The sequence below is a fragment of the Procambarus clarkii genome, chromosome 9, assembly GCF_040958095.1.
Source record: "Procambarus clarkii isolate CNS0578487 chromosome 9, FALCON_Pclarkii_2.0, whole genome shotgun sequence".
Lineage (NCBI taxonomy): Eukaryota > Metazoa > Arthropoda > Malacostraca > Decapoda > Cambaridae > Procambarus > Procambarus clarkii.
Window position 1 is genome coordinate 18,388,251 of NC_091158.1, and position 57,736 is coordinate 18,445,986.

A 57,736-nucleotide genomic window follows, 5' to 3' on the forward strand; every position below is an offset into this window, starting at 1 on the left:
CGCATCTTGCCCAAATCGCTGTGCGTATTAGTGGCGTTAGGCATAGTATATACTTGCTCTATCTAGAAATTCAACATTCTGCTTACAACTCATTTTGTATGTATGTACTTTTACCTAAATAAAGAATTGTTGATATTATTATTATTATAATAAAATTTAAATTTTATATTAAGCTCGCCTATCCAAATGTAAACATTTATACGAGCGGTCGTTAACGGAAGGAGGAATAACCTGATGTAACATCGATTATGATTTGTCAGTGGCGCAGTTAGAACCTAAACTGAGCGCCGATTGGCTGGCAGCTCCGCCCTCCGTGATGACGGAGGACTGGTAGGAGACTTCCTCAGTTGCACTTGCGCAGAGGTTTTTCTGTTCCTCTGGTTCTTGTTACAGTTAACAGCAAGACGTTAGGGTCGGAAATTGTAACTGTATTGTGAAAATTGACATTAAGCTTTAGGTAAGGATGTAGCCTCGCTCCTGCTTCATTATACTGTATGATGTTATTTATACAATTCGTCTATCATTAGGATAATATTAATTGTTTACTGTATATGGTGGAATTTCTGTATTGGTTTAGTGTTGAACATAAACGTGAAAATATCGATTTTTAAATTACAGGCCTGTACCATACGTAAAGTTTATGTGATATTGTTTTACATGGTCCATAGAATTATCCAAAACCTCCTTTTAAATCATGCAAGTAAAGAATAAATATTACATGTTCGCTTACTATAATGTGGTGCTGCATGCAGAATGTTGAGAAAACGCAATTTTACTCATAAATAAAGTAATTTTACAACGAAATAAGACCGAAGTTGGTGGTAAGCGACTGCCATAAAAGTCAAAGATTTAAGCAGTTCCTAGACCTAGATTCACAAAGCGTCAAGTATTTCTTAAGTGGCTGTGTAATGAAAGTTTTAAAGAACTGTCAGAAGACCCCTATGCATAATTCACCAAGGTGGTCATATGTAGTTATTAGTAATTTAGATCTGGTTCTCCTAATTCTCAATAGAAAGTACTGGTATTTTTTTTCATTTGGCCAGTCAGAGAGGGCAACATTCTTTATTTTCAAATGCACAAATAAATCACATTTAATGTCATGTATCGATGAGCATCACCGATGCATCATGTTAATGTGAACTATTTGTGCATTTAAAGAGAAGCATTGGAAGGTAAAATTCCTATACCACACCAGAATGTATGGGGGTAATGTGTGAAGCCCGGACTTGGTATCAGTGGATGCCTCGGGAATCCTAGATGATTCGGTTGAATCCCAGGTTACGTTACTTTTGTAGCATATCGTAGTTCAGTTGTTTATGGCATGTGCTTGGGAGTTCCCTGTGTGCAGGTTTGAATCTTCCTCATGGCTCCTCTTGGTTTTCTTATTGTTTAGTCAATCACATTGCTGGCTCAGCTGGAGAAGTAACCAATTGTCATAAAAGGGGGCAGTTATTCAGAAATCTAGATAATATGTACTAGATATCCAAGTTACTAGCATTGTTTTATTGTTTTTTATTTTAAACTTCTGACAATTATTTACTTTACCAATGAATTGTGGAATTTAAAGACAAAAGATGTTTCTTGTTGAAGGCACAACTTTATTGGCAAGTGAACTTTGTATAGTACATATACTAAGGCGTTATGCTGCCTATACAGTATTGTAGTCTTCGATACGTGTAAGTTATTCTCAGTCCTCAGTACAGTATTTAGCAAATGGACATAATGTAATCTCCCTCTTTAAATGAATAGTAAAGGACTCCCATAGTAGAAATGTGTGGCATCAGCAACCATTAATATTTGATTTTCCACTTTAGGTTAAAGTTGGATGCCCAACATTAAAAACCCCTATGATGAGCATATTTTCATGAAAGGTATCTGGCATAAATGTTAAATCAAAGGATTTATCTGATATATAAATTAATGTAATGTCCTGTCTTGTATCTTCAAACAAATACTGTACTGTACTTTCAAATTGCCTTATCTCTTGACTGTCTTGGTTACCTCAATAGATATATACAGTATTTTAAACATACTGTATCATGAAAGCCACATTTTGTCCTCTACCACCATACAAACAGAATCCTTCTAAACACTAATGTAGCTTCTAACATCAAAAACAATGTTGTTCTTACTTGTATCTTCAATTTTTATTTTACTGAACAATTTTTTCTCTGGCTTTGTTTCTACTTTTTCTACAGTTTCTACATCAGAGGTTTTAACATTGGAATCACCAGACTTTCCTTAAGGTAACCTGGATACAGATGCATGGGATATTTGGAATACTATGACCTTCTTTCGAGCAAGACAGGAATTGAACCAGCATCCTGGGTAACCACAGATGTGCGCCTTAACCCATGGACCACGAATATGCAGAAAGTTACACTGCCTAGGATCTGGCCAGAGCCACTGGGCTGGTAACCAATCCAGGTTTTACATGTAACCTGCATACATTCTGGTGTTGGTAATGGAATTCTCTACCAAATAATCCTGTGATGTGCACAATGAAATCACAATGTGAATAAATATCAAATGAGGTCTATGAATTAAGGTGTGCCCCTAGGGTTACCTAGGATGCAGGTTTGAGCCATCCAATTTCTGGAGTAATAAGAAAAACCTTATTTTGAATCTACAAACAAGTCTCATTTTTAGGTGGATGAATGACTTTTCTGGTAAATTACTATAGTGTATAAATTAAATACCCAAACTTCTACATTTTAGCAACATTAGTATTGAAATTTTATCATTCCCCTGTCACTAAATTTTTTTTTTTTCAAGAATGGCTAAAATTCACTGCATTAATTGGCTCTAAGACGTGCTCAAAATGCTGTGTGTGTATTAGTGGTTTTGCAAGGATGAATAGTATATATGACATAACCACCAAAATATGTACAGTACTGTACTTTCCCAACCCATTGCACCTTCTTGTATATACTGTATAAATGTATATACACTATTTATTTTAATAAATATTGCAGATTAAACATGCATGGAATAGGGAGAATTCCAGACGAGGTTGGTCATCTCATACTGAGTGAGGATGGTGCCGTCATTGCAGTAAGTTTTGTGAAAATATAGTGTGTGTGTTTTGGGGGGGTGAGGGTCTGAATAGATGAAGGTAGTATTGTCAGCAAATAGTATAAGCTTAATGTTATATACATCAATGATTTGCCAAATGTTTCTAAGAAATAGGAGAGGTCCTAAGATGCCCTGTGGCATTCCTACAGTTAGTGGTAGAGTAGGGAATATTATGTCATTGGTGGCTACATATTAGTGTCTGTCATCAAGATATGATCGAATATAATTCAGAGCGAAGCCTCGTATTCTATAGTGATGGAGTTTAAGTAATAGGAAGTTATGGTTTACAGTATCAAAGGTCAATAAAGTCAATAAAGAGGCCAATTGGAAACTGATCCAAGTGATTGAATTATGGATATGATGTCTGACAGGCTGACTGGTAAAAGGAGTAGTTAGGATAGTTGCCAGTGAGGTATGAAGTAACATGTACCTGGACCTGTGGGATTTTTCTGGCAAGGTTAGCATCAATTGATGAAAAGAAGCTATTAAATTCAGTTGCCATTTCCGAGTTTCTAAGCAAGTGTGTGTAACCCTCATTGGAGAGTTTTATCTGCTTATGTGATCATTGTTTAGATCCTAGGATGTTAGAGATGGCTTTCCATGTGATTTTCATATTTACTTTTGCATCCATTCTCATCAAGGGAACATTTAGCTCTTATTACAGTATACAGTACTGGTAACCATTGATGAGTATTTCTTTATTACTACTTTTGAAACTAGGCCAATCCTATGTTTTGTTTTTCATATTCATGTTTCTTGTTAATGGCTTTAAGTTTGCCACTTGTGAGTCAGGGGTTGTTTAATCTTTTTGACAGTTATTTGCTTGGTAAAGAGAGAACTGTGTGTGTAGTAAAGGCTCAGTTTTGGAGAGAAAAATGTCGGTTGTAGTGCTCCTTTGTTGCATCATCTTGCAACAGGTCCTAGAGCTTCTAAGCTAAGTTTTGATCATCTTAGGACTCGTTTTGTGCGAGCCTTGTTTGCTAGTGGAACGTTCCATTATAATATTTGCCTTGTGTGCATGTTTTCTGCCTGGTTCTGTTGTGTGGACTTGGCTTTTTGTGCTCCAAACTGCAAGTACCCAGCAGTCACTTCCCTGGGTGTTCATTATCATTCTCTGGTATGTTCGCCCTTTTGAGGCTAGACTGCCAGGATGGGGATTACCTTACCTTAGGTATTTCAGGGGCTTTCTGACTGCTGTTTAGGCCCTTGGTTGGGGGCATTCATTAGGTTGTGTGCAGTGCACTTGGGGATTGTACACTTGTTTATACAGCATACTGTAGGCATCAATACAGTATACAGCACAGGGAATGGGGCTGAATGTAGTCCCAATTTTCTTTAGTGAGCATCTCCACTACCTGGGAGCACCTGTATGGCTTACTACAGGCAGGCCTTGGTATTCCAAAGTGGGTCTCTGGTGAGATCAATTATGCATAATGGATGGACCATCGAGCACAGACACTCCCATTGCGAGTTTGAAAACTGTTTGTTGCTTTGCTATGTGGCAATGATCGTTCTTTCTGCCTCTGCCATGCTGCCTGTTGGATTGATGGCTCTTGTGATTTAAAATTCTGTGGAGGTGTGTTCTCCATGGGTTCTGATCCTGTCTCTGCAGTATCAGGGGCATTTCAAGCAGCTGCCACATTATAGGCTATCTTGAGCTCATCTTGACATGATTTCAGGGCTTAGCGTTCTCGCGGCCCGATCCTCGACCAGGCCTCCTTTTTGTTATACAACCCTAGGAAACGGCCCGTAGCAACTGTCTAACTCCCAGGTACCTATTTACTGCTAAATTAAATACCTGTACCTGGCTAGGTTTGCCTGGTTTCAGCATATGTGACTTTGTTCTTGGATGGAAGCCCTGGGATTGCCCCATGTGGTGTATAAGGACCTGGAATTGGAGGTATTGGTGAATTTCCACTTTGACTCTGCCATGCCTCCTCTTCCTTACCAGGCAGGTATGGTTCTCACCCACTTCAGGCTCCAAAACATCTTTGGGGTTTCAGTTGGCAAGGCAAACTTGGCAAATTCAATCTAGTCCTGCCAAGGTTATGGAGTTTTCTCCTTCACAATTGCATGCTTCCTCTGTATATTCTCTTTAAAGAATACCTTTCTTCCAAGACATTGTATGATGTCTTTGGCTGTGTCCTGGAGTTTTCATGGCTGGCTCCTGGGGCTTGGGGGCAACCCAATTTTGTACCCTTCAAAGCCCATGAATTCTTCTTGGTATTTTATAATTCCAAGAAGAATTGTATGCTCACATGAGGGGTCTCTTATCCTCCTGATCAGTACAAGTTTGATTTGACCCTGGCTCCCCACAGGATATGTTTGTGTTTTACTTTGGGTTCTGCAGATTAATCTTCCAGAGTTTTCCCTCTTCCAAAGTCTCTCCTTCAGTCACTCGTGAAGACCATTATGCGGTACCTTCTGTGGCATTTGAACCTCGCTTCCATGAGGGACCCTGCTTTTTTTGAGTTGGGTCAGCATTACCATTTTTGGCTAAAATTACAAATTCATCCTGGCTGGCTAGCAATACAATTTTTTCTTGGGGGCTTGGCAGAGGTTATGTTATCTCTATGTTTGAATGGCATGAACTGTCAAACATTCTTCAGGTGTTTCTTATTTCCCACTAAAGGACTGCTTGTTTGCTCCTGCTCTTGCCAAGGATGTTGGTAAGTGGCTGCTTCACATTCAGCTGCCAGTTATGTCTGCTGCCCTTATCACTAAAGATTCCCAGGTGTATTTGCACATGATAATGGCCATGCATTTTTTGTGTGTGTGGGGGGGGTGGGGGGTGCTCTTGTGGCGCTCCTTTCTGATCAGCTGTGTGAGGACATTGTTTTTCTTGCCCGAAACGCTTTGCGTAATAGTGGCTTTAGGCATTGCAGCTCTATCTATAAATCCATCAACTTTTGTATTTCACCTTGTATGTATGTACTTTACCTGAATAAATATTTGTATTTGTATTTGACATGGACTCACTTGGTTTGGTTCCAGGTGCAGAGGCTTTAATCTTGGGCAAAGCTGTGCAACCTTCCTTTTGGTGCTGGTGCGGCCATTTTACGTAACTCACCTTGCACATAGGCTGGCTCTCCTTGCCCACTCTTTAGATACAGCTTAGTCCTTAACCTTTTTTGTCCTTCCCTTTTTTTGCCTCTCCTCTTTCCTGGGGATACTGTTGCACAGTTCCTTTCAATGGCAGCTACTTGCTGCCATCTGATTTCCCAACTTTTGGTTACTCAGGGTTTTATTCCTCATGCTTGGAGGCAGTCTGGTATGGCTGAGGTCATGCTTGCTGTTGGTCGAGGTAGGTCTTTGTGGGTTCCAGAGTCTCGGGCTATTTCACTTCCTGTGGAGCATGCTTCTGCTCATAGTAAGCCCTCCCCCCCCCCCAGTTTGAACACCCAAATTCTCTACTGTTCAAGTGGTTGGGGGGACCATTCCTTTCTTTCATCCAATCCCAAATCATTATCCTCCTATCCCTTCCAAGTGCTATATAGTCATAATGGCCTAGCACTTTCCCGTGACAATTGCCATGCCTTGTAGCACATACCACAGGAGCATCCTACTAAACAATTCATTTTAATTTTTAATTACAATTTAAATAAAAATACTTTAGTGTAATGAAAAATAATGTAATTTTACAATATTGTTTTTATTTTAAAGGCAATATTAATGGCCAGGATAGAAGCAAACTGCTAAATGTCATTGGAAATTAGAAAATCAGAGATTAACCTACTGAATAAGGCTCAGAGTACAGTAGTTTAGGACCCTCAAGTAATTTGCACATTCATTGATCCCATACCCACACAGTGGGCTATACAACCTGCCTAGAAATACCCCTTGTAGCAATGTTGCCAAGATTGGTCATAATAAATAATTATTCCCTTACCATCTCGTGGAATAAGACAAGGGTAATTTATTTATTATTTAGCAAGGACTAATCAATTATGTACAGTAGATTTTCTTTAGTTGTCATTATCACTTAAAAAACAAATTGTTTTCCAGTCCGGAGGTGAACTAGAAAATGCTGAGCAGATGGGTGCTACTGTGATGAGTCTGTTATCATGTACCAGCAAGGCACAGTTGTGGCCTGGTGATTCTGGAGATGCCTTCAAGAAGATATCAAGTATGTTAAGTAGCAGCCTTGTGGCTGAATTAGCCATTACTGTTCCTGGATAAAAATATTTTAGAATAGAAATACTATATTTTTGTTCTTCTCTCTCTGTCAATTAGCAGCAGTCATCACAGTAAATGAGGAAACTATGAATTTACAATTTTGGTCACAGTATTACCGTTTTTGGTCATTTTACTGTGTAATTGTGTAATTTGGTAATTTACATTTACAATTTACATTACGTTTACTGTGTAATTTGGTAATTTTTTGGCTGTCTTGCAGAATGTTATCTTCATTTCTTATACCATAAGTTAGGCTTAATAATATGCTTTGTAGTGCTGTGAATCTCCCAAATTCAAGTATGATGTGGTGTATTACAATTAATAACTTCATGTTGCAATGAAGTAAAAATGTACTTGAAATTTGAAGAGTAATTTTTCTTTTTCCTTTCAGTAACGTACACTGACCACAGCTACATCATTTGCTTGTCCAACAAGAACATCCACATCGTAAAGAGAAAGTTTATTCCTCACGAACCTATAAAAGTTTAGCGAGTTGTTGTAATCTTTAGTTGTAAGGCAAACATTAAAGCTCGTTATTACAAAAAAAAACTGTACAGGATGTGTTTGTGCAGTACAGTATATATAATTTTTCAAGACTTTCTTTGAATCTTACATATTCCAGAAGTAATTTTCTAATATAGTCTTGTTTAGTTTGAGTGTCTACACACATTTCGGCTTTTCATTGAATGAGATTTTGGGATGATTTGTCCTTGCACCCCCCATTCTGTAATTATATTTTATGCTGTACTGTATATACATTTGAAAAGCGGAGAATTGTAATTCAGCATTTACTAAGGCAATTTTGTTGCATTTAAAAGTTTGTAAAAAGGACCAATATATACCTTCTCAAGTTACAATGTATTTAATTGCTGCACTCCTTTTTAAACATTATTCAAAACAGTTGCTGTAAATAATTATAATCTCCTTAAAATTGACTATTGCTGCCATAAATGAACATACTGTAATTCAATTTTGTGTGGTATTCATCATTCTTTAGGTGAGACTTCACTATACATCTTGGATATTTTTAACAGTTTCTAATCCAAGAGGGAATCTAACCCATCATAATTGGTTGCCAGGGAGTACCTGGATGGGCAGCAGGGAAAAAAATGGCATATGGTTAAAAATGTCTAATGGTATTTACTTTTGTTTTCCTCTAAACTCTACTAGGTGTGTATGCAATTTAATGATTAAATGTAAAATCTGTTCTTAAGTGTTCAGTGTTTAACCAACACTTGAAACAATCCAACAATACCACATCTCGACCTGTCCTTGGGATACCTCGGTACTTATGTCACATAATGCTCATGGTTCCTATGCTGCTAATGTTCAGTTTCCCTGTGGTAGATTTACAATTATTAGCTACAGGCACCATCCCTTCCTAACTTACCATAGTACCCGTCCCATCGCCGGGGACAGCAGAATAGTTTGTTTACTCAAATTTTGAACAATAATTGTAATTTTCCATTCCTACTTCTGGTGTCCTCACCTAGTTGTGCTTGTGGGGGGTTCAGCTCTGCCTCTTTGGTCCTGCCTACTGCCAATCAACTGGTGTACAGATTCCTGAGCCTACTGGGCTCTTATCATGTCTACATTTGAAACTTTGTATGGAGTCTGCCTCCACCACATCACTGCCTAATGCATCCCATCTGTTAACTACTCTTGACATTGAAAAGGTTATTTCTAACATCCCTGTTGCTCATTTGTGTATTAAGTTTCCATCTGTGTCCCACCAATGCTAAACAGTTTCTCTTTATCTACCCTGTCAATTCCTCTGCGAATGCTGTATGTGTTAGTGGCTTTACAAGAATGTAATAACATCAATGCTATATACTGTACTCTCATAAATCTAATGTACCTTCTTGTATATAAATAAATATATACCCTGAATGTTCTCTTTACCCCCACATTTACTCAGTGCCACCACATGCACCCTGTGCGGAGCTAGGATCCAGGTATAGTACAGAAGGGTTCATTCTTGACACAATCGAGAATTCCAGGTTCGAATCCCGGGCGGGACAGAAATGGTTGGGCAGAGGATGGCACTGAGACCTTGTTGGACTGAATACAGAGGATGGCACGAAGACCTTGTGGGACTGAGCATAGACAACGGCACAGAGACCTTGTGGGACTGAGCACAGGACGACACGAGACCTCGTGGGACTGAGTACAGAAAACGACATGGAGACCTTGTGGGACTGAGCACAAAAACTTGTGGAACTGGGTCCGGAGACCTTGTGGGACTGAGCACGGAGACCTTGTGGGACTGAGCACAGAGTGCTGCAAATTTAGCTAAATCATTTGCTCGTAAGAAGGGAATTAATTATCATCTATGATTGCCTCTGAGCAGCCTGAGAGCGGCAATATTCCGAGAAAATAAAGAAAATCTAGTTGACTTGAGGCAACGTTAAATAATGAATAATAATAATAATTATTATTATTAAAATTATTAATTAAGATTGATAGTTCCCCTATGGTATACATAGCTATCACCTATCGCTCCTTATTTTAGTATTTTGGATGTGTTTTAAGGCTAAATAATTAAGATTGTAGTAAAGTCGTCAGCGAAGATGATAGCTGTTGACAGATCAATGCTTTCTTGACTAAAAATAGTTTACTCTACTGAAAATAGTTACAAAAAAAAAGTTATAATAAGTCTCCATTCTGTGTCGACTAGTGTTTCAAACCATTATTTAAACCACTATTCTACAGTGCTTCCTGTTAAAGGTTAGCACTTAGGAGAAATCTTGGCGCTTCTCAGTAAATTATCATAAGTACTCATAAGTTCTTACATATAATAATGATGCTTTCGCTAAACATTATATACAATAGTGTAAGCTTTGAAAAATCTTAGAGAATGGATTGACGGAACGTTAATAGAAAACGATGTAATGGGGGAATGTCTATAGGGTACACTACTGCAAACAGGATGTATATAGAGTACACAATGTTTATGGAGAGTACTACTACTACCAACCTGGTAGTTGGTAGTAGTAGTAGTAGGCGTACTCTTGGAATATCAAATAGGTATTTGTTTCTGGTGTGGTGCCCATGGCTTCTGTTACAACCTCCTAGGAAGCATTTAAGGTCAGGATTGACATTACAGTTTTAAATATATACAGTACACATGAGAGGATGTGCAGTGACCTAATATCTAACATATTCAAAGATCTAAGTAAGGGTACCGAGTGCTGTCTGGGGCACATATATTGGGGGATTGGGTAGCACTAGATAACAGTGTGAGTTTAAATTCTAATTCTAATTCTAATTCATTTTTTTTTATTCAGGAAAAGTACATGCATAGATGATTTACAAACATAATGTTGGATTTATAGATAGAGGTAGTACATACTAAAGTCACTAAAGCACTAGGTAGGAAACTCTGAAGATGAAATTAGGTACTTTTTGGTTTTATTTTTGAATAAGGCAAAAGTTGGACAGCTTTTCAACTCGTTAGGGAGTGAGTTCCATAGACTAGTGTTTTTACGCAGATTAAGTTTGACTCTGGAGATATCAGAGATATATTTATTTCTGGTGTGGTGATTATGGGTTCTATTACATATATATAGCATGTTTACAGATTTTAAAAGGGGGCTGAGTGTTATCTGAAAGCAAAGTTTGTTATTGTTCTGATAACAGATTTTTGCTGGGTGATGATAGACTTGATGTAGTTTGCAGTGGTTGAACCCCGAAGCACAAATAACATACGTAAGATAGGGATAGATTAGTGCGTAGTATAGTGAGAGGAGAGCAGAGTTACGTACATAATATCTGATTTTAGAGAGTAGCTAGTTAGCTTTAGTTCATTTATTATGCACCCCCCACACCATCTTGTGGGCGTTAGTGGAAAAAGTTACAGAGGCAGATAATGGGCTCAGGGATCTCGAACTCATTGATGATGTGACGACGTATATTGAGTTTTGTAACTAGCTCATCAAGACTGTAACTTGCTCAGAGAGTATTCCAACAGTTTTTGAGACTTTTTTTGGTTATGTGTTGTACGTGGGGGGCTGAAGTTGAGTCTCTTGTCTAAGTATAGGGCAAGGAACTATCCATCATTTTCAGTGCTGATTTTAACATTGTCTATTTGAAGATTTATTGCATTTGTTGATTTGCTTCCAAGATAAGATTGCAAATGTTGCTCTGTTGTACCTATTGTTCTGTTGCAACAGTTACAATAGAATGTTGTATTTGATTTGTGAATTAGATTTTGAAATTAACAACTTAAAAACATTCAAGCTGGGGATCATTATTGGTTCATTAGAGACTCGTTCGTATTTTGGGGGAAGTGAAGGAGTGGCTGTTGGCCATTGATAATTGACACTTCAGACTCGCAAAATGTTAACCAATGGGGTGAGTTTTAGGGTGAATGTCAACCAATCAGCGGCCGGGGGTGGGTTGCCTGCTGGATATAAAAGGGACGATGAGACAAAAAGCACTTCAGTGTGTTTTACGTCACTTTTGGTATACAGTTCCAGGTTCGTCTCTTGCAGTTCAGCTGTATGTGGCGGATCCCCCCTCTCCCCCTGCCCCTTGATGCGTCCCCCTCCCTCCCCCCCCCCTGCCTCTTGTTGCGTCCCCCTCCCTCCTCCTTCCCCACCACCCCCTTGTTGCGTCCCCACCACCCCCTTGTTGCGTCCCCACCCCCCCCCCTTGTGGCGTCCCCACCCTGTTTCCCCACCACCCCCTTGTTGCGTCCCCAACCCCCCCTCCTTGTTGCGTCCCCAACCCCCCCTCCTTGTTGCGTCCCCACCACCCCCCCCTTGTGGCGTCCCCACCACCCCCCCCTTGTGGCGTCCCCACCACCCCCCCTTGTGGCGTCCCCACCACCCCCCTTGTGGCGTCCCCACCACCCCCTTGTTGCGTCCCCACCCTCTTTCCCCACCACCCCCTTGTTGCGTCCCCACCCTCTTTCCCCACCACCCCCTTGTTGCGTCCCCACCACCCCCCTTGTGGCGTCCCCACCCAACTCTTTCCTCCCCACCCCCCTGCCTCTTGCGTCACCACCCCCTTTCTTCCCCCTGCCCCTCTACCAGTGTTCCGTCTCGCTTACTTTTCCCTAGTTTCTCGTACTAGAACTTGTAAAGTGTATGGGTCAACTTATTTCAGATTTGCCCTGACGGATCGAAGGTTGGGTTAAGTGTGCATAATGCTGCGTGTGGCACTATAGCAGAGACAAACTGGCCTGTGACGCTCTTGTATCATGAGGCTATCCCATAACGTCTACTCTACAACTCTAATAATTCGGTATGTATTACTAATTTCTGTAAGTGTACAATGGGGTTATTGGCTCTTAAAACGTAACTACAAATTCGGAACTAAACTTGAAATTTAATAACATGGCTACTTAAATTCAGCAGGCTAGGGATGCAATTCTAGGAATGAGTAACTAGTGACATTTTCTACAAACCAGGACATGTTAATCTTTACTATGTCCATCCATGGTGTTAGTCTTTATTTTTTTAACACGAGTGCCCCGGGGGTCTACACAAGGCAGTCAGAAGCTTGACAAACGCGCCTTTAAGTAAATAAGTAAAGTTCAGATGCTAGTCTCCGGACACTTGCCCCCAGTGGATTGCTCTAGCAGCTCGGTAATGTACAGTATAGCCATGCACGTTCACTGCGATTAAAAGTTACTTAGGACAATGTTAATAGTTAAATGTAGCTTTTTTTTAAGCTTTTAAATAAACTAGAGTACTGTTCTGTAAAATTAAAGATTGAAATACATGTGCATTAAATATGGTCCTGCTGGACTAAGACCTACAAAATGGCCAGGCACTTCTCTAATATTAAATGGTTTTTTCTTAGGTGGAATAAATTTCATCTGGACAAGTGTCCTCGGGCGAGGCAGTCATCCTGGTACATTTTGTCCTACAACACCCACTGACTTCACACTAGGTTAGTATGGCTTTAATTTATTCATTGTCATACAGCTCAAATTGTCATAACATACGGCGTTTCGTAGATTTTTAAAGTGCATGCGACTCATAAGGGCTTAAACGGCTGTAGAGGTCTGCAAGTTAATTTGTAAAGATTTAAGTTCTAATAACTCTCCCCTTCCGTCCCCAGGCTCGGGCGACCACAACAGACCACGAGGACTTGGCGTACCGAAGAACATCTATAACGACGGCATAGTGGCACGACGTTACCTGTCACAGGTCTGTCATCTGACGCCAGCCTTTTGATATTTTTTGTCGGAAAATGGCAAAGTTTCCTAAATTGTGAAGTTGTAAAAAATTTAATTAGTTCATAATCTTGTTGAATATCTTGGCTAAGTCTTATTAATGCTTTGTCTACACAACTTGCCACCAGGGACCAAAAGTGTCGTTAGGGTAAATATTATGGAAAAATTAATACACTTCGAATAAGGAAAACTATTAATGTCCTGTGACTTGTATGTCAATTTTGTGACATTTGAACAATGCAGGGGTGGAGTGTTAAAAGTGAAATTATATGTATACCAGTACATACCAGTGTAGGTGGATGTGAAACCTAGTTGTAGCATTATTTTTGGGCTTTGCTAGGTATAAAAGATAAGACAGGTCAGTCTTTTATTTTTGTTTGGCAGTGAGTGTGCATATAGAAACTTGCACGCTGGGTTGACCCTCCGGTGTTCCAGAAATACATTTTTGCAAGTTTTTCGTATTAAAACCCATTCTGACAACGCAACTAAATGACTTTAGTTGCTTATTTCTCTCTCCACAGAACTACATTCTATATTACGACCCAGTATAGTAGAAAAATAAGCTAATTTTCATGTACATATTCATATAGTACAGATTTAATTACCTTCCTAGTTTTAGGAAGATAATGGAAGGATGGAGTTATCAGGAGAAAGCGCAAAGCCATTAAGACTACATAGCCCTTGGAATGGGATGGTAAAAATTATTACAAAGAAACTACCGTCTACCAAGAAACTAAGACAGGGTGGTAGTTTCCACACCCTGGAAACTCAATGTAATTCTAGCAAGACTGTTAAATAATTTATTAGAATTGTCAGAAGTGTACCTTTTAGTTAAAAATTTTAACTAATGCACGCATGGTCTTTTAGGTTATTCCATCTGAACTAAGATTTTTATATTAGCAATTTATCTTTAATTGGTTAAAGGGGATTTTTTTTAATTTAAAAACGGCAAAGATGCGAGAATCTGTCACACACTTGACCTGGCAATGAGTAACGTCAGCCTCATGAATTGTAGATTAGACCTCTCACTGGCTTCAGTTTGTCCCCTACTCCCTGAAGGGCGGTGACCCTCGTGTTGAAAACATCTTGGAGCAAGAGTACACATGCTCGGGCTGTCACCTGACCGGGAGAAGTTGTTGGTTGAACCCTTCCCTCTGCTCTTCTGCGTTCCGTAATTGCTGCCTCCATTAGTCCCAGCAATTGGGTTTTTCAAGGATCTCTTGTAGCTCAAATTAATGGAACACTTTTTCAATCTGATCCTGCCGATTTTAGCTCAGACTTAACTCGGTAAGACTTAACAGTTATTCCGAACATTTGATGGTGCTACATAGCCTTCCCGGTTTGGTGCCGCCTTTTTGATAATTACTTAACCAAGTGTTTACCACCCATAATAAGCTTCAGGGGCATTACTAAATGCAAGATAAGAGGAAGGTGGTGTATGGGGAGAGCCGAGTATCTAGTTTAGAGGTAGATTCTGGGAAGTCTCTGAACAATTCCAAACTATACCCGTTTACCCGGGTTTGTGGATTCAGGATACCAGCAGCAGCATCTAACAGCCTAGTCATTTTGATTACTTAACAGCCTAGTCAAAGACCGGGCCGCGAGAACATTGTATCCGGCAGTACAAATCATAAGGAAGGTAAGATAAAATGCAAGAGTTTCAAGTAGCAATTTATTATTGAAATTACAAGTTTGTCACGAATTGGCGCGAGGGATTAAGAAAGCGAGTTCTTAGATCAGATGAACAGTGATGATTGGGTACAGTATATCGCTTTGTTCCGTCGTTGTTAAAGTTCAGTAGAGGATTGTCCTCGTTACCTTCTCGTCTGGCTGTAGTTGGTCCGACCTGAGGACGAGAGGAAGTTAACATTAGGAATGTCAGTTTTATGAGATGATTGCACAATTTTTATTCTTTTACTGTTACATAGCAGTTCATTAAGCCTTCGTTAGACACTAGCAACTTTCGCTACCGCCCCCAGGACAGGTGGGCGCCCCACTACCGCCCCCAGGACGGGTGTGGGGCCCACTACCACCCCCAGGACGGGTGTGGGCCCCACTACCACCCCCAGGACGGGTGTGGGCCCCACTACCGCCCCCAGGACGGGTGTGGGCCCCACTACCGCCCCCAGGACGGGTGTGGGCCCCACTACCGCCCCCCAGGACGGGTATAGGGTCCACTACCGCCCCCCAGGATAGTTATGGGGTCCACTACTGCCCCCAAGAAGGGTGTGGGGCCTGCTGCCGCCCCCCAGGGCGGGTATGGGGACCACTACCGTCCCAAAGACGGGCGTGGGATCCACTAGCACCCCCCAGGACGGGTGTGGGGCCCACAACCGCCCCCAGAACGAGTATAGGGTCCACTACCGCCCCCCAGGACAGGTATGGTGTCCACAACCACCCCCAGGACAGGTATAGGGTCCACTACCGCCCCCCAGGATGGTTATGGAGTCCATTACCGCCCCCAGGACGGGTATGGGGTAGACTACTGCCCCCCAAGACGGGTGTGGGGCCCACTACCACCCCCCAGGACGGGTATGGGGTCTACTGCCGCCCCCCAGGATGGGTATGGGGGTCCACTACCGCCCCCCCCAAGAAGGTTATGGGGTCCACTACCGCCCCCAGGCCGGGTATGGGGTCCACTACCACCCCCCCAGGACGGGTATGGGATCCACTACCGTCCCCAAGACGGGTGTGGGATCCACTACCGTCCCCAAGACGGGTGTGGGATCCACTAGCACCCCCCAGGACGGGTGTGGGGTTTACTATCGCCCCAGGACGGGTGTGGGGCCCACTACCGCCCCCAGAACGAGTATAGGGTCCACTACCGCCCCCCAGGACGGGTATAGGGTCCACTACCACCCCCCGGACGGGTATGGGGTCTACTACCGCCCCCAGGACAAGTATAGGGTCCACTGCCGCCCCCAGGACTGGTATAGAGTCCACTTTCGCCCCCAGCATGGGTATGGGGTCCACTGTCGCCCCCCAGGATGGGTATGGGGTCCACTAGCACCCCCAGGACAGGTATAGGGTCCACTACCGCCTCCTGGACGGGTAAGGGGGTTTACTACGGCCCCCCAGGATGGGTATGGGGTCCACTACCGCCCCCAGGACGGGTATGGGGTCCACTACCACCCCCCAGGACGGGTATGGGGGTCCACTACCACCCCACAGGACGGGTATGGGGGTCCACTACTGCCCCCAGCACAGGTATGGGGCCCACTTCTGCCCCCAGCATGGGTATGGGGTCCACTACCGCCCCCAGGACGGGTATGGGGTCCACTACCGCCCCCAGGACGGGTATGGGGTCCACTGCCGCCCCCCCAAAATCAAGTCAAACAAATGTGGACGACAGTAATTTTCATAAGGATAGAAAAAGTACCTATTTAAATAGGTATAAAGTACCTATTTGAATAGGTAGGACCTATTTGAATAGGTAGTACCCATCCAAATAGGTATAATATGTTCAAATTTGCAAAAATCAAGTCAAACAAATGTGGAAGACAGTAATTTTCATAAGGATAGAAAAAGTACCTATTTGAATAGGTATAAAGTACCTATTTGAATAGGTAGGACCTATTTGAATTGGTAGTACCTATTTGAATAGGTAGTACCCATCCAAATAGGTATAATATGTTCAAATTTGCAGAAATCAAGTCAAACAAATGTGGAAGACAGTAATTTTCATAAGGATAGAAAAAGTACCTATTTAAATAGGTATAAAGTACCTATTTGAATAGGTAGGACCTATTTGAATAGGTAGGACCTATTTGAATAGGTAGGACCTATTTGAATAGGTAGGACCTATTTGAATAGGTAGGACCTATTTGAATAGGTAGGACCTATTTGAATAGGTAGTACCCATCCAAATAGGTATAATATGTTCAAATTTGCAAAAATCAAGTCAAACAAATGTGGAAGACAGTAATTTTCATAAGGATAGAAAAAGTACCTATTTGAATAGGTATAAAGTACCTATTTGAATAGGTAGGACCTATTTGAATTGGTAGTACCTATTTGAATAGGTAGTACCCATCCAAATAGGTATATGTTCAAATTTGCAGAAATCAAGTCAAACAAATGTGGAAGACAGTAATTTTCATAAGGATAGAAAAAGTACCTATTTAAATAGGTATAAAGTACCTATTTAAATAGGTATAAAGTACCTATTTGAATAGGTAGGACCTATTTGAATAGGTAGTACCCATCCAAATAGGTATAATATGTTCAAATTTGCAAAAATCAAGTCAAACAAATGTGGAAGACAGTAATTTTCATAAGGATAGAAAAAGTATCTATTTGGATTTTCGATTTTCGCCGCTAGCGGGCGAAAATCGGGTGATTTACGCCGCTAGCGGCCAAAAATGGGGCTATTTTCGCTCCTAGTAGCCAAAAATCGGGCGATTTTCGCCGCTAGCGGGCAAAAATGGGGCTATTTTCGCTCCTAGTAGCCAAAAATCGGGCAATTTTCGCTGCTAGAGGTAAAAAATCGGGCGAATTTCGCCGCTAGCGGACAAAAATCGAGCAAATTTCGCCGCTAGCGGGCAAAAATCGCGCGATTCTCGCAGCTAGCGGCCAAAAATCGCGCGATTCTCGCAGCTAGCGGCCAAAAATCGCGCGATTCTCGCAGCTAGCGGCCAAAAATCGCGCGATTCTCGCAGCTAGCGGCCAAAAATCGCGCGATTTTTGCAGTTAGCGGCCAAAAATCGGGCGAATTTCGCCGCTAACGGGCAAAATTCGCGCGATTTTCGCCGAAGGGCAAAAATCGGGCGAATTTCGCCTCTAGCGGGCAAAATTCGTGCGATTTTCGCCGCTAGTGGGCAAAAATCGGGCGAATTTCGCCTCTAGCGGGCAAAATTCGGGCGATTTTCGCAGCTAGTGGCCAAAAATCGCGCGATTTTCGCCGGTAGCGGCCAAAAATCGGGCGAATTTCGCCGCTAGCGGGCAAAAATAGGGCAATTTTCGCCGCTAGAGGCGGGAAATCGGGCAATTTTTGCCGCTAGTGGTCAAAAATCGCCCGATTTTCTCCGCTAGCGGACAAAAATCGGGCTCTTTTCGCCGCTAGCGGCCATAAATCGGCGATTTTCGCCCCTAGCGGCCAAAAATCATACGAATTTCGCCGCTAGCGGCCAAAAATCGTGCGAATTTCGCCGCTAGTGGCCAAAAATCGTGCGAATTTCGCCGCTACCGGCAAAAAATCGGCAGATTTTCGCCGCTACCTGCCAAAAACCGCGCGATTTTTGCGGCTAGCGGCCAAAAATCGACCGATTTTCGCCGCTAGCCGCCAAAAAAGTGGCTATTTTCGCCGCTAGCGGCCAAAAAAGTGGCTATTTTCACCGCTAGCGGCCAAAAATTGGGAGATTTTCGCCACTAGCGGCCAAAAATCGCGCGATTTTCGCCGCTACCGGCCAAAAACCGTGCGATTTTCGCAGCTGGCGGGCAAAAATCGCGCGATTTTTGCCGCTACCAGCCAAATATCGCGCGATTTTCACCGCTAGCGGCCAAAAACCGCGCAATTTTTGCTGCTAGCGGCCAAAAATCGGGCTATTTTCGCCGCTAGCGGCCAAAAACCGCGCGATTTTCGCCGCTAGCGGCCAAAAACCGTGCGATTTTCGCAACTGGCGGGCAAAAATCGGGCGATTTTCGCCGCTACCGGCCAAAAATCGTGCGAATTTCGCCGCTAGCGGCCAAAAATCGTGCGAATTTTGCCGCTAATGGCAAAAAATCGTGGAAATTTCGCCGCTAGCGGCCAAAAATCGTGCGAATTTTGAATAGTGGGTGTGGAGCCCACTATCACCCCCCAGGACGGGTGCTAGGTTCACTACTGCCCCCAGGATGGGTATGAGGGTCCACTACCGTCCCCAAGACGGGTGTGGAATCCACTAGCACCCCCCAGGACGGGAGTGGGGTCCACTACCGCCCCAGGACGGGTGTGGGGCCCACTACCGCCCCCAGGATAGTTTTGGGGTCCACTACCACCCCCCAGGATAGTTATGGGGCCCACTACCGCCCCCAGGACTGGTGTGGGGCCCACTACCGCTCCCAGAACGGGTGTGGGGTCCACTACCGCCCCAGGACGGGTGTGGGGCCCACTACCGCCCCCAGGATAGTTATGGGGTCCACTACCACCACCAGGATAGTTATGGGGCCCACTACCGCCCCCAGGAAGGGTGTGGGGCCTGCTGCCGCCCCCAGGGCGGGTGTGGGGTCCACTAGCACCCCCAGGACGGGAGTGGGGTCCACTACCGCCCCAGGACGGGTGTGGGGCCCACTACCGCCCCCAGGATAGTTATGGGGTCCACTACCACCCCCAGGATAGTTATGGGGCCCACTACCGCCCCCAGGACGGGTGTGGGGCCCACTACCGCCCCCAGAACGAGTATAGGGTCCACTACCGCCCCCCTGGATATTTATTGGGTCCACTACCACTCCCAGGATAGTTATGGGGTCCACTACCGCCTCCAGGAAGGGTGTGGGGCCTGCTGCCGCCCCCAGGGCTGGTGTGGGGTCCACTAGCGTCCTCAGGACGGGTGTGGGGCTCTCTACCCCCCCCCCCCCCAGGACGGGTGTGGGGCTCTCTACCCCCCCCCCAGGACGGGTGTGGGGCTCTCTACCCCCCCCCCCAGGACGGGTGTGGGGTCCACTACTGCCCCCAGAACGGGTGTGGGGTCCACTACCGCCCCCAGGACAGGTATGGGGTCCACTACCGGCCCCAGGACGGGTATGAGGTACACTGCCGCCCCCATGATGGTTATGGGGTCCACTATCACCCCCCAGGACGGGTGTGGGGCCCACTATCACCCCCCAGGACGGGTGCGAGGTTCACTACTGCCCCCAGGATGGGTATGAGGGTCCACTGCCGTCCCCAAGACGGGTGTGGGATCCACTAGCACCCCCCAGGACGGGAGTGGGGTCCACTACCGCCTCAGGACGGGTGTGGGGCCCACTACCGCCCCCCAAGATAGTTATGGGGTCTACTACCACCCCCCAGGATAGTTATGGGGCCCACTACTGCCCCCAGAACGGGTGTGGGGTCCACTACCGACCCCAGGACGGGTATGGGGTCCACTACCGTTTCTAGGATAGTTATAGGGTTCACTACAGGCCCCAGGACGGGTGTGGGGCCCGCTGCCGCCTCCCAGGACGAATGTGGGGTCCACTACCACACCCAGGACGGGTGTGGGGTCGACTACCGCCTCTAGGATAGTTATAGGGTTCACTACATGTCCCTGGACGGGAGTGGGGCCCACTACCGCCCCAAGAACGAGTATGGGGTCTACCGCCCCCAGGATGGTTATGGGGTTCACTACCCCCCCCCCCTCCAAGATATTCATGGGGTCTACTACCGCCCCCAGGACGGGTATGGGGTCCACTACCGCCTCTAGGATAGTTATAGGGTTCACTATCGCCTCAGGACGGGTGTGTGGGGTCCACTACCACCCCCCAGGATGGGTTTGGGGTCGACTACCGCCCCAAGGACGGATATGGGGTCCACTACCGCCCCCAGAACGGGTGTGGGGTCCACTACTACCCCCTGGACAGATGTGGGGTCCACTACCGCCCCCAGGATGGGTATAGGCTCCACTACCGCCCCAGGACGGGTGCGGGGTCCAGTACTGCCCCAAGACGGGTATGGGGTCCACTACAACCCTCCCAGTACGGGTGTGGGATCCACTACCACCCCCAAGACGGGTGTGGTATCCACTAACCACCCCAGGACGGGTGAGGGATCCACTACCACCTCCAGGACGGGTGAGGGGTTCACTACCGCCCCCAGGATAGTTATGGGGTCCACTACCAACCCCAGGATAGTTATGGGGTCCACTACCAACCCCAGGATAGTTATGGGGCCCACTACTTCCCCCAGGACGGGTGTGGGGCCCCGTTGCCGCCCCCCAGGGCGGGTGTGGGGTCCACTACCGTTCCCAGGACGGGTGTGGGGTCCACAACCGTCCCTCAGGACGGGTGTGGGGTCCACTACCGTCTCCAGGACGGGTGTGGGATCCACTACCGTCTCCAGGACGGGTGTAGGGCCCACTACCGCTCGCTTCCGGATGGGTATGAGTCCACTACCGCCCCCAGGATGGTTATGGGGTCCACTACCGCCCCCAGGTTGGTTATGGGGTCCACTACTGCCCCCAGGATGGGTATGCGATCCACTACCACCTCTCAGGAGTGGTATGGGGTCCACTACCGCTCGCAAGATGGTTATGGGGTCCACTACCGCCCCCCAGGATGAGTATGGGGTCCACTACCGCCCCTCCCCCCCCCTAGGATGGGTGTGTGGTTCACTACTGCATTCCCCCCCCCCCCCTCCCAGGATGGGTGTGAGAATCCACTACCGTCCTCCTTGGGAGACCCTCCTCCCCTCAAATGGTAGAGGGGGGTTGGAGGGTCGACCTCTCCCTCCAACATTCGTCCATAATACTATTCGAACCCCAGTTGGAAACAGACCCAACTATAGGATGGGTTAACCCAAGTATCGCGCTTCCAAAAGGGTCGCCCAAGTTGGAAAAGACGAACGCTGAAAGAATATTGTTGAAAACATCTTGATAACTGATTAAACCAAAATTATTTATTAGTCAGAAGAAAGACAGAAACGCGATCTATATGTAAAACCTCTACCAGACAAATATTTTAAGTAAAACCGAAGATATTTGTAGTTGTATAAAAGTGGCAGTTTTCATCGCTCGTCAAACTCGAAAACCGCAGCATTCATCTCAGAACCATGCCTATTTCACGCAGATTCCTTAATAAACGTAAGAGTTTTATATGTCACAAGAAAGACAGATATATAAGCTTCGTTCTAAATACCTTACCATGGGCATATTTAAATTTAAAGCGAAGATACGTGTACTTTTATAATAGCCGAGCTTTGACTCCGGACAGATCGATCGACGGAGCAACTCTCTCAGAACAATGCTTATTTCACGTAAATTTGTAAATAATCGTAATTTTTTTATATGCCTCAAGAAAGATAGGAATATAAGGCTCATTTTAAACACTTTATCATAGACATAATTAAAGTTCTTACCTTAGGGTATGTATAACCCACTACAACTCCCAAATTGAATCCATAATAGAGTACTTACCACTAATCTGGGATTCCTGTCCAGTCTGAAGTTTGTAAACAAAATTCCAGATAGGAGTGCACCTCTAATGAAGCAGTGAAGTTAATGCACTCGGCAACAGAAGGGAGAAGTCATTCATCTGTGTGTACTGTATTTTAAAGTTTAAAAATTGCATAAACTCCAGTAAGCTCCTCTGGAAGTCCCTCCCTCAAGAACAAACTACCAAGTACAGCATCAGAAGAAGGCACCAAGAAGGCAAGGCTGTGTAGCATCAACAAACTACCAAACAAGAGGTACAATTATGTGATTACCAGATAAATGTTCACTTATTATTCAAATGTGCAAAATTACCAAATACATTTTGGCAACTGGCTAACTACCAAAGCAAAAATGTGTGCCTAGCTATATGCAATACAGTAATAGAATCCTCCCATTGTTCTAGATAACTAAAATAATTTAATTCTATAGTATTTAATAACTTTTTTGTTTGCAAGTTTTGACCCCAATTAATTTACTGCCTTAAAAAAATCTGACTAAGAAGCCTACATTGTACATAAATTGATGATATCAAATAAATGATCCAATAAAAAAAGCATAAATATTTATTGTATGAAGTAAAAACTAGAGATATACAAAATATACATTTCATTACGATTGTCAATTGTGTACACTGACTTAAATTTCATTTTAACCAAATAAGAAGTATAAAAACAAAGTACAGTATAAAAGCTTCTACAATACTTTCATTCTTCGCAAAAGTAGATCCTTATATTAAAAATCTGCATCCAATGTGAAGCTACGCTGTTCTGTAGAGTTCATTACACCACATTTTTGGTATTCACCTACTCTCTTCTCAAAGAAATTAGTTTTTCCTTCTAAAGAGATATTTTCCATGAAGTCAAATGGGTTTTCGACATTGTAAAGTTTCTTGCAGCCAAGCTCATGGAGAAGCCGGTCAGCAACAAATTCGATGTACTGTCGCATTAGTTCACAGTTCATGCCAATAAGGTTCACTGGAAGGGCATCGGTCAGGAATTCTTGCTCAATCTGCACAGCATTGTCAATGATAGACTGTATGTGTTCCTGATCTGGCTTGTTCACCAAATGCTTAAACATCAAGCAAGCAAAATCAGTGTGTAATCCCTCATCCCTAGAGATAAGTTCGTTACTGAAGGTCAGGCCTGGCATTAAACCACGCTTCTTCATCCAAAAGATTGCAGCAAATGAGCCACTAAAGAAAATGCCCTCTACTGCTGCAAAGGCAATAATACGTTCTGCATATGTAGCAGTGTCATTGGCAATCCACCTTAAAGCCCAATCAGCCTTCTTCTTAACACATGGCAATGTTTCAATAGCATTAAATAATCTGCTCTGCTCTTGTGAATCTTTTATGTATGTGTTTATAAGCAGACTATACATCTCACTATGAATATTTTCAATGGCAATCTGAAAGCCATAAAAGCACCTTGCCTCTGGTACTTGTACTTCTTGGCAGAAACGTTCTACAAGGTTTTCATTAACGATACCGTCAGAAGCAGCAAAAAATGCAAGGACATGAGAAATGAAGTGGCGTTCCTCATCCTTAAGCTTCTCCCAGTCTCCAAGATCCTGAAATTTAACAAACCGGCATTAATATCCAGCAATAATTAACTTACATTACACACAGGAATCACAATAACATGATGTACCTCAAATGAACAAATCCACAAGGGCCTTGAGGGTTCAAACCTACGCATGGGATGTACCCAGATGCACTTAGTCAACTGTACCACGACATGATCAAAAAAATTGCAACCTGTAGTGCTACTGCTCTCACGAGGATCCAAAAGCTTCTCCGAAGCCTTCCCAGGGTTTCACAATTCCCCCATGCACTGTCTCTAAACCAGATGTTCTACCACTACAATACACACAAGGCTCATCAAGGCTCTTGTGGATTTGTTCATTTTTATGTATCACGTTTTTGCGATTTGTGTGTAATGAGGTAGGGGCGTAGAGGTAAAAGATCTGGTTGACAGCCTGAGTGCATGGGGGGGGAATTGTGTGAAACCTCGGTTAGCTTTCAGAGAAGCTTTGGGATCCTCATAAGGGCGGTAGCACTCCAGGTTGCAATTCTTTTGACCATGTTGTGGTAAACTGACTAAGGCACATCTGGGAATATCCCATGTGTAGGTACGAAGCTTCATCGAGACCCTTGTGGATTTGTTCGTTAACTTGCCTAGCTCCGTATACTAAATTATCCAAGCCAGACACTAATGTTATTAATAATAAAATATGTACCAATACCTATCATAGTGCATGAATTGTGATTTATCACTCAAAATTAAGATCTTTATAAAATAGGTCAATTAATAGAAAATTTAAGATCCATTTTTGCAGGAAATATTAAATGAACACTATAATGAATCCAAGTTCATATACTATTCTTACAGTACATATTCTTACTATTCAAGCTGCACAAATAAAAATCCAACCTTTTATGATGAACTCAGCATCTGTATGTAGAATGCAGAGTGTAAATATCCATACCTTCATTTTATGATTAGTTTAAATTATCTCAACTTCTAATTGTCTTATTCCAATTTGGATATAAATTCTGCCAATATCTGTCTTGCCACCCTAATGGAAAACCTCCCTTTCTTTGTTGCCGAGGATTTAAGAACAAGCCATTACCAGCTTACCACACAATGAATCCAAAGCATTAAAAATTTCTTCAACAGCCCCGTACTAATTCACTGTGCATTAAACAGGCCATTGGCGACTTCTATATCACCAATTTGTTTATTGTCATTTCTAGCAATGTAGTGAAAGCTTACCGCCATTAAAAACTTTTGCTTTAAAAGACCGTTTTCTAATGATGATAAATGCTCCAGGGCATGGTGCACACTTGCCTGACCTTCGCAAGTGTTATGAACACTATTTGTCACCCATCCCCACATTAATCCAGCCCATGGATCAGAATGTCCAAGATCTTTAAGGAAAATTACTTTAAGGCTACATTTCTGGTGTCTAGATGACACAAACGGTTTATAGAACTTGTTAAGCCATCAACTCTGAAATTCTGGAAATCTTGCAACATGTGACATCATAAGAATTGTCAATTTCACTTGATTCTTGAGAAAACTCAAGCAATTATTATAAGGTGGTATCAAGCTATAGAATATTCAACAGTTCTTAGATATAATGCAGGATGCCAATAGAGCAAAAGGAGAAAAGAACTTGTCAAAGGATTTTAATTCACCAAGAACTGTATCAAGGGACAACAAAAGAACAATTGAAACATAAAATTTCTTATCTTGAAAAATCAGGACATCCTGCATGCAGCACACCTGCTCAAGTGGACGAGTATGTACCTTGCACAAAGAACTACATAGCAGAAAAAGTCGATATGCAAGCGAACAATGTCCAAAATTACAAATTCTAATCACAAAGAATTTGATGTGGAAGACTGAGAAGCTAACAGGTGATAAAAGATCAGCAGGAAGTTAATTAACAAGATTAGAGGTACAAGCGAGTTCACTATGCCAAATTTGGCTCCGAGTTTCAATCAAGTAGAACTGGGGATCCATAGAGCAATCTACATTAACTATGACCCTACGTAGGAGCAGGGTTTGCACAGTGGGAGGATCAGAGGGTTTCGGTGCTTTTTTACAACTAAAGAACACTACTGCCTTGTTCATATATAATACAGGATGCCATTGCATTATTAAATTCCAGTTACAATCAACGAGAAAACAAACTTCAGCTGCAAACTTTAAACACTCCTGGCCACAATGTTTATAGGCTTAATATGCTGTGGTATGTGAAAAAATTTTGATACATTTTAAACTGCCTCTGGTATTAATTCTAGTGCTTAATTCAGGAAAGGTTTACATACAAAATCTCAAAAGAAACCAATCCCCTATACAAAAAAACCCTCCCTCTTTACTCTGGGAACCAGCATCATAACCAATTTTATTATTCATCTGTGGAAAATACATAAAATTATACTGTAAGCCCATATAAAGTTTTACCTTAGACAAGTCCACTTCTTCAACTGTCCAGAATGATGCCACAGCTTTCTTGTACATTTGAAAGATGTCCTGATATTTGATGGGGAAGATGACAAAACGTCCCGGGTTCTCTCTCAAGAGGGGTTCAGCCTCCCTGTCAATTGCAACAACCTGGAAAAATAAATGCAGTCAGTAATGCAATCCTGTACAATTATTACACTACAAATATTTTATTGTATAGTATACAGTATCAGATTACTTTTTAGAAACTTTCCAATGGAATGTGTAAACTCTGGCTTACTGTACAAGAATGAAGTTCATTTGGCAACCAAATAGTTTATGCACATAATAGCTTTGATTAACTTCATTCCATGCCAACTCTTTAGTTACTAAATATTTTTAATTTCATTCCAATTAATCCCATCTTCCTCATTAAATTTGATAAACTGGAATACAGTAATTACGTAATCTCGCCAAAATTTCTCCAACATTTTCTACGGAAGTACCCTGCCAGGATAGATTTGGCTGACAAATACTTTTACAATATTTTAGTGATGACTGAAAATGATGGATGGTTACAGTGATGAAGGGAAAAATGAAGGAGAGAAGACGATTAGGTAGTAACGATGGTTAGTAATGAAGATTGTGTCACGTGTAGATCTGGCCTCTGTCACCTGAGCAACACCATGTACTGTACTACTCCTAGTATTATACATTACTGTATACAGTACATAAACTTTTGTGGATACTATTGGTATTTTTCTAGTACTGTTCAGGGACAAAATCTATTCAGCAAATGCCATTATACTATCAAAGTATGGGTTAGGTTAAATTGGGCTAGGTAATAAATCTGCAATTAATCTGTACACAGTAGCCTGTATACAATTGTTTTTACTCATTCATACCTACAGCCAATCCAATTCTCGTCAATTATATATTCTAAATTTAATTTTGTTCAATTAAAAGCAAATTTGAATACAAGTTCAGCCTATTTTCAATGACTCATTTAAATCAAAATAGGCATTGGAAACTTTCTCCATAACCAGAAATATACACGGTATATACCGTTTAAACTTTTAGCCCAATTGCAAGCTCATTACCTCAAACTACAAACATCAATGCAAAACATTTTCACAAATGCTCCCAATTCTTAATTATTGAAACACTTGTATGTATATGCATTATAAGCCATCAGTCTGGTATCTAAATATCCTTGTTACAAATATCTTACAACCACTTATCAAGACTACCTTCCTTAGCCAAATATATTTTGTTCAGCTCCTGAACCCCATTAACCCATACAATCCCCGAGCTCCTGAGCCCATTAACCCATACAACCCCCGAGCTCCTGGGCCCATTAACCCATACAACTCCCCGAGCTCCTGAGCCCATTAACCCATACAACCCCCGAGCTCCTGAGACCATTAACCCATACAACCCCCGAGCTCCTGAGCCCATTAACCCATACAACCCCCGAGCTCCTGAGCCCATTAACCCATACAACCCCCAAGCTCCTGAGCCCATTAACCCATACAACCCCCGAGCTCCTGAGCCCATTAACCCATACAACCCCTGAGCCCATTAACCCATACAACCCCCAAGCTCCTGAGCCCATTAACCCATAAAACCCCCGAGCCCATTAACCCATACAACCCCCGAGCTCCTGAGCCCATTATCCCATACAACTCCCAAGCTCCTGAACCCATTAACCCATACAACCCCCGAGCTCCTGAGCCCATTAACCCATACAACCTCTGAGCTCCTGTGCTTCGTAACTTTTCCCTATGCCGCCCACGGGATGGTTATGGGGATACATAATGAACTAAACTCCCCGACCAGGATTACAATTCAACATTTCTGTTCAAATAAGTTGACCAACGTGGCCATTGTTGCCGGTCTCGGGGACCCCACGAGCGTTGTTTACATAAAAGCTAAACGGTTATGTTCCAGACACTCACCTTAGCATGACTCGCTTTAACAGTCTGTTTTGGAACCTTCTCTTTCAGGATAGATGTTTTGTTCGCCTTTGGACTCGAGACCTGCAAGAAAAATACATTTACTGACCATTCAAGACAAAGATTTGAACAAAGTAAATATTTTAGGATTCATGCAAACAAAACCAAGTATCAGTAATATAATAATAAGAATAGCGAAATGTATTTACAATTACCTGATTTTCCTTGTCTTCAATAGTAACATTGTTCAGCCTCTCTGAAAGTACGTTAGCTGGCATTTTGAAATGTACGATAGATTAAACCGTTTCCACACCCTCACTTATGTCTGGCCGGGCACACTCTGACTTCACTCCAGCTAAGATAAATCCTTAAATTTGGCGCGAACCTCCCTCCAGCTGTTGTTGAATTAACCAATCAGAGGACGAGAATATGACGCCTTTATGGAGTTGCTGCCACTTACTGATTTTTTAAAGTAATATCTAGCAAGATAACTCAATATAAATACTGGTAGTAAACTAATGTAAGATAGCTATTTATAAAATCACTGAATACAATATTTACTCGAGAGTATCTAGGGAGATTTTAGGCGTCAGCTTGCATTAATTATTATGTGGGTGTGGTAACTTTTCTAAACATAAGAGTTTTACATCATCCAAAAAAAACAAATTCTCATATGTATGAAAAATTATTTAAACAAAATTTTGTAAAAATAAACTATAATTATCTTGTAAATCACAAATAACATGTTATAATAGATATTAATTTAAGAAATATCAAGCGAAACGTTCGAAGACTCGATACATGTGGCACCACTGGCGCGCCAAAATCTATGTTTTTGTTTCCTGTCAGTGTAAAGTCAAACAAAGAAATTTAGATATATTAATTCCTTCGAGTATCGGTCTAGTGTGCAGTTTACGAAGCTTGATCTATACTCTACAATCCTTCATAATAATAATAATAATAATAATAATAATAATAATAATAATAATAATAATAATAATAATAATAATAATAATAATAATAATAATAATAATAATAATAATAATAATAATAATAATAATAATAATAATTTATGGTGTCGGGGGACAGGCAGCCAGAGTGTATTTATACACGTTAGGTTTATGAAGAATTCCACCTTCCCCCTTCCCCTCCAAAGGATACAACCCCACAACAAGCTGACTAACTTCTGACTAACTTTCTGCTAGGTGAACAGCAGCAACAGAACAGTTGGTGATAAGAAATGCGCCCAACCATTTCTGTCCCGCCCGGAATTCGAACTCCCGATTGTGTATTTGAAAATAAACCTATCTGTACTACCACTACGACCCTTCATTCATATAGATTAAAGTAGCAGTATCCTGCTTCCCTATTCTGTATGAAAAATTGCAGAGTATAGATCGAGTTAGCAATGAGTCACACATACGTTACAGGATCTCGATAGTACAGTGGTTATGTTCTCGACTCACAATAAGGAACAGATCCGAGTTCTATTCCCGGCCAGACAAAAATGGTTGGGCACGTTTCCTTTCACCTGATGCCTCTGTTCACCTAGCAGCAAATAGGTACCCGGAAGTTAGGCAAATGTTTTGGAGTTGCATCCTAGAGATGTTAATTAAGGTTTATATTAATTACTAATTCAACCTTCAGGGAGGCGGTAGAGTGTACACAAAACGAATTACATATTATAAAATCAGGAGACTACTTTAACCGGCCGGCCAGAATACAGTAGCAGAAAAGAGAATTGAAAATAATTATCCTAAATGGTATCCCAATTGGGCTACAAGTAGCCCAGCTGGCATCCGTGGACTGACATGGAAAATTACAGAACCGTTGCAGAATCTGTGAGGAACCTTAGAGTTAAGTAATCTGCTCTAATAAAGTGTAGAATTGTAGAGTAAATTATGACAAGCATACATTAAATTTATTATTAGGCACGAAAGTTAATTATAATATATTTGTATTCAAATGAAAATATATGTATGTATACACGTAGCTGTATCAGCCACTATACTCTGTAAATTAATATATAATATATTTGTCACTGTGGAAAGTACAAAATATCATGTCATGAAGATAAGACAAAATTATACAAAAAAATTATAATTCGAAATGAAAGAGAGAACCGCCAGCCGAGCTTAGCCGCGGGGAATATGACTTGCGTCTCATAGTGGCAACCCTGCCAGGCTGCCTGTACCAAGTGTACCTGCTTCAAGGACACCCAACGTACTTCATTGTCTGACTATATCAGACAGTGAGAGTCATATATATCTCTCTTTCTCTCTCTCTCTCTCTCTCTCTCTCTCTCTCTCTCTCTCTCTCTCTCTCTCTCTCTCTCTCTCTCTCTCTCTCTCTCTCTCTCTCTTTCTCTTTCTCTTTCTCTTTCTCTCTCTCTCTCTCTCTCTTTTAAAGGTTTTACAGGATTCAACACATATCTGACGAGCTTGTAGCAAGTATTAAATCTACTTAATCAGGAGTCATAAACAAACCGACTGGAAGGCAGGGTCCAAGAGCTAACAACTGATAGTGAATAATGAATATATCCCCACACACACACACACACACACACACACACACACACACACACACACACACACACACACACACACACACACACACACACACACACACACACACACAGCTAGTAGTTGACACAGTTTTTAATGTAAATATAGTATAAAACACGACTGAAAACAGACACAGCATTGAACTACTGAGGGTTAAAAAGGCGGGGCTTCGGATACTCGAACCTGCAAGCACATCTAGGGAATAACACACACACACACACATTGGAAGACGGCCAATGTAGTCCCAATATACAAGAAGGGTGAAAGGCAGGAGGCACTGAACTACAGGCCAGTGTCCCTAACTTGCATTCCATGCAAGATGATGGAAAAGATTGTGCGAAAAAAGTTAGTGGAACATCTGGAGCGGAAGAACTTTGTAACACAACATCAATATGAGTTCAGAGATGGCAAATCATGCCTAACAGGATTAATTGAGTTCTATGACCAGGAGGCAACAATAATCAGGCAAGAGAGAAAGGGCTGGGCAGACTACATATTTCTGGACTGCCAGAAAGCTTTTGACATAGTACCACATAAGAGACTAGTGCACAAACTGGAGATGCAGGCAGGAGTGACAGGGAAGGTACTCCACTGGATAAGAGAGTACCTAAGCAACAGGACACAGCGAGTCACCGTGAGGGATGAGGTCTCGGAGTGGCGGGGAGTCACCAGTGGAGTTCCACAGGGATCAGTCCTTGGACCTATACTGTTTCTGATATACGTAAATGATCTCCCAGAAGGAATTGACTCGTTCCTCTCGATGTTTGCTGATGATGCAAAAATTATGAGGAGGATCAGGACACAGGAGAATAAATAGTACAAGGTTACAAGATAACCTAGACAAACTGAAGGAATGATCCGACAAATGGCTACTAAAATTCAACCCAAGTAAATGTAAGGTAATGAAACTAGGAGGCCAGTCACTGGATACCGAATGGGAGATGAAGTCCTTCACGAAACGGACAGAGAAAGATCTGGGAATTGATATCACGCCAAACCTGTCTCCCGAAGCCCACATCAAAAGAATATCACCAGCGGCCTATGCGAGGCTGGCTAACATCAGAACTGCTTTCAGAAACCTGTGTAAGGAATACTTCAGAACCTTGTATACCACATATGTAAGGCCAATCCTGGAGTATGCAGCCCCCAGCATGGAGCCCATATCTAGTCAAGCACAAGACGAAGCTGGAAAAAGTTCAGAGGTATGCCACTAGGCTAGTCCTAGAACTAAGAGGCATGAGTTATGAGGAGAGACTACGTGAACTGCACCTCACGTCGCTGGAAGACAGAAGAGCTAGGGGAGACATGATCACTACATACAAAATTCTCAGGGGAATTAACAGGGTGGACAAGGATGGATTATTTAACACGGGTGGCACACGCACAAGGGGACACAGGTTTAAGCTGAGTACCCAAATGACCCAGAGACATTAGAAAGAACTTTTTCAGTGTCAGAGTAATTAATAAATGGAATGCATTAGGCAGTGATGTGGTGGAGGCTGACTCCATACACGCAGTTTCAAGTTTAGATATTATAGAGCCCAATAGGCTCAGGAACCTGTACCCCAGTTGATTGACGGTTGAGAGGCGGGACCAAAGATACAAAGCGCAAGCACAATTAGGTGAGTACACACACGCACACGCACACACTTGCACGCAAGCATTTCCTAATATTCCAGTTGATACCCACAATGGGAAACTTACACAAGTTATCCCTAAGAGGAGCGACGCCACGGCCCCAGGCGGGAAATGCCAGTTGCACCACCCATGATCGCTCATAACCATGCATATTGTCCACTACGTCGCTTTTTTAACGAATTGGTCGATTCCGTTAAAAAGGTGACCCAATCCTTTGGATTTGGATTGTTGGTAGAATAAAAAAGTGAGCCAAGGTGGAACTGCTTACCCTCTGCCCAGGATGCAATCCCATAACAAGCTTTAACTCCCGGGTACCTATTTACTGCTAGGTGAACAGGGGCATTAGGTGATAGGAAACACGCCCTTATACTATTTCTGTCCCGACCCGGAATTTTCGATTGAGTCGATGATGAAACCGACTGTACCAGTTTTTTTTTTAAGTTTTTTTGATAGACACAAGAGCAGCAGTAGCAACGAAATCAATGACATCACCATTAATGCATTCCCGAACCGGGATAATTTCAAATTCAAATTCAAATTGATAATTTCAAATTCAAATTAATCTGATTGGCTAGTGTATGTTGCAATTATTGAGCGGACAACCCGATTAGTTATAAACGAATCCGATTAATAATAATAATAATATTTTATTTAGGAAAAGTACATACATAGATGCAAAGTTACAAACATTCTGATTGATTATAGAGGATAGGGGAAAGAGGTATAGTTACAGAGGAATAGTTATAGAGCACACAGCCCAAATTGTGCGTCCCCGAACAGAGAACCTTGGTATTTATTGGCTTGTATATCCCCAATCGGATAACTTGATTTGCTCTCAGTGCACAATCCGTCCTCAGACCAAGTCCATTCCATCCAGCCGTCGACCCCAAAGACCCGACACATTCATCAATTTTAACAGGCTGTTCATTCAAAATACCCAAGCTATTATTTGGGGAAGATGTCACCCAATGGGCACAATATCTAAGAATAATGCTGGTTCAACATTGAAGAGTTCCTACTTTTTTTTTTTTTTTGCAGGGATATTCCTGCGCGGGCCCTAAGCCTCTGGCTGGCCCACTAAGTGTTGCTTGTTTCTGTTTTACTTGGGCAGAGTATGAGTATTTATAACTCGTATGGTCGCTTTAGTAAGATTTTGCCATGTGTTTACAATGTACATTGCTTTCCTTCACGATTGCCGACAGTTAAGCCAATTTTCAGTTCACACAAAACTATTGGGTTATACTAATGTTTACATACCCCCACTTTTTTTCGGCTAGTTACTGCATATATATGCAAGGCGAATATATGCTTCAGTATATTAGTTTTCTTAATGTATATATATATTGTACAATGGTACGTATCAGTTCTGTACTTCTCCTGCATGTGCTCCATATCCCTTCCACCACAACCCCACAGGATGGGAGTAGTGGTGCCTCTGTAACCCTTCCACAACAACCCACAGGATGGGTGTAGTGGTGCCTCTGTAACCCTTCCACCACAACCCACAGGATGGGTGTAGTGGTGCCTCTGTAACCCTTCCATAACAACCCACAGGATGGGTGTAGTGGTGCCTCTGTAACCCTTCCACAACAACCCACAGGATGGGTGTAGTGGTGCCTCTGTAACCCTTCCACCACAACCCACAGGATGGGTGTAGTGGTGCCTCTGTAACCCTTCCACCACAGCCCACAGGATGGGTGTAGTGGTGCCTCTGTAACCCTTCCACAACAACCCACAGGATGGGTGTAGTGGTGCCTCTGTAACCCTTCCACAACAACCCACAGGATGGGTGTAGTGGTGCCCCTGTAACCCTTCCACCACAACCCACAGGATGGGAGTAGTGGTGCCTCTGTAACCCTTCCACAACAACCCACAGGATGGGTGTAGTGGTGCCTCTGTAACCCTTCCACAACAACCCACAGGATGGGTGTAGTGGTGCCTCTGTAACCCTTCCACCACAACCCACAGGATGGGAGTAGTGGTGCCTCTGTAACCCTTCCACAACAACCCACAGGATGGGTGTAGTGGTGCCTCTGTAACCCTTCCACAACAACCCACAGGATGGGTGTAGTGGTGCCCCTGTAACCCTTCCACCACAACCCACAGGATGGGAGTAGTGGTGCCTCTGTAACCCTTCCACAACAACCCACAGGATGGGAGTAGTGGTGCCTCTGTAACCCTTCCACAACAACCCACAGGATGGGTGTAGTGGTGCCTCTGTAACCCTTCCACAACAACCCACAGGATGGGTGTAGTAGTGCCTCTGTAACCCTCCCACCACAGCCATTATAAATCATGAAAGAAAACCCCAATGTTAAAAAATACACTTTAAAAGTCTTTATTTTCTAGGAGAATATATGGTCCAAGTGACACGATACTATACGAAGCTATAAGTATTTCCAAAACATAGCACAATAATTGCTAAATGAATTTTTATGATATTTATATTTTCTAAATTTGTATACATTTGTATACATGAAAATGAGTGCTCTATCCTTGTATACAGTACAACAACATCTTCAATACAAGAAAATACGTAACATCAGTCTGCACTCGCACCTACTTGTAGGACAACAGGCCAACCTTAAGTACATAAACGATCCCACGGAAAAACTGAGAAACATTTAGGTAAAAAGTAACTTTAACTGAAAGAGATAGTAACTTTAGGTGTCAAATCTCATATTTACAGTGTAATACATTTTTAGCATTAATATTATGAAATTGTTCATTGCTACAGTACTACAGTACTACAGTATAATTATCTTAATAACAGTTAGTGGAGGATGAAATAAGATGCATGATCTCTTCATATTAGTTTCTATTGTCAACTTCACATGTTTCATACCCACTTTATAGATTCTTAAACAATTTACATACAAGTAATTTGTCTTCTACAACCTGAATCAAATTATTTTTTAATGATGAACCACTAGAATCTTTAATGATAAGTTAGTTATGCTAACCTATAGTAACTACACCAGTACATGTAAACAAATCTACAATACAAACTAATAGTAAGCCACAGGGAATATTTAGCTGTATTTAATATCTCACAAATATGAATCACAGTACTATGAGTAGTTGAAGTTTTAATGCGAGCACAATTAACACAAAACAAAAACACTATTGAATATGCTAGAGCAGTGGAATAGTGGGTGCCTCCACTGATTCTTTTACTACTGCATTTTAAAGATCACCCTAACCTCCAAAGACAATTTTTCAAAAGCATAATTTTCTTCATGACAGAAAATTGCAGAAAATAATATTTAATATTCAAATACCCAAAATCAACTTTTCATACAAATAACGGAAGACTTCCAGTGAAGCAAGCCTGTGCAATCATGGGATCATAATTCAATGCAAAAAAATCAGTAATGAATATAATGAAACTTATCTTTTCGGTGGGTCCTGGTGGCTCCTTTAGTGTTTGATGCCTGGCAAGCTCCACCCAATTCAATCTATGTTGGGTCAAAAATAAGCCTACCAGGGACAAGAGCCAAAACCTAGCCTCAACTATAGAGGTACAAGGAACAGGAGTTAGTAAATCACCCTAACAGGGAAAGGCCACCAAAAAGTTGGACAAGTTGAAACAGATGACAGCTAAGTAAATATAATGTACCACAGAAAATGGGACAGAAAGAGATTCACAAACTACTTGCGATGAAGCAATTTTAATTATTAGCTCCACTTTCCACCACAACCCACAGGTTGGCACCACCAGGGGATTCACACGTTCCTCCTTGAACCACCTGAATCAAATATTCCCTCAGCCATATGCCTGGCATGAACAGTTTTGCCGTTATGCTCTTCTCCTGACTCTACTGTCCCATTTCCTTTGGTTCATTTACCTAGCTCTCATCTGTTTTGACTCTCTTCAACTTTCTTAAGGCTTTTTCTGGTTAGGGTGATTTACAATCCCCCTTCTCCTTGCACCTGTCTAGAGGGTTCTAGGTTTTGATCCTGGTCCTAAGAATGCTTATTTAAGACTCATTGGGCCTGGCATGGATTGAACTGGGTGGAGCTTGCCAGGCATTAAGCACCAAGGAGACACCTTTGGATCCCTCACAGAAAACTTGGAAAGAATCCATAAAATATTTTGATATGAATACTGTACTCTTCAAGTAAATTTGATATCAAGATATACAAAAGTGTGTCCTATAGTTTGTCGAATAAAAAAATAATCTGGTACAGTTTACATAATGAAACATCACAAACAGTGAAGGAAGTGAAACATCACAAACATTGAAGGAAGTGAAACATCATAAACATTGAAGGAAGTGAAACTTCAGTAATTGCAATTCAAGTGAGAGATACTTGATTACATATGATCAGCTGAACTAAAAACATACAAAATAACTTTAAGAATTTGTGTACAAATTCATACCAAGTGGTTTTAGGAAATAAATATCATCATTTCTTTTTCATAATTTCATGACACTTCATACAATCTATACTTACACACCTACTTCTTGATTTATTTCACTATATCCTCACAGAAATCTTATCAACAGGTTTGGTTTAAGTAAATACGGTAATTATTAAAAGGCGGCACTAAGCCGGGGAGACTATGTAGCAAAATACATAGTCTGATTTAATCAGTCACAGTTTACTTAAGAGTATAGTTTGGACACAGACTATTAGTACCAAGGCTTACTTTAATATTGGCCACCAGTGCCTATAAGATCAATTAAGATATACAGTATACTGTACTACGTCAGTGAACTTTATATCATTGCCATTTCTGAGTGAGAATAATAAAAAACCCAGCATTGGGTGTAATGAAACGCCAATTTCTGGGTGAGCCCCAGAGGCTCCCTGAAGCTATCTCAGTGATGGCTCCCAACTACTAGATCACATCAGCCACATACGACCTAGAATCTGGCTCCATTGTAGCCCTATCTTTACCCACAGCAGGTGAACCCAAAAAGTAGACCAACAGCCTGTCAGCAAGTGAACCGGGCAACGTAGAATACAATCACCACCTTCTGGAGCATGAATGCGTACAGTTAAAAGCAACGCTGCAGACCAATGCCTCGCCTTACCCTAAACAATTAGGAGAGGTGAGGTAAATGAGCGCATGCTTGTTCGAGAGATTTGTTTATTTATATGGTTGGGGAAGTTCATTTAGGTGGGTTTTGAGGCTCCGGTCACTTTGAACCCAGCAGTGGTCGAGACCAAGACCGATGACGTGTTTTAGTATCATCAGAACATTTACTGTAGGAGTATGGATGGTGCTAAAATGTGACATTGGGATGCTAATGTGTTAATTATGTACACTGAAAGTTAATTTATTTTTTAAACACAGTGATAATATGACAAAAACATGTCATTAGTCTGCAAATGCAGAAAACATTGTGCAGTATATTAATATACTGTACAGCATCTTTACATCTACATCACATACATGAGTAAGAAGAGTTGCAACTTTTTTATAAGCACAAGTACTGCATTCACCAATAAACAATTATTTTAAAGCTTCTCTTAACTCTTCAGCTGTGCATAAGAACCAGGGTTGTAGCATTGATTGTGCATGCAACAAGCTGGGATGTTTTAGGTCTAGTGTAATATTTAAAACTCCCACAGAAACAAGGGGCTCATGTGTAATCTTCAGGTCTCCAGTAATCAGAGACCTTCTTTGAAAATAATCATAGGCACCCACTCCTGGGTGTAAAAGCCTCAGTACTAACATACCAACCCTGTTGTTGACCAGACCACACACTAGAAGGTGAAGGGACGACGACGTTTCGGTCCGTCCTGGACCATTCTCAAGTTGACAATCGACTTGAGAATGGTCCAGAATGGACCGAAACGTCGTCGTCCCTTCACCTTCTAGTGTGTGGTCTGGTCAACATACTTTAGCCACGTTATTGTGACTCATCGCTGCATACTAACCCTGGATCAATCATGGGTAGTGCATGTTGCTGCAGCTCACAGCACTGCTATGCAACTTTTACAACACAGCATCCCTTAATAATGACTAAATAAATAATTATCTGCATTTATTTATTGATGATACTGACAAAGAAAACACTGACAGTGACAGAAAAGACCCAATGTACAAGGTTTAGATGTCAGTAAACCTGATCCTGGTGACAATGTTTCTAAAGCAAGACGTATAAAAAACAGCACACAGCCGCAGTTTTTATTTCTGCACATCATGCAATGGGAGCACATGTTCCTTTATAAATTGAATAAATGTAAAAAAAGATTCATATTCAGAATTTAGAAACCAGAAGTGTGAACAGCAATTGTGAATCAGTGGTGTCATTGTCATATTTTAGCATTACACCACACTGCTATATACAATTTTTTTTTTTAGTTTCCAGTGATCAGGGAATGCATTATAACAATACAGTACATCATTTGCAAGAAAAATAATTTTGTAATTAATTTTTTTGATGTGCACCACAGGAGTATCACATGTAACAGGTGTGCAGTGCAAGGGTTAAGCAACATCATCATCCTCCAAAATTTCCTCTTTCTTTATAACAACATCAGAGAACACTGTCTCAGCTGAAGTGATAGCAAAAGTAGCCGGGTTCCTTTCTGTATTTATCTCACACATATTCATTGAGTTTAAGTCATCAGAAACATTTCCAGATTTAGTACTAGCTACATCATTACTTACTCCACAATCAATAAACTCAAATAAACTGTTGATATTTTTTCTATACTTGCATACAATGCTCATGTGATGAATACAATGGGCACTCTGACTAAAACGTTTTCCACAGAATTTGCACTTGAAAAGTTTTTCTCTCTCTGCGTGCATTTTCATATGTAATGACAGGCACGACTTTCGAGAAAATTCATTTCCACATAAAGAACAGATAAATTTCATCTCATTGATATGTATCTTTTTATGCTTATTAAGTAATGATTTTTGCAAGAAGGCCTTACAACAATATTCACACCTAAAAGATGTTTTACTTATGTGTGCTCTCATATGATAATTAAAGTGATCCTTTTGTAAAAATGTTATGTTGCAGAAATTGCACTCATAAACTTTATCAGCAGTATGGATACTCATGTGAGACATAAGTGTAGTTTTATCAAAGAATCCTTTACTACATAAAGAGCATTGGTAATTTTTTCCATTATGTATTCTTAAGTGAACATTGAGGTCATCCTTTATGAAATACGATTTTTGACAAAAATCACATTTATAGGGTTTCTCTTCTGTGTGTGTTCTTTTGTGTTGAATAGCATTATGCTTCTGGATAAAAGTCTTTGGACAGAGGTCACATTTGTAAGGTTTCTCACCAGTATGAATTCTAGAGTGAGCAATCAGGTTGCATTTGACCCGAAATTGCTTGTTACACATTTTACACTTATAAGGCTTGTTATCTGTATGTATCCTCATGTGAACTGCATGATTGCTTCTATGTACAAAGGTTTTACCACAAGTGCTGCACTTATGTGGCCGCGTTCCAGTGTGTACCCTCTCGTGATACTCACAATAACACTTGTGAGAAAATGTTTTGGAACAATAGCGGCACTGATGTGGTTTTTGACTAGAATGCTCCTTTGAAAGCTTGAAAGTTTTATCCATTTCATCTGGTTCAGTTTTGGCAGGCAATTTCAGTTCCTCACCAGATGAAATTGCTTCATTTGCTCGTTTTTCACTCATTATTATTATAATGGCTAGTAATAATCCCTTGCAAGTCACCCACCAGATATACAGTACAACTCTTCATACTATAACTTAAGTATTTCGTTATTCACAGCTAGCTATTTTTCACTTTCAAGAATTTGCAGTGGTAACTCACAAATACGTCACTTTTTCCCTATCAAATATGCACAATTGAAACAAAACTTTTAAAAAACAAATCTTTGTATGATTAGGCATACCTTAATCTTGGGACACCATTAAATATGTTAATAAAAGTAGCATTCACACATTTACAAAAATTAAATTTAACAGTACTGTCCTATTAATCATTTATTTCCCAAATTATTAGAGCATATTTACCTATTATTCCTTAAAAAAACAAAGACACTCTTTAGAAAATTTACCATGCTGTCCATTTGTCTCCTCATACAAAATAATAAACATTGGCTTTACTACCAGGTTAAATGGTGTAAGTTGATTCACCTACACAAGACACTGCTACAAAAACTTCCACGCTCCTGTTTCACAATCGTCCTTGCCCCAGCCATTTAATATAGAGGAACAGTGCCTGTTGGAAGAGCTTAAATTATAATTTACACTTACACAAACAGCTGCAATATCATATACTATCAATGTCTTTACTACAATCAATGTTGTGATCTTACTCATTTACCCACTACTGTATATATATTATATTTCATAGAAGCAACCCTTATTCTTGACCTTGTACTGTATTTAGGTGTAGGTGTTAAGACTACAGTGTTATTGGTCATATACCAGCCACATGTCACAGGTGAGAGTGTGACACCATGATTACAGCCATGGGTACACAAGCAATCTCTATGTTCTGTCATTTACAAACAATTTGCCATACCTATTGTAATGCTGAAATCTTATGCAGTGCTGAAGACTTACAAAATGTTCCTCAAGCTGCTAATTAAACACAGTCCCTACTGGCTTGGCTTGTAGGGGTCAGTGCAGTTGGATCACAGTTGAAAGGTCCCAGGTTCAACTATTATGCTGGATGTAGACAGAGCACATTTTCTTTCATCTGGAGCCTCTCTTCACCTAGCAGTAAACAGGTACACAGGAATTAGGCAACTGTTGTGGCTTGCATCCTGGAAAAAGTTAGTCGTTAGCCTAGGGGGCACCTCAATAAGCCTAATAGGCTTCCTGACCCTGATAATGAGAAATTATACTTAATAAACTCTGTACAGTTAAATCTTAATTCAATGAACCTCAATTCAGCAAATTTCTGGTTGGAACACACCTTTTCCATGCAAAATTTACTCACTCGATTCGATGAACAAGACGATGAGTAGATTTGGAAGAGAATGTTTCAACTGAAGCAGGGGATGTGTGGATTTGCTTAGGATGTTAGGACTAAGTTCGTAGACAGAGGCAACCTTACAAGAAATAGTTGGGGGTCTTGGGTTGACATTTGATTCACAGACGACTCGGATCCTGGTTCAGGTTTACGGTTGGTAAGGGTGTATCTCAAAGGCCTGGTAGAATTATCTAATGCCTAGCAGTATCTGTGTTTAAGCTTGAACATGTATCAAAAAGTGCCTAGTTTGAATCCTGCCAAAAGCATTTGAGCAAGTTTCCTTTTATCTGATGCCTCTGTTCACCTAGCAATAAATAGATACTCTAGAGTTAGGCAATTGTTGTGGGATTGCATTCCGAGGAAAGTCAGTATGGTAAAGATTTGTTAATAAGACAATTTTCCAATTGAAATGCTGTCAAAACAAGTCATACCTCTTTCAACACATACTATAAAACACACCTTACTTCTCGAGACCAGTTGCTCCATTTCTCAGTACAGTACAGAATTGGTCACTCAATATACCTCAATGAAATGCCCTGTTTCTAATTCTGTTCTCAAGCATACTAATCATTATTATATGTTAAATTTTATTCAAACATTATAATTTGATTAATGACTCACTCACAAATTAAATAAACTTTAAACCAGACTCACCAGTGCACCTTACAGCAAATAGCTCATACTAATGTTATGGGATGGGCTTTACTAACTACTACAGTACAGATTTGGCTATACAGTATTGCATTTTATTTTATATATTATGCTGTATTTTGATTTTTAATTTGGCTACAGTATTAATTTTTAATTTAATGATAAGTAAAATATGTGAGGACTACATAAGAAGCTTAGTGACTTTGGTTATCCTGATGAATGAGCTATCCAGAAAAGCAAGACAACATATTTCTATAAAAAATGAATACAGGCACAGTGTACCCAAGACAGTTCAACAAATTTTAAAACCTATCTAACTTAATTCAACCTATCTAACCTAACCAAACCCAACCTTACCTAATCCAACCTAATAAGACTTAACCTAACTCAGCCTAACCTAACAATACGTACCAATGTAGAGTTTTAACAATCATTAAAATGACCTAAGTCAAAATGCCTGTGTATGATTTGACTTAACCGTGCAAAACTCAGGGCGATCCACCCAATGTCTCAGCAGTACAGTTTGGTTTACTCTCGACTCACAATTGGGAATCTCGGGTTTGACTCCCGGGTGGGATGGAAATGGTTGGGCACGTTTCCTCTTCCCCTAATTCCTCTATTCATCTAGCAGTAAATAAATACCTGGGAATTAGTCCTCTGTTGTACAGTTACACCCTGGGAGGGTTAATAGTTCAGCTTTGGAGGGATGGGGGAGGGAAGGGGAAATTGATACCAGTACATGCCAGTGTACATACACTGGCCACCTGTCCCCTGACAAGGCAAATTATTAATGTGACATGGAGAAATAATACTATTCCTGTGTATAATTCTGTTTATGTCAAATCGTACAAACACTTAAGACACTTAGACAAAGCCTGGTTTTTTAATTGTTTGCCTATATATATAGGCTGGTCAGGGAGACCCTTGACAAGCCCCCAGCTTCCTGTCCTTGTCGAGGCCACTAGAGTTAATGGCCCTTAGGTAAGTTTTAAAATACAATGATGACCGGTATTCTATGATACAATAATACAGATTTTATTTATATATATAGTGTAAAAGCAAAGCTAAGATCATGGGAAGCCGTGATGAGATATGCCAGGGGTCAATACGAAGCTGTTGGTCGTGCCTGCCCTATACCCACCTTTGGATGCCTCTGCCTGCCCTATACCCACCTTTGGATGCCTCTACCTGCCCTATACCCACCTTTGGATGCCTCTACCTGCCCTATACTCCCATCTATGGGCCTCTGCCTACCCTATACTCATCTCTGGAGGCCTCTGCCTGCCCTATACTCACCTCTGGGGCCTCTGCCTGCCCTATACTCACCTCTGGGGGCCTCTGCCTACCCTATACTCATCTCTGGGGGCCTCTGCCTACCCTATACTCACCTCTGGAGGCCTCTGCCTACCCTATTCTCACCTCTGGAGGCCTCTGCCTGCCCTATACTCACCTCTGGGGCCTCTGCCTGCCCTATACTCACCTCTGGGGACCTCTGCCTGCCCTATACTCACCTCTGCCCTATACTCACCTCTGGGGGCCTCTGCCTGCCCTATACTCACCTCTGGGGCCTCTGCATGCCATGTACTCACCATTGAAACCTTTGCCTGCCCTATACTCACCTCTGGGGTCCTCTGGCTGCTTAACTCACAACCCCGCTGCAGTGACGCTGGCGTAGGCTGGCGAGTCCTGTAGCGCCGCCCTACGCAAGTCCATGACGTCACGGGCGTCACACACAAGAACTTTTTCCCCTGACGGGAATTAAGTTATCTTCCCCAGGAAGCAGCTCCACAACTCTCGACTAACTCCCGGGTATCTATATATCTACATCTAAATAACTAAATATATATATATATATATATATATATATATATATATATATATATATATATATATATATATATATATATATATATATAAATATATATATATATATATATATATATATATATATATATATATATATATATATATATATATATATATGTCGTACCTAGTAGCCAGAACGCACTTCTCTGCCTAGTATGCAAGGCCCGATTTGCCTAATCAGCCAAGTTTTCAAGAATTAATTATTTTTCGACAACCTAACCTACCTAACCTAACCTAACCTAACTTTTTTGGCTACCTAACCTAACCTTACCTATAAAGATAGGTTAGGTTAGGTTAGGTAGGGTTGGTTAGGTTCGGTCATATATCTACGTTAATTTTAGCTTCAATAAAAAACAATTGACCTCATACATAATGAAATGGATAGCTTTATCATTTCATAAGAAAAAAATTTAAGAAAATATATTAATTCAGGAAAACTTGGCTTATTAGGCAAATTGGGCCTTGCATAGTAGGCTGAGAAGTGCGTTCTGGCTATTAGGTACGACATATATATATATATATATATATATATATATATATATATATATATATATATATATATATATAAATATATATATATATATATATATATATATATATATATATATATATATACATATATATATATACATATATATATACATATATATATATACATATATATATATATATATATATATATATATAAATATATATATATATATATATATATATATATATACATATATATATACATATATATATATACATATATATATATATATATATATATATATATATATATATATATATATATATATATACATATATATATATATATATATATATATATATATATATATATATATATATATATATATATATATATATATATATTATTTTTTATCTGAATTTATATTTGCTGAAATCAATGATAGAAAAAGCCCTCAACCTTTCTCTCAGCGACTTACAGTGGAAACAGGCCTCCCTTTCTGTCAGACTCGGGGGGGCCTTGGCGTGCGCACAGCAACACAAATTGCGATACCAGCGTTCCTGTCCTCTTCAGTGGCGTCTGACAACTTGGTGAAGGAAATCCTACCTGAGCAGCTAGTTCAACGGGCAGGGATACATGATCCCAGCTTTACAGTCTGCACCACTAAATGGGTCTCTCTCGCAGGACCAGCACCTCAACCACTGCTCTCTGAAGCCCATAAGCAATCCAGCTGGGATCGCCCCATTGCCGACCAAGAAGCAGCGACAACATCACATGATATTGCCCGACTTAGAGCTGTAGCAGCTCCCCATGCAGGGGACTTCATATTAGTAACCCCAATGTCAGCAACTGGCACTCGTCTCACACCGCAGGCCCTCTGAATTTCTGTGGCTCTCCACCTCGCTGCCCTAATCCACACCGAATACAGGTGTATTTGCAGTGAGGCAGTGGCCGAGAGGTACGGACGGCATGGCTTTCTCTGCCAAAGGACAGGAGGATGGCATGCAAGACACGGCGAGGTTAACGACATTATCAAGAGAAGCCTTACCATGGCCGGTTGTCCAGCAGAGAGAGCCCCGTTACCTAATGTCCCTCAACTCTGATGAGCCTGTCGGTCGCCTAGATGGGATCACGGTGAACCCCTGGAAGAATGGTAAACAGTTTATGGGACCACACTTGCATTTCAACTTTAGCCAACACCTATGTTAACTTCAGTGCTGCACAGGCAGGAGGTGCTACCAATCACCGGGAAGCTGCCAAGTCACGTAAATACGGAGACCTTGATCTCCACTACAATTTTGTTCCCATTGCCTCAGAGACAATGCCTGGGGTAAAAGTGTTGCAAGTTTTTTGAAGGAGCTGGGGTCCAAGCTAATTGAAACAACTAGAGACCCTAGAGCCGCCAGTTTTCTTTTTCAGCGCCTTAATGTGGCGATCCAGAGAGGAAATGCTTACTGCATTCATGGTTCCTGCCTGCCATCTGAGGAGCTGGAGAAGCTATACAACTTGTGACAAGTAGTCTTGTACCTTGCATGTAACCAATGTTGTAACCCTTTTTATGTAACGAAATTTTAAAATAAAGTTAGATATATATACATACAGTAAAAGAATAGGGGTGGTAGGAGAAGAAAATATCAAAGTGTTCAGTGAGGATCCACAAGGTCTTCTCTGAGTACTCTTTATTTTCTTCTCCGAGGCTATGGGTCTCTACACTTGCACCAGAGGTGGTACCCCTTTTAGGTATAAAAAAAAATATTTTTTATATATATAATTTTTAACTGAAAACTCCACATCCCAGAAGGATTCGAACTCAGACAACCAGGAGCACTATGTACCTTGGCGTACCTGGGTACCTTAACCACTAGACCACACTGACTGTACAAAAATCTTAGTAGTCGTGAGACTATTTATCCAAGATCCGAGAGTCCAAGATGAAGAAACATCTTCATCTTCTGAAGATGAATTTTCTGAACAGTTTCTGTATCAGTTCCTTTGCGATTTTAGATTTAGATTTGTCAATGCTCGTCCTGACTGTATTGTACCTCACGGGAATATCCCTTAATTCATTCTCTACATAACTTGAATAATATGTCCCTGTCACCTTGATTTACCCCCTAATGGATTACCCAATATGTCTCCGTACCCCCATCGTCAGACTGTCGAGAATATCATCACCCACCACCACATCAAACCATCCATGTGGTGGGACGGTTGAACAAATCGTTCCTTACATGAACAGCAATGAAAACAGTTTACCTGTAGATTCCAAGGTAGTTCTTCAGACTACTGCTTACGTGCAATGTTGTGGTGAGTTTACTATTACGAGTTTAGTGAACGTTCATAGTTACAATATCTGTTGCATTGGCCCACTAATAGTTACAGCCTTTCTACAGTTTCTTGTATGCTGTTCTAGTCGAGGCGAAAATCAACGTTGCAGTACAACTGCTGCAACAAACGTTGATTAGCATAAATTATAGGGTTTTCCTACCACAGTCAATACAGACACTACTGGATTCATGGTGTGAATAATGTAGTACTTCTTTAATAATCCATGTGTTGGTCCCCCACACACCAGCTGTCTTCCACAGCCGACCAGAACACGGGTCGTTGACAAAGTCTCACATTAACCACTGTCACAGAGCAGTGACTTCCCTCGCACGACAGAGAGGTGACTTCTGTCGCACGACAGAGCACTCTTAACTTCCTATCAGTCTTGCACCATAATTTTTCTATTGTAAATCAGGTCTGCCCAAGAGAGAGTTCCCTATAGTAACTCCTGCTTCACACGAGATCACATGAAATCGCTCAAATTCTTCTATCTTGTTTTGTTGTTGAGCCTATGAGGCTTCATATAGACGAACACTTAAATGATCGCAGAGCACCGAAGTCGAGAACACCTTCACTCTGTGACGGTCAAACATGCAGGTGAGATTCCACAGCATAGACAAGAGCCGTGTCGCTCATGCTTGAAGTATTATGCATCTCATCCCAATAGCTACACTGAGTTACATGACTTGTAAAGCATCGTTGACATATATAACTCTAGAACTCTACCGCGAACAATTGTATTTAACCAAAATATTACGCAAAAAATATAGATACAGCCTAATATTAACCTTATTATACCAATTTATAAATCTTAACAAAAAATATTCCCTAGCAATCCTTCCTGCAGGGTATGGGTATGATCCCCTGGCAGTCCTTCCTGTAGGGTATGGGTATGATCCCCTGGCAGTCCTTCCTGTAGGGTATGGGTATGACCCCCTGGCAGTCCTTCCTGCAGGGTATGGGTATGTCCCCCTGGCAGTCCTTCATGCAGGCTGTGAGTGTGACTTACAGGCTGAACAATGTTGTGATTGACTGTGGTATTGTAACATAGAGAACACCTTAATTAGCTTGAACTACCTGCATCTTCCACGTTGTAAATATTGTGTTCCACTGTAAACAAGTTAGCTAAAAGAACATTGTTATCTAATTCACATCATATATAATGACCTTATTTTATAAACAATATTGTATTCGGTGAAAACGTATATACACTACCAATACTGACATATAATACTCTACAACTATACTTCTGTTGGTGTGGCTCAACGAACTAAATATTGGGGGGTTCCGTTCCTGAAACCCAGAAAGGTCACAAATTGGAGTAACAGAGACAGATTTCCCACCATCACCACCACCTTTCCCTTCATCAACCCCCCCCATCCATCCATCCCCCCCTTATGAACCCTCTCCCTCCATCCCTCCCATCTATCCACCCACCCCAAACAACATCCCCCCCCCCCCATCAGGAGCAGATGTTCACAGCAGCACGGTTATCAGTTTTCTATTTCTAATTCCCATTTTTATTTTGACGATAATTGAAATTTGAAGGTTTATGGAAAGATTGTGTATGAGATTTATAGATGTTTATGGATTCTGTATGTGTTAAAACTAAGATACTTATTACAAAACAGTTATTAATCTATAAGAATATAAATCTTAAGCAACTTGACGCACGCACGCCCGCAAACAAAAGATGATATTTTTTTATATTTTCTCTGATTGTTTGTTAGCCATAGGATCTCAGCGTTATGTGATCTTTAAGAGCACGGAAGCTCCTTTATAAGATAGAACCGCGTTGAACTATAAGGCCGAAAGGTGTCCAGTACAGAAATGTAGCCAAGCACTAGGTGAGGGAGTGGCTGTGGCGCGTGTCTGGGGGCGACGCACGTTATGGCGCGCGTGCCTCCTTTTCCCGCCACCTAGCAACTTTTTCCCCATATTTTAACATTATTTTTGTCACTTTCACAGTTGTTGTGCTATGAACGGTTACTCCAGGCATTAGCAATATTATTTAGAATGCCTTTTTAGAGTTACCGTGATACAGATCTGTACTATGTATCTAAACCATCAAATTGAGTGATATGTATATGATATATATATTTATATGCTTTATGAATACATTAAGAAAGAGAAGACAGAGTGAACATTAAGAAGTGGTATTGATCGTTCAGGTGCGACCGGTGGGAACTGAGATCAGGAGCAGCTGAGCAGGGCCCGGCCGGGCACACGTGTTTCCAAAACTCGCTCTTTTTCCTCTATAGCTCTAAAACCGCCATTTAACGACAAAACCCTAAAGCATTTATAGAGCACTGAGTAAACCACAATTAAAAAACACTCGCGTAGGAAAAAAAAAAGTAAATAGGGAGGGAATAATGTTAACATTTATTTCGGATTGCCAAACTCAAAAAGGAGCATCCGTCAACCGGGGCGGGACAGATGGGCGTGCAGACGGTAGGAGGAGTCACGGGCACAGTACCTCGCGTGACAGGGATTCGAGCGGGTTTCTTGCGTGACCGCTGCGCCGGTTGTAACGACTACACACATTGGACGGGATTTGTAAATCCTGTCAACGTCTCCCTCCTTTCCTTCTAGTCAATATTATTAAGTGTGAGTGTCTGCAATGTGTTCTGTGGTTGTTGTTGTTGTGCAACGGAAGTTGTTGCATGCAGTCTTTATAAGTGTTGTGTTTGGTGATGTTTGTGAAGTTAATTGTCTTGTGAAAAGTGTATTGTGATAATACTCCCTCCCAATATCTTCTTCCCACCCCCACCCTCTCTTCAAATATATATATATATATATATATATATATATATATATATATATATATATATATATATATATATATATATATATATATATATATATATATATATATATATATCATAACTCACCACCGCTGACACGCCCACACAAACTGCCTATCCTTTGTACCCACGGCTCCCCCGAGCCACCCATCCACCATACCCATGACTCCCCAATCCACCCATCCACCATACCCATGACTCCCCAAACCACCCATCCACCATACCCATGACTCCCCAAGCCACCCATCCACCATACCCATGGCTCCCCAAGCCACCCACCCACCATACCCATGACTCCCCAAGCCACCCACTATACCCATGGCTCCCCAAGCCACCCATCCACCATACCCATGACTCCCCAAGCCACCCACTCACCATACCCATGACTCCCCAAGCCACCCACTATACCCATGGCTCCCCCAAGCCACCCATCCACCATACCCATGACTCCCCAAGCCACCGATCCACCATACCCATGACTCCCTCAAGTCACCCACCCATCATACCCATGACTCCCCAAGCCACCCATCCACCATACCCATGACTCCCCCAAACCACCCATCCATCATACCCATGACTCCCCCAAGTCACCCACCCACCATACCCATGACTCCCCAAGCCACCCATCCACCATACCCATGGCTCCCCAAGCCACCCATCCATCATACCCATGACTCCCCCAAGGCACCCACCCACCATACCCATGGCTCCCCAAGCTACCCATCCACCATACCCATGACTCCCCAAGCCATCCACCCACCATACCCATGACTCCCCAAGCCACCCATCCACCATACCCATGGCTCCCCAAGCCACCCATCCACCATACCCATGACTCCCCCAAGTCACCCACCCACCATACCCATGGCTCCCCAAGCTACCCATCCACCATACCCATGACTCCCCAAGCCATTCACCCACCATACCCATGACTCCCCAAGCCACCCATCCACCATACCCATGGCTCCCCAAGCCACCCATCCACCATACCTATGGTTCCCCAAGCCACCCATCCACCATACCCATGGCTCCCCAATCCACCCATCCACCATACCTACGGTTCCCCAAGCCACCCATCCACCATACCCATGGCTCCCCAAGCCACCCATCCACCATACCTACGGTTCCCCCAAGCCACCCATCCAGCTACACACCCTCCCTATATTGCGCCTCTGTTTGATCCACACACACACCTAAAACGTAACCCGTTCATACATGCACCTGTTCATTGATATCATTGATGTGTTTTATGTTAATATTGTAATAATTGTTTACTTGACCTTAACATGTATTCACCTAGTTGTGTTTGCGGGGGTTAAGCTTTGCTCTTTCGACCCGCCTCTCAACTGTCAATCAACTGTTTACTATTTTTTTTCACACACCACACACACCCCAGGAAGCAGCCCGTGACAGCTGACTATTTGTGTGTGTGCGTTTACCATTTGTGTATTTATTATTTGTGTATTTACTATTTGTCTGCAGAATCGAGCTATTAGCTCTTGGACCCCGCCTTTCTAAGCAATTATTTTTACTTTATTAAGTCCACAAGTACATTTCTTTCTAACTCACGCACATCCCCAGGAAGCAGACCGTAACAGCTGCCTAACTCCCAGGTACCTATTTACTGCTAGGTGAACAGGGTCATCAGGGTGAAAGAAGCTGCCCATTTGTTTCTGCCTCGGCCGGGGATCGAACCCCAGAGTGCTGTCCACTCAGCTGCGAGGCCCCATAAAAACATACACTCAGCTGTACTCACCTAATTGTGCTTGCGGGGGTCCTTTGGCTCTTTGGTCCCGCCTCTCAACTGTCAATCAACTGGTGTACAGATTCCTGAGCCTACTGGGCTCTAACTGTGTGAGTGTATGTCTCTGTTTGCTAAAGTGAATTTTCTTATATTTCTTCGGCATGTGTGTGCACGTGTGCGTTCGTGTGTGCACGCGTAGGTGTGTGCTTGCGTACACGAGTGTAGGAAACCACGGAACGGGAGAAGAGGAAACAGGGGAGAAAGCTAAGGGGGAACGGGACTCAAATAAAACCAGGGAGAGTAATAGAAAAAAAGTGGAGGGATGTGGAGTAGAGAAAGCGAAAGGAGGGAGGAAAGCACAGGAAACCGAAGGAGGAAGAGGAGAGTATAAGAAACCGAGGAAGGGAGTACAGGAAGCCAAAGGGGGCGGTGGGGGGGGGGGAGAGTTAAAGAAACCAAGGAAGGAGGAGATTTCAAGAAACCAAGGGGAAGGAGGGGAGTAGAGGAACCCCAAAAGAGTGTGGTGTGGGGGGGAGGGGGGTAGGGGTGAAGGAAACCTGGGGGCGAAGAAAAATGAAGGTAGGCAAGGGAAGGAAGGAAGGAAGGAAACTATCCAAGAGAAAGCGCCAAGCCATAACGACTATATAGGAGAGAATATAATGACAGCCACTAAAAGAAGCAATGTTTGTAACTTCTTAAAGAGCAGCATTTTATACCATAGTACCGCTTGTAATTCCATGATCCACGTTAACCTACATGTTACCAATTACACTAAATTGCTTTTATATTCAGTATAAATATTTCCTTCTCACTTAACAATAAGTAATTATCAAAAGAAGGCACCGAGCTGAGGTGCATAACAATTAGTTTAGCAAATAATCACAAAGTTACAAAAAATAAAATATTAACTCAGGGAAGCTTAAGCGTGTTACCACGTAAATATATTTCAAATGTATATGTGCAGTTGATCAGGCTATTGCATCCGGTGTTACCAGGATCAACAACAAAAAATCTATGTGCAATCTGGACAGTGCAATATCATCAAAGACACGCAGAAACAATCTATAGCGCGGTAATAACAAGTAATACTAGGTATTACATGTACACATCCACACACACACACATAGCGTGTAACAGCAGCAGCTAATGTCACCTGACATTGAGCGGGTATGTGTGTGTGTGTGTGTGGAGAAACACAGGTCTCCACACACACAGCAGCAGCAGCAGCAGCAGCAGCTGGGGGGTAAAAGTCGATAACTGGGTTCAGTCAGCAGATGTTGGACATGGGGGTGAGGGGGGTGGGGGGTTGGCGTGTCTAGCAGCTGCGCCTCACAGCTGATCGTTCACGTGGGGTGAGGGTGAGTGAATGAGTGTGGGTGAGGGGAGAGAGAATGAATTAATGAGTAAGAAATGAGTGAGTGAGGGTTGGGGTTAATTACTTTATATATATATATATATATATATATATATATATATATATATATATATATATATATATATATATATATATATATATATATATATAATGGACAAAATGTACCAAATATTTATAGACTATTGTACTCCTCAAATATTTGCCTTTCTAACTATTGGGTGTAACAAAGTCAAAAAGTAACATTCTAATTACTGTATAGTACTAGCCTAACCTAGATCTTAGACTTAAATAAGCAATCCTAGACCTAAAATGTACAATATTAGACCTAATTTAGTACATATATGTATTATTTAGGCCAAGGAAAAGTTAGATATCATTCTTGCCATTTTTTTTCTTTCTCGGGCCCCCATCTACAAAATTATTAATGCAACATGTGGAATTTATTAGGGGCAATGTCGTCCATATTTTGTACTACCATCTATGGTAGTAATTTAGTAATTGCTATAGGTGTTACGGAAAATGAAAATGACGTTTCCGTTGGACACATATGGAGTCGAAACCGGCGAAAGACCCCATCATTATTATAGAACGAAGGTTAGAGTGGTAGTGGTGGGCAGCAGGTGGGTGGTAGCTACATGCTACTCCCCCCCCCCACCTCTCCCTTATCTCTCTCTCCCCCTCCCCCCCACTTCCTCCCGACCTTCCGTACGGGATACGAACCTGTGGTCAGCTCGGGCTCACCTTACACCGGATGTGCCACGTGCTGGCCAGTTGGCCCCGGAAGAATACTTGGGCCATTATTTTTTTTTTTTTGGGGGGGGGGATTTCTTCCCTCTCGTATGGAAATTGGTTGTCTGTTCATGTTTTTATGTATGTCGTTCAGTTATGGTCATTGTATATTGTGGATACCAATAGATGGTTTTCACAAAAGCTTGCGGAAATATCGATTTCCAGTTTGCTTCTATCAAAATGAATACTTTTAATACGAGAAACCCGAAAAAAATTAAGGCAAGTTTGGCTTATGTTATCAACATCAAAAACAGATTCCCAGAGAAAATTCGACCAGAATCTTTATGAAAAATCCAACATAAACCTTCGGTACAGTACTTGAAAAAGAAAATAATGCAAAGAACATATGCGTATAGGGTCGGGTTACCGCCCCCAGCACGCTCGCATCCCCACCCAGGGGCAGGGCATCCTATCAAGTTCTTAGGAGGACTTCATTTCAGCTGTACAAAGGAAACTAGAGACGCTGGGTGGGCTGTGGATGAGGGCGTGGTTCGGATTCCCAGGCAGGCGTGGTGGTGGCGGTATCAGGTAGGATGTGGTATGGATATCTGGGATATCAGGGATGGCGTGCGTGTGTTTTTAGTTATGATATGAGCGTGGTGTGGTCAAGGAGGGCAGCGAGGTGTGGTCAGGGAGGGCAGCGAGGCGTGGTCAGGGAGGGCAGCGAGGCGTGGTCAGGGAGGGCAGCGAGGCGTGGTCAGGGAGGGCAGCGAGGTGTGGTCAGGGAGGGCAGCGAGGCGTGGTCAGGGAGGGCAGCGAGGCGTGGTCATGGAGGGCAGCGAGGCATGGTCAGGGAGGGCAGCGAGGCATGGTCAGGGAGGGCAGCGAGGCGTGGTCAGGGGGAGGGCAGCAAGGCGTGGTCAGGGAGGGCAGCGAGGCATGGTCAGGGAGGGCAGCGAGGCGTGGTCAGGGAGGGCAGCGAGGCGAGGTCAGGGGGAGGGCAGCGAGGCATGGTCAGGGAGGGCAGCGAGGCATGGTCAGGGAGGGCAGCGAGGCGTGGTCAGGGAGGGCAATGAGGCGTGGTCAGGGGGAGGGCAGCGAGGCGTGGTCAGGGAGGACAGCGAGGCGTGGTCAGGGGGAGGGCAGCGAGGCGTGGTCAGGGGGAGGGCAGCGAGGCGTGGTCAGGGAGGACAGCGAGGCGTGGTCAGGGAGGGCAGCGAGGCATGGTCAGGGAGGGCAGCGAGGCGTGGTCAGGGAGGGCAGCGAGGCGTGGTCAGGGGGAGGGCAGCGAGGCATGGTCAGGGAGGGCAGCGAGGCATGGTCAGGGAGGGCAGCGAGGCGTGGTCAGGGAGGGCAATGAGGCGTGGTCAGGGGGAGGGCAGCGAGGCGTGGTCAGGGAGGACAGCGAGGCGTGGTCAGGGGGAGGGCAGCGAGGCGTGGTCAGGGGGAGGGCAGCGAGGCGTGGTCAGGGAGGACAGCGAGGCGTGGTCAGGGAGGGCAGCGAGGCGTGGTCAGGGAGGGCAATGAGGCGTGGTCAGGGGGAGGGCAGCGAGGCGTGGTCAGGGAGGACAGCGAGGCGTGGTCAGGGGGAGGGCAGCGAGGCGTGGTCAGGGGGAGGGCAGCGAGGCGTGGTCAGGGAGGACAGCGAGGCGTGGTCAGGGAGGGCAGCGAGGCGTGGTCAGGGAAGACAATGAGGCGTGGTCAAGGAAGACAATGAGGCATGGTCAGGGAGGACAATGAGGCGTGGTCAGGGAGGACAATGAGGCATGGTCAGGGAGGACAATGAGCCATGGTCAGGGAAGACAATGAGGCGTGGTCAGGGAGGGGACAATGAGGCATGGTCAGGGAAGCCAATGAGGCGTGGTCAGGGAAGACAATGAGGCGTGGTCAGGGAAGACAATGAGGTGTGGTCAGAGCGAAGTGAGGTATGGTCAGGGAGAAGGAAGGTGTGGTTGGAGAAGTCATTATTGAGGTATGGCTAGAACCGAAGGAAAGTTAGGAGAATCAATATAAATGTATGAGGTGTGCCCAGGAAGTAGGAGACCGTGAGTGAAATGTGTATCTAGAGCATCAGTGAGGCTTACGACCTATTCATGCCCGTGCCATCTCTTGGGTGGCTTAATCTTCATCAATCAGTGAGGCCTGTTCAAATAAACAATTACTATTATGAGGTCGTGAGGCCTATTATGAGGATGAGCGAGGCATATGAGGGACATAAATGAGGTCTATTATGAAGATGAATGAGGTTATTATGAGGGCGAGTTAGGCATCAGCGATGCTTATTATGAGGACGAGTGAGGGATGTTTTGAAGGCATGAGTGAGGGTTATTATGAGGATGAGAGGTTATTAAAAGGACAAGTGAGCCATCATGGGGTAGGTGTAATTACACTTAGGTAATTAATTACACACACACACACACACACACACACACACACGTACAAAATAGTAACAGGAATTGATAAAATCGACAGGGAAGACTTCCTGAGACCTGGAACTTCAAGAACAAGAGGCCATAGATTTAAACTAGCTAAACACAGATGCCGAAGAAATATAAGAAAATTCACCTTCGCAAATAGAGTGGTAGACGGTTGGAACAAGTTAAGTGAGAAGGTGGTGGAGGCCAAGACCGTCAGTAGTTTCAAAGCGTTATATGACAAAGAGTGCTGGGAAGACGGGACACCACGAGCGTAGCTCTCATCCTGTAACTACACTTAGGTAATTACACTTAGGTAATTACACACACACACACACACACACACACACACACACACACACACACACACACACACACACACACACACACACACAATGAGGACACAAACACACACACACACACACACGGTAGATAAAGACAGAGTATTTAACACTGGTGGGTCTCCCACAAGGGGACACAGGTGGAAACTTAGTACCCAAATGAGCCACAGAAATATTAAAAAGAACTTTTTCAGTGTCAAAGTAGTTAATAAATGGAATGCATTAGGAAGTACTAAAGTTGTGGAGGCAGACTCCGTGCACAGTTTCAAATGTAGATATGATAGAGCCCAATAGGCTCAGGAACCTCTACACCAGTTGACTGACAGTTGAGAAGTGGGGACCAAAGAGCCCAAGCTTAACCTCCACAAGCACAATTAGGTGAGTACACACACACATATGGGCGAGGCATATTATGAGGGGGACACATGAATGAGGCCTATTATGATGAATGAGGTTATTATGAGGGCCTCATGCTACGAGGAGAGACCACGGGAATTAAACCTACGTCGCTGGAAGACAGAAGAGTTAGGGGGGGACATGATACCACATACAAGATTCTCAAAGGAATTGATAGGGTATATAAAGACAGGCTATTTAACACAAGGGGCACATGCACTAGGGGACACAGGTGGAAACCGAGTATCCAAATGAACCACACAGATATTAGAAAGAACTTTTTTTTAGTGTCAGAGTAGTTGACAAATGGAATGCATTAGGAAGTGATGTGGTAGAGGCAGACTCCATACACAGTTTCAAATGTAGATATGATAGAGCCCAATAGGCTCAGGAACCTGTACATCAGTTGATTGACAGTTGACAGGTGGGACCAAAGAGCCAGAGCTCAACCTCCGCAAGCACAACTAGGTGAGTACATGCATGCATATATGCACTGTATATGAGTACTACAAATTAAAAATGTTTTATGTATGTAGATAATTATTTTATCATGTGCAAAATTTATCATCAAAAATCCATACAAAACAGTATGTGACAATACTGTACATTCATTCTAGATGCCGGTGCCAGTATCACCACGCAAAAATGAATCTAGTCAAGGGGTTGATGCATCAACGCCTGAGGCAGGGACAGATCCCGTCCAGGAATCTGCTCGGGTGCCAGCCAATTCTCCAAGCCCTAGTGAAGAGGTAGAAATAGTTGATCCAGATGTTGTTGCTGGATACCAGGATTGTTTGAAGGAAACCCTAAGGTTTGTTAAATAACTTTTTTTGCTCTTAATTATTTTCAAGTACAGTACAGTACTGTACTGTACTGTTATTATTGAAGATTTGTGTACCACTGCATATATATATATATAAACTAAATTTTGGTCATACAGTGCACTAATATTTTACCAGTACAGTATTAGCTGAAAAATACAAACAAGAATGTTATTACTTTGAGCATTAATAAAGTTAACCATATTC

General features: G+C 42.5%; 4 protein-coding genes and 1 long non-coding RNA gene across 7 annotated transcripts in view; 3 read left to right on the forward strand and 2 right to left on the reverse strand.

Moving 5' to 3' along the window:
• The first annotated feature begins 264 nt into the window (after window positions 1–264).
• Lamtor4 (Late endosomal/lysosomal adaptor, MAPK and MTOR activator 4) lies at window positions 265–9,141 on the forward strand. Of its 3 annotated transcripts, XM_045754991.2 has the most exons (5): window positions 332–457; window positions 2,199–2,246; window positions 2,976–3,054; window positions 7,081–7,201; window positions 7,643–9,141. In XM_045754991.2, the coding sequence occupies exons 3-5, from the start codon at window positions 2,983–2,985 to the stop codon at window positions 7,738–7,740; spliced, it is 291 nt and encodes a 96-aa protein (XP_045610947.1). In that variant the 5' UTR covers window positions 332–457; window positions 2,199–2,246; window positions 2,976–2,982; the 3' UTR covers window positions 7,741–9,141. The 3 variants fall into 3 exon arrangements, with proteins under 3 accessions (XP_045610948.1, XP_045610945.1, XP_045610947.1); XM_045754992.2 differs by lacking the exons at window positions 332–457; window positions 2,199–2,246 and adding an exon at window positions 265–330; XM_045754989.2 differs by lacking the exon at window positions 2,199–2,246 and having other exon boundaries at window positions 276–457.
• A 2,563-nt stretch (window positions 9,142–11,704) lies between these two features.
• LOC123766330 (uncharacterized) lies at window positions 11,705–14,288 on the forward strand. The gene is made up of 4 exons (XR_006773801.2): window positions 11,705–11,729; window positions 12,361–12,498; window positions 13,060–13,149; window positions 13,321–14,288. It is a non-coding gene; the product is annotated as an uncharacterized lncRNA (long non-coding RNA).
• An 8,799-nt stretch (window positions 14,289–23,087) lies between these two features.
• LOC123766123 (ribonucleoside-diphosphate reductase subunit M2) lies at window positions 23,088–28,822 on the reverse strand. The gene is made up of 4 exons (XM_045754993.2): window positions 28,663–28,822; window positions 28,451–28,531; window positions 26,514–26,663; window positions 23,088–24,111 (listed from the first exon to the last, which is right to left on the reverse strand). The coding sequence occupies exons 1-4, from the start codon at window positions 28,723–28,725 to the stop codon at window positions 23,275–23,277; spliced, it is 1,131 nt and encodes a 376-aa protein (XP_045610949.1). The 5' UTR covers window positions 28,726–28,822; the 3' UTR covers window positions 23,088–23,274.
• A 10,272-nt stretch (window positions 28,823–39,094) lies between these two features.
• LOC123766124 (zinc finger protein ZFP2) lies at window positions 39,095–40,279 on the reverse strand. Its single transcript, XM_045754997.2, has one exon. It carries the CDS (start codon window positions 40,277–40,279, stop codon window positions 39,095–39,097), a length of 1,185 nt encoding a protein of 394 aa, XP_045610953.2.
• Window positions 40,280–49,382: 9,103 nt separating this feature from the next.
• The window catches only part of LOC123766128 (uncharacterized), a 12,914-nt gene continuing 4,560 nt past the window's right edge, over window positions 49,383–57,736 (forward strand). Inside the window, exons 1-2 of the mRNA XM_045755004.2 lie at window positions 49,383–49,512; window positions 57,326–57,519. Of these exons, the coding sequence (XP_045610960.1) occupies window positions 57,326–57,519 (194 nt within the window). The 5' untranslated portion in view covers window positions 49,383–49,512. The remainder of the gene's footprint in view (window positions 49,513–57,325; window positions 57,520–57,736) is intronic.

Coding starts and splice junctions, on each gene's coding strand:
- LOC123766123 (XM_045754993.2), bottom strand. CDS start 28,725: ATGCCAGCTAACGTACTTTCAGAGAGGCTGAACAATGTTACTATTGAA. Junction 28,532..28,662: donor TTGAAGACAAGGAAAATCAG/GTAATTGTAAAT, acceptor TTTTTCTTGCAG/GTCTCGAGTCCAAAGGCGAA. Junction 24,112..26,513: donor AAGAAGTGGACTTGTCTAAG/GTAAAACTTTAT, acceptor GTTAAATTTCAG/GATCTTGGAGACTGGGAGAA.
- Lamtor4 (XM_045754992.2), top strand. CDS start 2,983: ATGCATGGAATAGGGAGAATTCCAGACGAGGTTGGTCATCTCATACTG. Junction 3,055..7,080: donor AGGATGGTGCCGTCATTGCA/GTAAGTTTTGTG, acceptor ATTGTTTTCCAG/TCCGGAGGTGAACTAGAAAA. Junction 7,202..7,642: donor TGCCTTCAAGAAGATATCAA/GTATGTTAAGTA, acceptor TTTTCCTTTCAG/TAACGTACACTGACCACAGC.
- LOC123766124 (XM_045754997.2), bottom strand. CDS start 40,279: ATGAGTGAAAAACGAGCAAATGAAGCAATTTCATCTGGTGAGGAACTG.